Source organism: Vulpes vulpes, unplaced genomic scaffold (genome assembly GCF_048418805.1).
Source record: "Vulpes vulpes isolate BD-2025 unplaced genomic scaffold, VulVul3 Bu000000731, whole genome shotgun sequence".
Classification (NCBI taxonomy): Eukaryota; Metazoa; Chordata; class Mammalia; order Carnivora; family Canidae; genus Vulpes; species Vulpes vulpes.
The window spans coordinates 276,421-348,509 of record NW_027325685.1 but is presented as its reverse complement, the minus strand read 5'-3'; the positions used below and the strand labels follow the sequence as shown (position 1 = coordinate 348,509).

The 72,089-nt window shown below is 36.0% G+C and overlaps 1 long non-coding RNA gene and 3 pseudogenes across 1 annotated transcript; 2 read left to right on the top strand and 2 right to left on the bottom strand.

Moving 5' to 3' along the window:
• The first annotated feature begins 27,095 nt into the window (after positions 1-27,095).
• LOC140596607 (uncharacterized) lies at positions 27,096-57,975 on the top strand. The gene is made up of 4 exons (XR_011998508.1): positions 27,096-27,324; positions 30,220-30,313; positions 33,673-33,759; positions 57,847-57,975. It is a non-coding gene; the product is annotated as an uncharacterized lncRNA (long non-coding RNA).
• Positions 28,833-29,262, bottom strand: LOC140596611 (large ribosomal subunit protein uL24-like; annotated as a pseudogene).
• Positions 38,133-38,812, top strand: LOC140596613 (mothers against decapentaplegic homolog 2 pseudogene; annotated as a pseudogene).
• A 13,264-nt stretch (positions 57,976-71,239) lies between the features above and the next one.
• Positions 71,240-72,089, bottom strand: part of LOC112919429 (E3 ubiquitin-protein ligase makorin-1 pseudogene) — a 3,187-nt pseudogene continuing 2,337 nt past the window's right edge.

The following is a 72,089-nucleotide window of genomic DNA, read 5'->3' as shown; positions in this document are numbered from 1 at the left end:
TTCAAATATATACATGGTCAATTTTGTCTTTTAAAGCATTCCCTGGAAGCAATTTGGAGTATCTATTACAGGATGGATAAGACTAATGTCTGAGAAAAGTAAAAGAATTTGGTAACTTGTTATGTCCAAGTTGAAGTGGCCAGTGAGCAGTTGAGTGCTCTGGTCTGAAGGTCAGAAAACATGTTGGCCTAATGTCATGCAAAACATTTTATGTCAGTGGTAAATTTATAGCCCCTGGAATTAATATCTGGATTATCTTTATTTCCAGTGATCTTGGTATTCAAAGACAGTAGAACTGACTTGAGACCACCGTTTCAGATTCTAATATTCTGGAGAATCAGTCAGAAAACTTCTTAAGGGCTTTTAGTAAATATTTAGGCTTCTTGGCCTTATAGTTTCTGTCAAAGCTACTCAACACTGCTGTTGTAGCTGGAAAGCAGCCACAGACAAATGTAAATGAGTGGATGTGGCTGTGTTCCAATAGAACTTTATTTACAAAAGGAGGCACATGGGTCTCTGGCTGTAGTTTGCCTTTTGGAACATGGCTAATAGAATTAAAACCATAATACTTTAATTTCAGTATATTTGGTGGAAGGAGTAGATCTTTAACTTTATTACATACCCTGAAATTGTTTCCCTTTGGTCTCTCTTTTTTTTAATAGATATAATTAGTTTTACCATGGGTCATGGACAAGAAGACCAAATCATATGGTGATAACCCAGAACAAATATACTAGACATTTGGAATAACAGCATCTTAAACATTCATAATGATGAGCCAGTAGCGTTGTCTGTGCATGTGAAGTCCATAGATGCTTAACATGAGTTATTTTACCAAAAAAAAACCCAAATTATTCTAAGTTCTAAAAAATATATATAGCTTTTATATATATAAATATAAATATAAATATATATATATATATATATATATATATATATATATATATATATATATACATGTCTGACATTCATTAAACTGATTTGGATTAGGTCTTGGTTGAGGTTGCTATTATTTTTCTGTCTTTTTTAATGGAATAGTACATTCTATTTTTTAGTTACCAACTCGAAGTGGATTAGCAACAAATTTTTAATTTCTCTAGTTAAAATAGGATACAATTATGACTTTACCATTAAATTATTTTCTTCTGGGATTTTAACTGAGTAAGAGTCTAACATTAATTCTAATTGCAGCTCTATTAAATACCGAAGAGAATGCTCTCCTACTAGTATGTATAGATGTATGGCCAGCAGAGGTAATTGCAAACAGCCACAGGAAAAGAAATGCTTTTAAGGCTTTGCTGAAACACAGATGCCAACAATGTGGCATAGTTGGAAAACTGAAATCGAAACCGCCGGCCTATCAACCTTGCATGCAGCTTTAAGAAATATTCTTTGCTTAAAAACAAACCTGAGTTGACTCTAAGCCCCAAAGAGTTATGAACAGAAACTAGTCTTGGGAAAAAAAGGCTGAAGGTTATAATCAAAGGGCATATTTTGTGTGTGCCCAGTGGGGAAAGCACTTTGGAAACTACCTTGGCTTTTGAGCCACACAACCTTAGATCACTTTCACTGTCAGATAGAATGTCTGCAAACCTGGGGAAAAACATCAAAAGGGTCTCTCTCTCTCTCTCTCTCTCTCTCTCTCTCTTTCTCTCTTTTTTTTCTAGTGGTATGTGAAAAAATAAAGATAAGGTTTGAAATGTTTTTCTCTGAATTAGAGTTAAACATATGACGGATTCTAGCTTGGAGAAAAAAATGAAATTTCTTGAAGTCTAGCTTTTTGAAATGTAATTCCTATGCATAGATCGCAGGATGTATCTTCATAACACATGCCAGGGACATGGTCAAGGATGGAAATGCCTGGTTTAGTTGTCCTTAGTTTGATTAACTTTTGCAGAGGGTGACAATAATATCTACTGAATGCCAGGCTAATACGTGTACATTAAGATACATAATCTGATCTTCACCACTATATTTCAAAGTTAGTAATGAGTTATTTTTATTAATGAATTATAATTATTAATACTTCTAAAGAACCTATTATAATAATAAAATATTAAAAAGATGAAATATAAAAAGGAAGTCACAAATGCCACTATTTTAATTTGTCTACTTTGTTTAAATTTACGAATGTCTTCCAGTGTTTATGAAGTTAGCAGCTTAATTTCTCTCACTTCATCTTGGCCATCCTACATCCTTGCATCAACTATCCCTTAAAGTATTTTTCATCTGCCAATTAGTGTCCAATAACATGTTGCTTAGATTTGAAAGTTTAATCAAATTCATTCTTTCTGCATATTTAATGTACATATAATTAGTGCTGGCTATATATTAGAGCACTAAAATCTTTCGATTTCTTTATGACAATGTCTTCTGTAAATGAGAGAAGCATAAATAAAATTCTAAGAAATATGAAAGAAGGTCAAGAGAAATCCATTCACTTAACAAGAATTTTTAACCCCTACTCAAGTAGTTTGTGAGCTTATGGATATGGAAAGATGAATATGGCACAGTATATCTTATTTCAGAATGTCCAACTCTGGTGCAGAGCTCAGCAAGCTTTTCCTGAACAGGGTCAGATAATGAATATTTCAGGATTGTATTATATATCGCAGGTTCTGTGGCAACTCCTCAGCATTGCCACTGTTGCATAAAAGCATCCATAGACAATATGGAAACAAATGAGTACCACAATGGTAATATAAAAACTGCTTACAAAAACAGAGGGTCATTTAGGGGCTAATGTACAAAATTTATCCACCAACCACTGGTCTCATGTGTAATAAGGAAATTATTAAATTTAAATGTGATAGTTCTAGAATAGAAATGATCAAAGGATGTAGAGTTTCAATTTCTCTGAAGGAAGGAATGCTTTACATAGAATGTGACATTTTAAGTACGTACTAAAATAATGTGTTAAAATTAACTAACTTGAGAACATAGAGAGTAGCTATTGAAAAGTCCCGAACACAAACCCCCAAAAGACCATCAAGTTCTTAAATCTGGCAATAGAACATAGCATATGTGCCCAGAGGTGAGGCTGGCAGTATTGTCGGTGTCTCATATGGAATCCTCATGTATTTGGTTGGTGTTCACTGTCTAACCATCAATGATGTTGATTGACATCAAGAGAGTGAAATGACAGCTCTGTGTTAGGAGAATACTTCTGGTAAGACCTGGAAACTGAAGGACCTGGCAGTGGTCACCGGTCTGGCTGGCTTTATCAAACAAGATAATGGAAGTGTAGAATTTCTGGGAATTTGGAAGTAGGGTTGGATATTCCAGGAAACTTCAGAACAGATCAATATTTCTATGCTGTCTGAGAGGACTGAGCCTGGGAAAAATCCTTGCTTCTGAGATCAGCTGGTTCAGGTACTCAGGACACTGCCATTGGTGCTAAATTGTGTTTGCAGGCAATACCAACTCCAGAGTTTACTTGTTAGTTTTTAATGATGCAATACGATGAGACCCCTTAGCTAATTCCTACCCATAAGTATTCATGTGTGAATTTTTCTATTACTTCTTATGTATATTATAAAAACGTGCATTTTGTTTTTATTTTATTTCAAGAATGCAAATGTGGAAGAGGAGCTTATACACTTTATTCCCAGGTAGATAATGGTCTCATTTGATGGCAACGCACTCATTCAATTTTCAGTTGGATGTTGAATTACCTTATATTTTATCTTTGCTTTCCATATCTGGTCCTAATTGTCATGATGCTTCCTGCTCAGCTGCACACTAAGCCTACTTATTCTCAGAGTCATTGCCTGACACTGTTTTAAACTTCATCGGGAAGTTCTAAAGGTGGATTTTTCATTATATCAAATAGAAGAAAAAAATAGAGAGAAGTGGGGGCAGAGAAAAGACCGATGTAGAAATCAAAAAGAAAAAAGGACCTAAGGACCTACACGATAACAATAAGAGACAAAAATTATTTGACTTCAGAAGTTGAAAATGGAAACATAAGGAGTTAAAGATGATTAAAGCATTTTATTCTATATATTAGAATATATATACAACAAAATGCTTTTTTTTGGAAGATGCCAAGAAGAGTAGGCTTAGGCTCATGTTTTCCATCTCTGTACTTGTAGAATAGAGATAAGCCTGAATGAGGTATAGATAATAATGACTTTCTTCTGCATTTTAGAGAAAGGGTAGCAGGAAAAAGAGCAAGGAAGGTAGTATATTGAGATCAAGGGAAAAGAATATAAAGTGGGTGAAATTTCTTGTTGGGATGCCCATAGTTCTAGTTTTCATTGCTTGTATCAATGGTTCTAGTGTGTCTGCAAGATTGAATTAGACCTAGATGTCAGGAACATTCTAGGCCAGGGTTTCATCTCAGAATGTAGATAAGTGGGCCTAAAGTTTCTCTCCTAAGAACTGGCATTTCTTCCAGTATGTGGGCTTCCAGGGCTTCTCTAGTCTGATATTTTTAATCCCTCCCTGCTTACGCAGACACCTAGAAATGGAAGTGATTTCCAAAGATTAATAGAAAACAATATATACAAGTTATCTGTGAGTGATGGGATCTAAGTGGAAGACAGATGATTTTTTTAAAGATTTTTATTTATTCATTCATTCCTGAGAGACACACACAGAGAGAGAGGCAGAGACACAGGCAGAAGGAGTAGCAGGCTCCATTCAGGAAGCCTGACATGGGACTCGATCCCAGGTCTCCAGGATCACACCCTGGGCCGAAGGCAGCACTAAACCACTGAGCCACCTGGGCTTCCCTGGAAGATAGATTTTATCTAAATGATGGACCTATTGAAGTTACAGCTCAAGAGAAGTCAGAAGCCCCAGGTTCTAATTTCAGAATTATAACTACCTGAATGTGTAGCTTGGGTAATTCACTTAAACCTTTCTGATCATGTGTAAAGTAAGACAGAGCCAGATGATGGGATTCCAATCACTTTATTTATTTCGTTTTGGGTTTTTGTTGTTGTTGTTGTTGTTGTTCTATTCACATTCCAGCCAGTTAACAACAGTGTAATATTGGTTTCAGATGTACACTTGAACTTACAACACCCAGTGCTCATTACAATAAGTGCTCTCCTTAATACCCATCTGCTGTCTAAATACCAATTCTTGGGCCTAATATTTTAATTTTGAAGGTATACAATTCATTGTCTGGCCAATGTTAAAAGCTACTATATTCCTTATTTCAACCCCCAAAGGGTCACAGAGTGAGGTGTTGACCCTCAACAAAAGAAAAGAGTTACACTTTTGTTTATGGAGAACTTCTCATTATGTTGGTAAACAGAATCTATCCCAACAGGGATTTTGAATAAAGTAATTAAAAATTCTCTTAATTTTTTAATGATTTTTTTTACAGACACTTTAGATTTATTTATGTGAGAGTGGAGGAGGAACAGAGAGAGAGGGAGAGAGAATCTTCAGCAGACTCTGTGCTAAGCACAGAGCCTCTCATGGAGTTTGATCTCATGACCCTGAAGTCATTACCTGAGCTGAAACCAAGAGCCATGCACTTAATTGAGTGCACCACGCAGGTGCCCTGAGAATCCTCTTTAAAATGTAAACATCACTATAGAGTTTTAGGTGTTAGTGAAAGTTGAGTAATGAGTAGAATTTGTATTTACTTTTTTTAAAGATTTTATTTATTTATTCATGAGAGACACACAGAGAGATAGAAAGAGGCAGAGACACAGGCAGAGGGAGAAGCAGGCTCTATGTAGGGAGCCCGATGTGGGACTCGATCCTGGGTCTCCAGGATCACACGCCCGGCTGCAGGTGGCACTAAAGCGCTGCACCACCAGGGCTGCCCTAAATTTGGAAATTAAACACCAGGTGCATTTTGGGGTGATGAACTATATTAAACATAATATTTATGATTATTGAAATTTATAAAGGATTCAAGGCTTGCAGGAACCTGAAGAACTACCTTTTCCTTTTTTTTTTTTTTTTTGCACCATTAATGAGGCTTATCTGAAGTCATCATTTTATTTATTTGTATTGGTACTTACGGTAAAACCCTCTCACAGAAGAAAAAGAATATTGTAACTGGTCCTAATTAGGAAAGAGGCCCCAGGAAACAACAGCAAACAGGTCTTTATTTGGATCAAGTAAACAAAAAGATAAGGATTTTGAGATTATAGCTATGGCTCACATAGAATTGAATTAGCTTGTGACGGCATAGTATACGTTTTAAGCTAAACTAAGACACACTGATTAGATATAAAAACCTCTTTTATAAAGAAAAATAGCCTTGCATTATACTATATCTGTCTATTAGGAGATGAAACTGACAGATAATTATTCTCTCCATTGACAATCTTATGATTAGGAAGTATTTTAATTGGTACTCTCAACTGCCATTAAATATGTGCTTCTATTGCATTTTTATCCTAATCACTGTCAGATATATTTAGTAAGCATGGGAGATGTACAAGACAACTAGGGAAACTTGTTCATAAATGGGGATTTGTTGTTTACTTTAAACAATGATTTATAATATAGAAATCTGGACTATCTGAAATATCTATCTTAAAGATGAATATTTTCTGCGTAATTAATTTTGATTATTATTAATTGAAACTTAGCAATATTTAGACAATCCTGTGCAAATCTGATCTATAGAAGTTGCCCATATTCTGAAGAAATCTAATAATGATGCAGAATCTTGGGCTTTAAAAATGTGATTAGTTCTCCAAGCACTTTTATTAACATAAAAAAAAGTTTTAGTAAATTTTGTCATTAAAATCTCTCTTCCAGAAACTAAAGACCAGTCTTGATTCCCTAAAAAAATTGTCCCATTTTTCTCTGACTATTTTGACAGAACCACAATGAAGTAATTTGAGTATTTAAAAACTTGATACAATGCCTCATTCCTCATATCCGAGTCATTTAAATTCTTTCCTCAGTGCCTCTTTTCCACCAGACTGTGTCCAAGTTCAGCAGTTTAGTCCAAAAGTTTATTATCAGCCGAACTTCTGACTCACATAAGTGATTTTCAATAAATTATAATTAAATGTATATCAGAAGATTAGACCTGGTCAGAGGTGCAGTCTCTCTCTCTTCTCATAGTCTTCCTCTTCAATGTTATTACATATTCTTTCTCTGTCTCTCTCAATATATGTTCTTTCTCATGGCATTAACTGCACTGGAAGGAGGTCTTTCAGGGTTTCTAAAATCAAAGCTCTCCAAAGGGAGGAAATATTGTTTACTGGCTAATGTACTGAAAAAGTCAACCATAAGTATCTTATTATATTAAGATAAATAAAATTAAATATAAATCAAAATTCATTACGTGGAGTCCTACATAGGTGCTTTTTCGGGGTCACAAATTTGTCTCTATGAATTCTACTTCGTAATATAATACAGGAACATTTTTTATAATATTATTTATACTATTCAAAATAACATTTTAAAAAATATGCAAAGGATAAATGAAATCTTGTGTTTGTGGAAGAAATAATTATCTATCATAGGTTACTTTAAAATAATGCTAAACATTTAAATTTCATAATGAAACTTATGTATGTCCAGGCCCCAAAGAAGAGGAAGTAGTCGAGCCTGCTTGACAACTGAGGCAAAATGGGTGAGACAGAAATACCTTAATAACTCTGCCTAGTCTTGGTGCCAGGTGTGTAGTCAGTATGGTAAGAATGCATCCATCCTTAATATGTGATCACCCCCAATATTCAGTCAAATTCCTTATCTTCACTCGTGATACCAGATTACCTTGGGCTTCCTTCATCAAGAAGCCTGTTAAATTGCACTAGCAAGAGTCCCCCCTACTCTTGATGATTTCCTCTTCAGTAATTTTCTATCCACTGAAACTTCACTCTACAGTTGTCCATAAATCTCCAGCTATCTTTGCTGTATCTGGAGTTGACTCTGGTCTTTCTCCCATTATAATACTCCTATTATAATAATCTGTAATAAAGTCTTTCTTACTTTTTTTTAAGATTTATTTATTTATTCATGGGAGACACAGACTGAGAGAAAGAGGCAGAGACACAGGCAGAGGGAGAAGCAGGCTCCTTGCAGGGAGCCTGATGCAGGACTCAATCCTGGATACTGGGATGATGACCTGAGCCGAAGGCAGGCACCCAACCACTGAGCCACCCAGGCGTCCCTCTTTCTTACTTTTTAACCAGTGTCAGAATAAATATTTTATTTAACACCACCATTTTTTTTCTATCACTCCAGTAATCCAATTCTCATTCAATATTATGATCCAGTCGATGTACCTTCTTCTTTAGTTTCTATTTCCTGTTTTTACTGAAAACATTTTCACCTAATCTTTTAGTAAATTTAAGTGCTCCCTTGTCCTGTCAGTCTCCCATGTCTAAGAAGGAAACTTTGAATCTGTATATGATAGACTGGATGTCCAATGGTGGAATCTAATGGTGGAATGTGTCTTGTCTCACATCCATTCAATTTTAATGAAAATCTGATCCCACTACCACTCAAAAGGTGGTACAGGCTTTGTCACTGAAGTGTGGTCCTTCCTTTACATACATCCTGTTGGCTAAAATTCAACTATTATTTCTCATCAATATGCCTCAAGAACTGCTATGTGTTTCATATATCTATCTTCTAGATTTTCAAATAGATATTCAAGTCCTTTACAATTCTGAGATTATCAATAAAAGTGAAAAAAATCACTAAATTTAAGCTTGTCATATATTTAACTTCTAATTTTACATTCCATGAAGCACATATCATTAACAATGACTATCTGTTTATTTTTTAAATCCAAGATATAACCATAATCAAACATAGCCTATAGACATATTCCTATGAGTAGGATCAAATTATAAGAGTCAAGTAAAATCATAAAATTGCTTATTTTATGACAATGACCCAGTTCCTTTATTTCTAGGTACATATTAGTAATTTTGTCTTGGGTCTTTTCTTTTCTTTTTTTTTTAATTACATGATACTTCAAAGTGTACCAAGAAAATACTTAAGGTTTGAAATATTACCTTGGACTTATGAAAGAAAAAATACGCATTATTTGTAGCTTACGTTCTATTTGTAAATGCTGATACTAAATATATTCTTAGGAAAAAACTTTATAAGCCAGTTGGAGACTGTCTCCACAATGTGTTCTCCTTTTGTCCCTAAAATACTACCGTAACTTATACAAGCACCATTTAGATCCTGCCTTTTAATCAGTGCATATTCAGTATCAACATTGGCTTTGTGGCATGTCAGTACAAATTTTGTTGGACCCTAGAGGATGAAGTATGCGTGTAGATGACCACATTGCAACAGAACATTCTCATATTTGTAGGCTGAATTTGTACCTTATAATTATTGAAGACTAGACTTATGTGTTTGATTTTTCTTAGGTATTATGTATAAAACAAGAAAATAGCCTTTTATTGATCTTGTATTGAGTTATAATTTACATGCTTTTGTGTGCTGAATTGAGACTGCCTTAATTAACATGTTCCTTTGTACTGAGCAATTCCAAGATCCACAGGCAGCCACTTTTGTGCAATATTCAATGGCTCAGAAATGTATAGGAGTTCTAAGGGTACATTTTGCTTTGTAATAATCAGTCATTCATCATAATCCAAGAACAGATTTTTTTCCCTTCATGAAGTTTACCATATGCTGAACATTAGAAATGAAGTCAAATCATATCTCATTTCTGAGAATAGAATATTGTTTAGACATGGCCACAACTTCCAAATCTCTCTGATAAATCATCATACTGCATTAGGCAAATTAAAATATTAATTGTCTGATTCAGAATGTTATGATTATAAATCTTACAGCCAATTTTCTTTTGCATTCATCTCCTAATGCCCTAAGAAAGATAAAGCATCTGCTAAATGGAAACTGCTTTTACATGTAAGAAGAAATAATATTGATTTCTTTCTTTCCATCAGTATCTCTCATATAATATGAATTTGGAGACTGTACTTTATACTACATACTTTCAAGGCAAAAGATGGGTAGGAATCCTGGTGTCATTCTGAGAAAAAAAAAAAAAAAGAAAAGAAAAGAAAACCTGTAGGTAGTGTTGTAGTTTCTAGACTTAGAAGATAAATTTCTCATAGTGCTCAATTAGAAGACTAAAGAGAAAATGTTCACAATGTTGGTTCCTTTTGAGTACTGTGAGGGAAAAATCTGTCTCATGCCTCCCCTCTAGCTTTTGGTGGCCTCACTCGTTTCTTGGCTTGTAGATAGCATTATTCCTGTGTCTTCAGATCATCTTCTCTCTATGCATTTCTCTGTGCCCAAATTTACCCCAACTTTTATAAGGTCATAATACTGGATCAGAGTCCACTCTAATGAGCTCATTTTAACTTGGTTACCTCTATAAGGACACTCTTTCTAAGTAAGGTCACACTCATAGCTATTGGGGTTAAGACTTCAACATGTTTTTGAATGACACAATTCAATCCACAATAGGTAGTAAAAGGAAAAAGAAAAAACTGCTTAGCAATACACTCTGGGATTATAGTTGTCCACACCTTCTGAGAAAGGTCTACTGGCTTCATGAAATATTCAGGACAATATTTAGCAGACTTGTGTTCCTTATATTCCTAAATAATGAGGAATTTTGCTAGACAATTTTGAAAATTAATTTATCTTTTGAGTTAAAGCATAAGAAAAAATAGTCAGGGGGCACTTGGGTGGCTCAGTCAGTTAAGCATCTGCCTTCAGCTCAGTTCATGATCTCAGAGTCCTGGGGTCAAGCCCTGCTGAGCAGGGAGCCTGCTTCTCCTTCCTTGACATTAGTTTTGCAATGAGTTTTTGGATTTGACACCAGAAGCAAAGGCAACAAAAGCAAAAAAACCACATGTGTGAGGTGCTATCTCATGGTGGTTTTGATTTGCCTTTTCCCTATAATTCACTGATGTTCAGCATCTTCTCATATACTTTTTGCCCATTTATGTATCTCCTTTGGAAAAAAGTTTATTCAGGTCCTTGCACATTTTGTGATTGAGCTGTTGGTTTTTTTGCTATTGAGTTGTATGGGTTCTTTATATTTTTTGTATATTAACCACTTCTAGGATATATGGCTTGCAAATACTTTCTCTTATTCCATAGGTTGTCTTCTCATTTTGTTGATTATTTCTTTTACTAAACAGAAACTTTACAGTTTGATGTAGTTCTATTTTCTGAATTTTGTGTTTGTTGCCTTTGTTTTGCATGTCAAATCTAAAAAGTCACTACCAAGACCAACGTCAAAGAGCTATTTCCCTACATTTTCTTTGTTTAGATGTTGCTTTTCAGACATTCTTGACTATATTGTAAACTAGTTTTTGTTTTTAAGATTTTATTTATTTATTCAGGAAAGACACAGAGAGAGAGGCAGAGACACAGGCAGAGGAAAAAGCAAGCTCCATGCAGGGAGCCTGATGCGGGACTCGATCCCTGACCCCAGGATCACACCCTGAGCTGAAGGCAGATGCTCAACCACTAAACCACCCAGGTGTCCCAACAGGTTTCCTTGTTTGTTTGTTTTAATATATTGTAAACATGTGAAATGTTCATACTGACTGCTTTAAAAAAATGAACCAGAATTTTATGTTGTAATATATAATAGTTAATATTTAACAAAGTACTTAAATACAGATATTATAATCTATATTTGCATGGATAAAGAAGAAAAAAGAAATGATAGGAAGTCTAAAACTTCAATGAATTATTTTGATAACCGGGAAATCACAGCTCATCTCCATGTCATTCAACCTATAATGAAGATACACATCAATATAATTTGTTGATTTCAGGAAATTTAGGTGATGGGATATTAATAAAACTATGTATAACACATATTGTGGCACACTCTCTGTCTTGTGCATTCTCAATACTGTAGGGACTCACACTTCTGGTCTTCAACCAAGAATTTTAATTGGTTTACAGAAAAGATAGCACAGTGATTTAGTCTCTGTTGTATAGTACAGTCCATTGTTTCTCCATGTTATTGATATGAGTTGGTCTGCAACCTTAGTACAATCACAATCATTCATGTTTTTGTGTATACTGTGGTTATCCTTAGCATTCTCTCTCTCTCTCCATATATATGGGCCAAGATGAAAGTTGTTATTATAACAATGAAATTTGTTATTCTATTCTCAAACATAGTACTGATTTTATTAGCAAAAAATTTGATGATTTAACTTTCTGCTACACAGTATACCTAAAATTGTATTCTGCATAAGAATCAATTCATATACTTATGTAATTATTAAAAAGAGAGATTCCAATGACCCATAACAAATAAATTATATCAGTACATATGGGATCTAGGCATTGATTCTCTATATTAAACAACCTACCACAGTCGTTTGAGAATCAGAGTTATAAGAATAACTGAAATACCCCTTATTAAAATATTTTAAATGAAAGTTCACTGCCAGTCCTTAAATTCCTTCTTAAAATTAATCTAAAGAGCTCAGTAAAAAACGACAGATGCTCAGGTCATATGCTCAGATGCTTATATAGCATATCTGCCTTCTAACTAGCCATTTGTGTGTTTTTTTTAATATTTTATTTATTTATTCATGTGTGTGAGAGAGAGAGTGAGAGTGAGAGAGAGATAAGCAGAGGGAGAAGCAGCTTCTCTGCAGGAGCCCGATGTGGGACTTGCTCTTGGACCCCGGGATCATGACCTGAGTGAAAGGCAGATGCTCAACTGCTGAGCCACCCAGATGTCCCACAGTCTGTATATTTAAACGTTCTGTAGTGACCCCTTTGTAGAAACATGATTAAGAATCATTTTCTTTAAATAAAATTGTTGGGGCTTATGTGGAATTGGTGGTTTATTCTAGCAAATCCCCACTTTTCAATTCTATACATCACAGGTGAGTTAACAATTTTTCAAGCAATTTTTTCCAATGTTGTATATAGTTAAGTACAAATATAATCAACAAACACTAACAATAACAACCAATAAGAACAAGAAGATATATGCATTAAAGTAAATCCTTTCTCTGTATCGGCTACCTCAATCCTTTACCAGAAACATTCAGAGTATCTACACATATGATTTTTTTTCTTTTCTTTTTCACAGAAAAAATCATAATATTCCTGTTGTTTTGTATATTATCAACTTTCTGCATAGCCTGGCAATCTTCCCATCCTGGAACATACTAGTCTAATTGTCTAATTGTTTTAATGGTCACATACTAATACACCCTACAATAATAAACAATGTCGTTAGCCATCACTATTATCACAAATTATTCCATTGTTTCCACTTTTGAGACCAACATTTGACTAATGTAAAACTAAACATTTCTACTTGCATACTTTTGACTATATAACTGAAAGTTAAATTTCTACCCCTGCTAAAACTAAAGGTTTTTATACTTTACCTATGGCAACCTAATGACAAACCACCCTCCAAAAATATTCCACAGGGATTCCATATTAATCCCTTCCCCATATAGCAAAATGGTTCATTTTTCCACATGCTCTCACCAATAATGATGATGGGGAATATATAATAATAATGGGGAAAATAACACATAAAAATTTCATTTTCAGTATTAGCATGGACTGTCTATCAAACTCTTTAAACCTGTGCAAAACATAAATTAAACCTGTGCAAAACATAAATTGAACATGATTGTCCTCTGTGTAGCTCTAGAAAATCTACCATAATTCTCCTTTCTTTCTGGAATAAAAGCCAGTTTTTAAAATTATATATTTAAGTTTTAGACAAGTGATCTAGCCCTATGATCTCGTAAAGCATCATTCATTCATCTGGTCAACAAAAAATTTATAAATATGTTGTGTGCCACATTCCATTCAGTCAAAATCTACAGAAGCTACAATACTCTTGTCATTATCAAATGTCAGACAATAAATAAGCATAGAAACAAATTAATTGTCGGGCAGCCTGGGTGGCTCAGCGGCTTAGCACTGCCTTCAGCCCAGGGCATGATCCTGGAGACCCGGGATTGAGTCCCACGTTGGGCTCCCTTCATGGAGCCTGCTTCTCCCTCTGCCTCTGCCTCGGCCTCTCTTTGTCTCTCTCTCTGTGTCTCTCATTAATAAATAAATAAAACCTTTAAAAAAATACTGTTATGTCGTAAGAAGAGCTAACTAGGAAATAAGCAGATTAGTTTTACATAGAGCACTGCAACGATGATCATGGGCAGAGAATCTTAAATGTTAAAGAAAGGACCCAGACATAGCAGGGGTAAGAGAAAGTGTATTTTAGGCAGAAAAAAATGAGCTTTATCTATTTGAGCGCTGAAATTGTGGGTAGCATGAGTAAAGTTCAGTGTGAAAAGGAGGAGTGTTTTGAAAGTTGAGGAGGTAAGAAGATGTTCAATCATATTAGGGATTATATTCCATAGAGATATATTTATATTTTGATCCACAGACATCTTGGTAATTTAAGCAAATAGACACTTTTTCAAACAATCCTACAGGTGCATTTAGATCTTATTGTGTATATATCTGTCAGGCTGGAGCATTCATACTGTTTGTTATATGGATAATGGATAGAGATGACAACGATGAACGATAGGTAGCTGAATAGTTTATAGATAGATACACATAGGCAGATATCTGTCACTTTTTTATAGTCAATAAAATTGCAGGATTGCTTAGGTAAGATCTAAAATTTTATAACGATGGTACAGCTCCTAGGGTACTAGCACAGTGCTAAATAGCTCATTGGCCTTATAATTAGCAACCGATTGATTAAGTTGCATACATTTCTGTTTATTTTATAAGCATTGTTTTTGGAAAAAAGTTACTTTTTGACTGTTAAGCGTTCACTTCTGATTAATTGAAGGTCTAATTTGGGGACTGTCTTTCTTGGCATACTCTTTGGGAAAGCTTTATCCTTTTTCCTACCCAAATAGAGCTGTGAATAGCCGCATGATTTGGGCTCAGCCAACTGGATGTCCCCTTCAAGTTCTTTAAAGGCTCTAATACATTCAGTGGCTGCGTGGAGTGCTGCTTAAGCCTCCTAAAACATTGGTTCTTTGGTTCTGTGATTTCTCAATAACCCTGATAATAAACTTTGTGTTGCCAGATAACCACATGATTTTTATGACATATTAGTTTACCTCCATATATAAATTAAATCTATTTACTTAAATATCTAAACAAATATCTATATAGCTAAATACATATTTTATTAACATATATTAATATATAATATTATCCATTATATTAATGAGGAAGTGTTTATAAATACTTACTAAGAAAAAAGTGCTAACTTCAGTATTGCAGTTTATTGGCAAAATAGGTTTTTTAGTGGGTTAGTGTATTTGTACCAATACAGAATTCTATGTTTCTAAAAAGGCATATGTTTGTTCTATAAAAAGACAAACTGTTGAATAGCTATATAACTAAACACTTGGTTAAGTTGATATTTTAGAAGCTTAAAAAAGCAAACCTTGATCCATATTCATAAAAATATTTTTTAGTTAAATATTTGCATTTTGTTTATGCTTAAAGTGAAGCATATAGAAGCCACCAGTTGTTAATCAACTAATAGAGTGGATATCACCAGTGTAATAGAGAAAGCATAAGCTTTTCATCCACACGGATCCTCTTGTGTCCACACAGATCTTTTCTCTAACATAAAGTTTTACCCTATGAACTTCTTCATGCAAATTTCTATCTCCCCATCCCTCTTCTTAAAAGCAGATGAATTCTCATCTTCTATAGAATTTCATCGACAGCTAGAATTGAGCACTCTAAACTCAGAACTCATTTGGCATTTTTAATTTTTTATGTTAATTTGCAAGTAAGATAAGGCTGGTGTTTCTGAGTCTCAGAATACGAGACAGTTGAGGGAGATATTATACCTTATTATATTTTTAAATTTGATTTACATAGTTTGCCTGAAGATTTAAGATGGTTATTAGAAAGAATTCTATGGACCTAGAAAAACAATAAGGTACAAGGCTAAGTGAAAAATGAGATTTATCGGGTGACGTTGTTACATAAAAGCAGGACATACCAGTCAGAAAAACCATTGTCTCTGACCTTCAAGTCTCCATAAATTTGTCCAGTGCTTCTGATAATCCCTGAACAGAGAGGGGATCTTGTTATGTCCATTAAGAAGTATGTCTTTTTCTCCTCTCAGGAATTCCTAGACAGTCTTCTGTTTCTTCTCACTATTTTGAAAACTGACGGCAGCCTGGTTGGCTCAGCAGTTTAGTGTGGCCTTCAGCCCAGGGCCTGATCCTGGAGACCTGGGATCAAATCCCACATCAGGCTCCCTACATGGAGCCTGCTTCTCGCTCTGCCTGTGTCTCTGCCTCTCTCTCTCTCTGTGTCTCTCATGAATGAATGAATGAATGAATGAATGAATAAATTCTTTAAAAAATAAAAAAAGAAATGACAACTTGTTTGTCCATTTCCAAGTGCAAGTAACAGATCACCAGATCTGTTCAATCCTGAGAAATTACTGAAAGACTGAGTGAATCAAAGGTAATAGAATTGGCTTTCCAGTCTCAGTAGGTCCAGATTTCAGCCTGGGTCCATTCCTAGACTAGGAAACACAGTACTGTTAGCATATTAGAAGCTGAAATGTCTGTAGGTTCAACAATAATATGTTGTTGACAGTGATTTCTGAAAGTTTGTTTCATAGTACAGTATTGCACACTTTTATTTGACTTATAATTTTTCCTTGGCAATTACTGAATTGGACATTCCTGACATATTAAGAGCCGGATCTACAAAATAAGGTTTCCATTTTTACTTCCTACCTCTCGAAAAGCAATCCAAGCAGGACTTAACTTTCTTTGGTTAAGTTCTGAATTTTTATTTCAGATAGTAAAATATGTATTTATGTGAAAATAATGGGGCTAAGGTGTGTTGTGAGAGACTTGAGATAATAAATAACTTGAAAGATGTGGAAAATATGTGTATTAGTTTTCCTAGAGCTGCTATACCAAATTCCTGCCTTGAAACAGCGCAAATTTATTCTCTTAGCTTTCAGGAGGCTGTAAGTCTGAAATTACAGTGTTGGTGGAGCCATGCCCTTTCTAAAGGTTCCAAGGGAGGTTATTTTCGTGCGTCGTCCTCAGCTTCTGATGAATTCTGGAAATCTGGCATTCCTTGGTTTATAAAGGCATCATTCTAATCTCTGCCTGCCTTGGTGTTTTTATGTTTTGTGTGTCTTTATGTCTCTCCTCATAAGGGCATAGTTATTTTGGATTTAAAACTCGCCTTTTTGGAGCGCCTGGGAGTCTCAGTTGGTTAAGCCTCTAACTCTCGATTTTGGCTCAGGTCATGATTTCAGATACATGGGATCGAACCCCACATGGAGGCCCTGCATTGAACTCCACACCGGGTTCTGGGGAGCTCTGTGCTCAACAGAGAGTTACCCTGAGATTCTCTCCCTCTTCCTCTCCTCCTCCCCCAACTTGCACTCTCTCTAAAATAAATAAATAAAAACTAAGAAAAATAAATAAATAAAGCTCACCTTAACAAGCAACAATATGAGAAAGAAAGAGAGAGGGAGGGAGGGAGGGAGAGAGAAAGAGAAAATAGAAAAAAAAATGCTGCATAAGGAAAATTGGAGGACAATGTATGAGCCTGTGTAGTTAGAATTGCTTTTTGTTTTTGTTTTTGTTTTTTTTAGTTTGAATTGGTTTTGCTTGATGTTTTGAATAGTTATGGTTTATTACAGAGGAAGGAAGAAGAGATTAGAAATTTCTATCTTAGATGATTCCCAGAGAACAGGAACTTCAGTATTCACTGCTCCTCCCTTAAGTTACGAATAGCATCAATCATCTCTAGGATTCAGAAAATAACTTTATTTATTTATTAATGAGAAAGAGGTAGAGACACAGGCAGAGGGAGAAGCTCCATGCAGGAAGCCTGATGTGGGACTCCATCCCAGGTCTCCAGGATGACGCCCTGGGCTGAAGGTGGTGCTAAACCGCTGAGCCACCCGGGCTGCCCTTAATGTCACTTCATAAAATATTAGATTGGAAGATACCTAGAATTTTGAAGACATTTACAAAATAGAGATTTTAAAAGATACCTCCACTTAGATACAAAAATTATTTCTGTTATTTAATATCTGATATCCTTTTATGGAATATATATATGTTTAGAGTAGTGATGTCAAGCATATTTTAGTGGTTTCTGAATATAAATTTTAAATTTAAGATTGTTTTATGGACATAAATATAATTTCATGTCTTATAAATATTGTTAAAATATGGGAAAATAGATTAACCTTCAAATTTATTTAGTTTGGTTTTACTCTGGTTGTTAAAATCTCCTATTTCAAGATTCTTTTAATATCTTTTAACAGCATATTCATGTTGTAGTAGTCAAATGAAGGAATGACATTTGTAACTAATTTGAAATTCTGATATTTTGTTCTTTATTATAGGTCATTTCCACAACAAAGAAGTTAAGATTTTTAACCATGTGGCATTTTATTTTTTCATCTTCTTATATAAAACAAGTAAGTTAAGGACACTCAACTGATCTTACTTTCATGTTTTAAAAAATATTTCTACTATTATAGTTTTTAATAGATAATAGATAACTTGTATTGTAATATTGTAATATGAAGCCATTCTCTAAACTGTTTGAGATAATGTCTTGAGATAATAGGTTATCATGCAATTAAAAAATAATATAGAGAAATCCCTCGTAACCTTTACCTGTTTCCCCAATAGTATTATCTTGCAAGATTATAGTACAGTATCACAACCAGGTAATAATATTGGGATAAATTAAGATGGAAAATATTTTCATCATCTCAAGGATCTTTTATATCACTCTTTATAACCATAGTCTTCTCTCACACCATCACCCATTCCTTAAATTCTGGCAACCACTAATAAGTATTCCATTTCTAAAATTTTTTTCAGATTGAGAATATTATATAAATGTAATCATATAAAATGAAGCATTTAGGGATTGGCTTCTTTCATTGAGCAGAATTCTGTGGAGATCCATCAGGTTTATAAATGTATCAGTAGCCTGTTCTTATTTTTTTCTGAGTGGTATTCCCTGTTATGGATATAACAAAGTTTGCTTAGCCATTCACCACTTGGAGAACATCTGGGTTGCTTCCAGCTTTTGGCTTTTAAGAATAATACTGCAATAAATATTCTTGTACAGGTTTAGATGGAAACATGAATTTCATTTCCCTGGGATAAATGCCCAGGAGTGTAACTGTGGGACTGTATGATAGTTGCATGTTTAGTTTAAAAAAAAAAAAAAGCCAAACTATTTTCCAGAATGGTTATATTATTTTACATTCCTGCCAGAAATGTATGGGTGATCCAGTTGTCCACATTCTCTCTTGCATTAAGTGCTTTCATTATTTTTTACTTTAGCTATTCTGATAAGCATAGGATGATATTTCATTGTGGTTTAATTTGCATTTCCCTAACAGTTAATAATGTTGCACATCTCTCCAGGTGCTTATTTTCTATCGTATTCTTTTAATTAAATGTCTTTTCACATCTTTTGCCAATTTTCTAATTAGTTTTTTTTCATTGTTGAGTTTGAAGTGTTTCTTATATATTCTAGATCCTAGCATTTTGTTGGATATATGATTTTCAAATATATTTTTCCACTCTGTAAATTGTCTTTCATTCTATTACCAGAATATTTCAAATAGTAAACATTTTTTATTTTAATGCAATTTAATTTATAAGGCTTATCTTTTTATTAATCATACTTTAGATCTCAATTCTAAGAACTTGTTACCTGGCTCTAGATTCTAAAGTTTTCTCTTTATTTATTTATTAGCCTCATACTCTAATAATTTTGCATTTTGTGTTTAAATCTATGATTGACTTTGGGTTAATTTTATATAAGGTGTGATACTTGACTGAGTTGTTTGACCTATGGGTGTCCAGTTATCCCATTTATTGAAAAGACTATCTTTCCTCAATTGAATTGCCTTTTTTACCTTTGTCAAAAATTAACTAAGAATATTGGTGGGATATGTCTGAATTCTTTGTTCTGTTTCATTGATCTATGTTTCTTTCTCTATGTTGTTACCACAAACTCTTGATTACTGTAGTTGAATAACAAGTTTTGAAATTTAGTAGATTGATTTTTTTCCTTTGTACTTATTTTTTTAATGATTTTGCTACACTTATCTCTTTGCCTTTTCATATAGATTTTATGATAAACTTGCCCATATGTACAAAAAAAAGTCTTGCTGGAATTATCCTAGCAATTGTATTAAATCTGCATTAACAATTTGGAGAGAATCAACATTTTTACTATGTTGAGTGTTCCAATCCATGAATAGAGAATGTCTCCCCATTTATTTATATCCTTCATTTCTTACAAGAGCTTCATGTAGTTTGCCACGTACAAGTTGTAAACAGGGTTTATTAGATTTACATTTAAGTATTTCATTTTTTATGTGGTTGTAAATGATACTGGATTTTTTATTGCAATGTGTATATGTTAACTGCTAGCATATATTAATACCATTTTTAAAGATTTAACAGATTTGGGAAACACCAAAGATCATAAACTAGGAAGCTTCAGGCCTTATTCTCCCACCAAAGCATTAAACAAACAACTTGAGACTAGTCGAAATAACTGTACAAGTTCTAGAAGTGTGTCAAAGACCTACAGCAACAACAACAAAAAATGCCCAACCAAGAGAAAGCCATTTAAAATGGTAGTAAATTTTGTGAGATTTCTACTCAGACTTAACTAAACCATTCTCCATGATGGCTTGGCATGGTTTGGAGGAATTGAACCCTGCAGTGTATTAAAAAGATTAGAAACCAAGTAGGATTTATTCCTGGAATGGAAGAATGCCTCAGCATACTAAAATCAGTCAGTATAACACAGTAACAGAATGATGAAAAACAATAGCAAAAATGCCTCATCACCTGAATTGACGTTGGGAAAGCATTTGACAAAATTCAACACTCTTCCAGGATAAAAACAACGAACAAACTAAGAATAGAAGAAAATTACATCAATACCATAAAGGTCATATTTGATAAATTTTCAGCAAACATCTTACTCAATGGTGAAGAGTTGAAATATTTTCCTATAATCCTATAACATCAGCAACAAGACAAGGATACTTGCTTTTGCCACTTTTATTCAATGTAGTATGGGAAACCTTAGCTAGAGAAATTAGTCTATAAAAATAAAGAAAATTTAAATTGGAAAGGGAAAAATTCACACTATCTCTGTATGCAGATGATATGGTCATTTATGTAGAAAACTGTAAAGGCTACATTCACTCACACACTTATTAGAGAAAATTTAGTAAAGTTACAGGATACAAAATCAACTCATAAATAATCAGTTACATTTCTGTACACAAACTATGAAAAATATGAAAATGACATTAGGAAAGCAATTCCATTTACAGTAGCATCAAAAAATAATAAAACATTTAGAATAAAACACTTCATTGGTTAAATGAATTTAACCAAGGAAATAAATAACTTGTGTACAGAAATTACAAATTGTTGTTGAAAAAAGTTAAAGAAGACGCAATCAAGTCGAAAGGCATCCCTTGTTCATTGACTGGTTGACTCAAATTCCATAAGATGTCAATACTACCCAAAGCAATCCATGATTCAGTTGAATAACTACCAAAATTACAATTACATTTTTTTTGCAGAAAAATACCATCCTAAAGTTCATCTGAAGAGTCAAGGGAACCTAAGTAGCTAAAATCACTTTGAATTAAGAAGAACAAAGTTAGATGTCTCACATTTCCTGATTTCACAACCTCCAACAAAACTAGAGTAATTAATAGTACAAGCTAGTGACATATAGATAGATAAATGATAGATAGATGATAGATAGATAGATAGATAGATAGATAGATAGATATACCCCCCCAATGGAATAGAATGGAGATCCCAGAAATTATTCCTTACATATATATTCCAATGATTCTGATAAGTTTTATAACATAATTCTGTGGGGAAAGAACAGTCTTTTCAAGAAATGATTTTGGGAAAATTAGATATCCACATTGAAAAGAATAAAGTTGTACCATATACAATTTTTTAAAAAGATTTTATTTATTCATGAGAGACACAGAGAGTGAGGCAGAGACATAGGCAGAGGGAGATGCAGGCTTCCTGTGAGGAGCCTAATGAGGAACTCCATCCCAGGACTCCGGGATCGTGCCCTGAGCTGAAGGCAGATGCTCAACCACTGAGTCACCCAGGCATCCCACCATATCCAAAAATTAATTTGAAATGGATCAAAGACCTAAATGAAAACACTAATACCATAAAACTCTTACAAGAAAATATGCAGGATACCATCAAGACATTAGACATGGTGATGATTTCTTGGCTATGACACCAAAAGCACAGTCAGCAAAAATAAAAATAAATTGGGCTATGTCAAAAGTAAAAACTTTTGTGCATAATTGTACATTATCAACAGAGTGAAAAGGCAATCCATGGAAGAGAAAAAATTTGCGAATAATATATATGATAAAGATTAATGCCTAGAATATAAAAGAACTCTTATGATGACAAAGAAAAAAGAAAAAAAAAAGAAAACAAAAAGAAAACAAACCCAAATCCCCATTTTAAAATGAGCTAAGCATCTAAATAGATGTTTCTAAAAGAAAAACTAGGGGATCCCTGGGTGGCTCAACGGTTTAGCGCCTGCCTTTGGCCCAGGGTGTGATCCTGGAGTCCCGGGATCAAGTCCCACATCGGGTTCCCTGCATGAAGCCTGCCTCTCTCTCTGTCTCTGTGTCTCTCATGAGTAAATAAATAAAATCTTTAAAGAAAGAAAGAAATAAAAGAAAAACAACAAATGGCCAAAAGCATATGAAATGATGCTCAAAATAACTCATCATTAGGGAAATACAAATCAAAAGCACAAAAAGATACCACTTACCATGCATTAGGATGGTTATTATTAAAACACACACACACAAAAAAAAAAAAACCAGAAAGTAAGCGTTGACTAGAATGTGGAGAAATAGCAACTTTTGTGTATTGTTGATAGGAAGGTAAAGTAGTGCAATTACTAGGGAAAAAATATAGCAATTAATTCCTCAAAACATTAAAACTGAAGTTATACCATGTGATTCAGCAATTCTATATCTGAGTATACCCAAAGGAATTGAAATTAGAGATTCAGACAGGTATTTATGTACCCATCTTTAGAGCAGCATTATTCACATTAACCAAAAAAATGGAAGCACCCCAAGTTGCTTTCATTCACTGATGGTTGGGATAGATATACAATATGTTATACACATGCAATGGGATATCACTCAGCCTTAAAAAGAAAGAATTTTTGGTACATGGTACAACTGGATAAACCTTAAAAAAGTTACGCTAAGAGAAATAAGACAATCATAAATGAATAAATTCTGTATGATTCTACTTGTATGATGTATTAGTCAGGGTTTTCCAGAGAAACAAAACAATGGCATATCCAGTAGGCTGCAGAGCCAGAGAAGAAATGATATTACAGCTCAAATCCCAAAGCAGTCAAAAGGCAGAATTCCCCCTCCCTTGGGGCACCTCAGGCTTTTTTCTCGTAAGGCTTTCCACTGATTGGATGAGAACCACTCATATTATGAAGAGTAATCTGCTTAACTCAAAGTCTAATTATTTAAATGTTAATCTCATTTTTTTTGTTATTTTTTTGTTTTTTTTTTGTTAATCTCATTTTAAAAATACCTTCCTTCATACAAACATTTAGACTGTTGTTTGACTAAATATCTTAGTACTACGTTGTAACCGTGTTGACGCACAAAATTAATTATTCCAAGTTTATCTCTTATCAATTTGGCACCCATATACATTTCTTTAAAGAATACCTAATCTCCAAATAAATACAATAACAAGGTCATACTTTCACCTAACATGATACAACAATCCTGTGTATAAGCAAAACACACTAAGCCTTTCAACAGAAATGAATGAGAAGTCCTTGGGTGATTTTTCACTCTCCCTTGATGTCCTGTAAGATTACAGGATTAATAAATGTTATGAAGTAAAATTAATGATATTTAACAGTATTTAAAGTAAATTTTGCAATATTTAACTGTGAAGTAAAATTAACATCATTTAATGTCATGATGCTAAGTAAAATTGAATACTTAACAATAAATTTAACAATATATATATACTAAATATTTATATACTATAGAGTAGTGGTTCTTTACCTCGTGACATGACCTAAACCTTCATTCTTAAAGGGTATGGGACATAAGTAGTTCTGCCTAAATTGGATTACTCTATTTTTCCATTAACTTTCATCACAGGACATAGTGATACTAATGGGGAGCCTAAGGGATCTCCTGTACCTCTGCATGTCCTTTGTTACCTCCACTGTGGGGTTGCAGTTCATTTTCCCAGTGTTAGTCAATGTCGCACACCCCAGCCAGCATTAGTAACTCTCTCCTTTGCTTGTTGATTCAGAGTTATAAGGAACCCAAAGTGACCAGGTAGCAGTCGTACCTTCCAGTTCAATAGAATCACTATGTCTCCTACTATAAATAGGCTTCCATTTGAAACTGAGGTGTCTAGGCTAGCAGAGTATAAGACATGAAAACAGAAAGAAAGATTTTTCCTAGGGCATTCCTAGCATAAGACAAGTAATGCCACTCCCATTTCTACTCCTTTTCTCCTATGAATCTTGAATATTGGAGAAACAGCGCTGTATATCAGAAGCTTATTCGGAACATTTACCAGCTCCTGGAGAACCTTGCCCCAGCCTTGCAAGATGTTGCCATCTATCTGGTACTATATTGAACCCCGAAGAGGCCATTCCACACTTCTATGGAGTCAGCTGCTTCAGGATGGTGGGGAACATCATAAGACCAACCAGTTTCATGAGCATTGGCCCCTTGCTGCAGTTCATTTTCTCTGAACAATTTCCTGATCAGAAGCAATGTTGAGTGGAATACCATAATAATGGATAAGGAATTCTGCAAATCCACAGATAGTAGGTTTTGTAGAAGCATTGTATGCAGGGAAAAAATGTTCAGTTAGAACAAAATGCTGCCCCTTCTGTGATGGAAGCAGTCCAATGTAATCAACCTGTATAGCTTCTTGAATCTATAGCTTTATGTCTTTTGTCAAAATGGGAAGTTCTTAACCATTATTTCCTCAAATACATTCATTTATTTTTATCCCCACCATCTTTTTCTCTAATGGGATGAATGTTATTTTTTGTTGTTGCTGTAATTGCATGGGATTCTAGTCTGTTTTTTAAAATTCATTTTTCTCTTTTGCTCACATTGGTTAATTTCTATTTTTCTGTATTCCTGCTTATTGATTACTTCCTTTTATTTTTTGCTGAAGTTTTCTATTTTTATATTTGTTTCAAAGATGTTCATAATTACTCATTGAAGCACTTTCGTTGTGACTGGTTTAAAATAATGGTCACATAATTCTGCCATTATTGTCATCTTGATGATGGCATCTATTGATTATCTTTTGCATTCATTTTGAGATCTTGTTTCTTGATATAACAGGTTATTTCTCACTGAAACCAGCACATTTTGGGTATCAGAAGACCGGGTCTTCTCTAAACTTTTTGTATTAGCTAGCTATTTGACACAAGTTCACCTGGAGGAAGCTGAAATTATTTTGATATTTCCAGGTAGACATAGATGTCTAGATTCACTGCTATACTTAAGGCAATAGATCTTTTCATTGCCATTTGGCAGGAATTGGCTTTCTGGCTTAGTGTGTATTCTCTAGTGATACCACAATAGGGTTGTACTTGTAATCTCTAAGTGATGGTCAAAGACTAGACTCTGTGCTTTCTCTGATACCACCCTGGTGGGAGTGTTCAGGAATGTTCAGTTATCTCATTATACTCTTGTGGAGATGTAATTTTAGTTTTTCTCCTTTATGAAAGACCTTTTAGCTTTTTTTAATATATATTTTATTTATTTATCCATGAGAGACAGAGAGAGAGAGAGAGGCAGAGACACAGGCAGAGGTAGAAGCAGGCTCCATGCAGAGAGCCTGACCTGGGACTCGATCCTGGGTCTCCAGGATCATGCCCTGGGCTGAAGGTTGCACTAAACTGCTGAACCACACGGGCTGCCCAAAAGATCTGTTTTAAGAGAGAAAAAAAAAGAGCATGCCTGAAGAACATCAAAGTGATTGTTAAGTGCTTTTTTACAGATAGGTATAGAATTTGGAGAAGTTTTCAGCAATAACATCTCAGAATCAATAGCATTCATTAAGGTGTTTGAGCTTTGACATTTTAAAGTTTTTTTTTTTCCTCTTTAAGTAATCTCTCTGCCAAACATGGGGCTTGAATTCACAACCCTGTGATCAAGAGGCAAATGCTCTACCACCTGACCAGCCAGGCACCCCCTACACTTTTACATTTTATTTTAGTTCTAAGGATTTATTTATTTATTTGAGAGAGAGAGAGAGCGAGAGAGAGAGCTCACATGTGGGCATGGGAGGAGTAATGGACAAAGGGAGTAAGAGAATTTCCAGCAAACTCCCCACTAAGTGAAGAGTGGGACTCAAGGCCCAGTCTTACCATCCTGATATCATGACCTTGAGATCATGACCTGACCTGAAGTCAAGAGTTGGATGCTTAGCTGACTGAGCCACCCAGGCACCCCAAACTTTAACATTTTAAAGTTTATTGTTTTAGGGAAGGAGATATATATATATATATATATATATATATATATATATAGAGAGAGAGAGAGAGAGAGAGAGAGAGAGAGAGCGCTGTGTGGGTGAAGGAGGGGAGCAGAGGGAGAGGGAAAGAAAATACAAGCAGACTCCACGCTGAGTGTAGAGCCCAACTCGGGGCTTGATCCACCCAACTCTGAGACCATGACCTGAGCCCAAATCAAGAGATACTCAACTGACTGTTGGATTTGAAGAAAGCATTTCTGTCCAGAATCTGTGCCATTAACCTTTACATTCAAATACCTCTAAAAATTTGCTATATATTAATCAGTATGTTAAAAATTACTGCTTTTTTAAATCATATATTCTCACTCTTTAATGTTTTACAGTGAAAATCCTATGAGATTGTTAAGTCTTACCAAGTCAACTTTTCCACAGAAGCTTCCATGGTCTAAATTTAAAGTAATGTCTCCGTTGCTGATAGGTTAACACATTATTGTGATAAAATTTTACCTTATTATTAATATTCTATTTTGCCTTTATTGTATGTATTTTTAGATTCTATAAACTATATGATATTATTTTAAGTGAAAATTCTCTTTTTTAAAATATTTTTATTTTTTTATTCATGAGAGACAGCGAGAGAGAGGCAGAGACACAGGCAGAGGGACAAGCAGGCTCCATGCAGGCAGCCCAATGTGGGACTTGATCCCAGGACTCCAGGATCACACCCTGAGCCGAAAGGCAGACGCTTAACTGCTGAACCACCCGGGCATCCTTTAAGTAAAAATTCTTAATGTTGGTAAGAATGCAACTAACTCGATGATGGGATTATAAATTGGTTAAGTTACTAGGAAAAAAAATCATTTTAACAAAATTCATAGAACCTCCAAATGTGTTATACCCTTTATACTGCTAATTTTAAATTTTGGTAATATTTCTAATCCTATTCTGGAATATAATCACAAGGAAATGGGAAGTACAGAAGAATTTATACATAACCTATACATTATAGTATCATTTCTAATAGTGGAAAATTGAAAACAATCAGAATATTAAGCTAAAAAGAAAGAACTAAGTTACTCCTCATTTTTGTTACTATTCTGTCATTAAAAACATTGATAACAGAGATCATTAATATCATGAGAAATTAACAATGCTTTCTAAGTAAAGTTATGCAAGATGTTTATGAGAGGTACTCAATATGTTTTCAACTGTCAAAAATATTTTAGAACAATTATTAAAAGTCAAAATCATTAATCAATTGTGTTTTCATCACGATTAGCTCATGACTTGAATATTGACTTGATTTTTTCCAGATGAGGTGGCTTGCTTTTTCCATGTAGTTGCATGCTATAGTATTTATTGAAATTTTTAAAGCATCGCTTAGCCCTCTTTTATTTATTTATTTATTATTTATTTATTTATTTATTTATTTATTTATTTATTATTTATTTAAGTCCTCTTTTAAACAACATATGTGATACTGGGAGTAGGAGATGAATCTACGTTTTTTTCTTTTTTTTGATATCTTCAGTTCCCAATAAGAATTGGTCATACAAAAGTTGTTGAATGAATATACTTTGAATGAAGTTAATTTAGTTATTTGCTATAAGACTTCATTGAAGAGATACCTATGGGCTGCTTCAGCCTTCTAGAAAATGTTAAACCTCTCATGATAACTAGTCTAACAACCACCAATAATAGAATGAAAGATTTCATTATAGCCAATTATTAGTTCCTTTTCCTTTTCACAACATACATTCTGCCCATACTTATCAAAGGGCAACTATCAGATGTACATCTCTCAACACTTCCTTAACCTAATGGTAAGCACAAAATACATGCCAAAGTAAAATGTAGGTCACAGTTGATGCTTCAAAATGTGTCTTAGAATATTAGAAAAACACATACTTCTGAAACCATGAAAAAAAAATTAAGGAGAAACATTTTCATCACTTCAGATGTTTATTCTTAATTCTCTGTACATAAAAAGGACACAAATATATTCCTTATAATAAACTTTGTCCCTCCCTCATCTATTTTCGGAAAATCTATTCCATTTCTTAAAAATCTGATATAGTTTTAACCATCTGGGCCTGATATTTTCTTTGTGGGAATAATTTATGACTTTAAAAAAAATCTGTCTCTTCAGATGTTCTATTTCTTTAATTTTGGGTGTTTACTGGGAATTATCTATCCTATTCAGGTTATTGAACTTATTTGCAAAAAGGTGTTTATAATATTTTTCACTTTATCCTTTTTTTTTTTTCATTTTTTACGTTTTGTATTTAAAGTCATATATAAGATTACTTTATTCCTGCATCTTCTCAATTGTTTCTTCCTTATATTTGCCCTTTTCCTTTCCTACTTTGCAAGATTTGGCTTTATGTTCAAGGAACATTTTGTGGGTTTTGTCCAGTTTTAGTCTAGTGATAACCACCTTGCCAGGGTGAACGCTCACGCGGGCAGTTGTGCCAACTGCCGTCTCTCCTGTGCTTGTTCAATGTAGAAGATGTATTTTTTCCTATAAACCCGGGGTACTCTACCAGTTTGCTGATTTGTAGTGTCCTCATACAACCTATACTTCATCTTCCTTTTGGATGGGCATAGATCCAACATTGTACTTCTATCTCAGCTCTTCAGAAAGAGAGGAAGACAATCTTCCTGTGATATTGGGAAGACTTAAATATCTTTTACAGTTCGTGCTGTCAGAAGTGACAAAGGGATTAAACATCATTTTGGCTACTGGTTTTTCAGCAATGGTTGCAAAAGGGAAGAGCTTGCTTTATTCTTTAAATGTCTTTAAGGTCTATGATAATATCTATCCCCTCTTTATTTCCTATTTTCTTTTTACTCTCTTTGTTTATTGTTGAGTCTCTATCAAGTCATTTAATTTTTAAAAACTTTTCAAAGTACCAAAAATTTTGTTCTTCTGCATTTCCTCCAACACTTGGTATGGTCCATCTTTTTAATTTTTGCCACTCAAATGAATGGTAATAATTAATTGCACTGAGCGTTTTTTTTTTGTATGTTTGATTGCAATCCATATATCTTAAAACCGCAAGTAATGTTTAACAAGAAGATAGCAGTACACAAGCATGTTGATTTAATTAGAAGAAATTATTTACCAAAATAAGATAGATATTAAATACAGAAATATTAAAAGTTCTCAACCAAAGCAGTCAATTGTATTACTTAGAGAAACAGAAAATGATGGGGAAAAAAACAGAGAGAAATATTGGATATATAATAGATTTATTACTTTGTTGAAGTGCTAAAGGGAGGCTGCCTAAGTTACCTTAATATAATTTACCTTGATATTTGTGTATATGTATATGCTAAAATGTGTTTTATTAATAACTCACATTAATAATAGTCATTTGCATGACTAATCTATTATGTTTTATCTTCTATCTGGAATAGTTCACCTGTGAAACCTTGCTATAATGAGACTCTGCTGACACTGTTGTTTTGTTTTGTTTTGTTTTCCATTTCATTTCCAGGTAGTTTCTTGTTCATCTTTTTATTTATTAACTACTTCCCTAAGAACCTAAATTCATTTATTCCTAAAATATTAGACTTTCTACAACTGAAATAAACTCTAAGTGGTTGTAACTTAAGAACTTAAGTTCTTATAATTTTTTTGTACAAGATTTTAATGTTAATGTTAATTATGGTATTTATTTTTCCATAGGCCAACATTGATTTCACCCCAGCCACTTTTCAAATTTCACCTTAAAACAGGCCTTTTCAGGAACACTGACAACTGCATGCCCTGTGGAGATGAGGTAAGTCTCAGGAATTCATAAAACGTGGCTTCATATCTGAACTGTGCTTCTGAGCCACTTGAAAAGGATAAGCAACTGATGGGCCATGTGCCTTGTTGATAGCAGACTTACTTGGTTTCCTGTTGTTCCCCACTAAGCTCTTAAGTCTCATTATTCTGAAGGATTGTGGAGAGGGATTAAGTATGCCTGAGGGAGGCAGTGGTAAATTAGAGGGCAAAAATAGAAAAATCTTATATTTTTGCACTATTGGTGCTTGATATTTCCGGAATATTGATGAATTTTTCAAATTTATTGACTAATGATTATCTTTCCTTAGGTCTTTAGCCTTATCCCTTCATGATACATTTTCTCATTTGGTTCACTGTTCAATTTCTAGGATGTCCAGTGACCTAATTAAATCTTAGACAATAGGCTATTTTCTCCTTCCTCTAAAATACAATTGTATATTGATATTAATAGTTCATCTATTACTTTCTGGAATAACACAAAATAAACCTGGACTTCTATTCATGTAGAACATCTTAAGTGATACCAATGCAGTGATCAAATTGCCCTCTAGGTCTTCTTTTCAGACTAAATATGACCTGTTTCTTCAAATTTTCTTAACCCAGCATGATTTCCTGCAATTAGGTCACCCTTTCTGAGAGTATTCCACTTAGTCACTGTCCCTTCCAAAATATATATGAAGGGTGCCCTTCTCTCCATATCTTTACCAATGTTTGTTATCTCTTGCCTTTTGATGACAATAATCTCAATAGGTTTGAGGTATTGTCTCATTGTGGTTTTGATTTGCATTTCCCTGGTCATTAGTCATACTGAGCATCTATTCAATTCCTCTGCCCATTTTTAAACAAGACTTTTTTTTTATTGACTTGTATGAATTCATTATATATTTTGGATATTAATCCTTTATTAGATATTTGATTTCCAAATATTTCTATTTCATAGTTTTCTTTTTATTTTGTTGTTTCTTTTGCTATGTAGAAGTATTTTAGTTTGATGTGTACTGCATATTGATTTTTGCTCTTGTTGTTTGTACTTTGGTGTCATGTGAAAAAAAAAATATTGCAAAGACCAATGTAAAGGAGATTTTTTCATTTTTTTCCCCTCTAGGAATTATATGTTTTCAGGTTTTATGTTTAAGTGTTTAACCCATTTTGGATTAATTTTCTGAGTGATATTAAATAGGAGTCCAATATCACTTTTCTATAAGTGGATATCCAGTTTCCAAACACCATTTGGTGAGACTGTCCTTTCCCTATTTAATATTCTTGGCTTTCTTGTCAAATAGTTTACCATTATTCATTATCTCCCACATAAGGAAATAACTTCAGTGTTCATCAATAGATGAATGAATAAAGACGCACACAATGAACTATTATTCAGCCATGAGAAAGAAGGAAATTCTACCATTTGCAAGAACATGGATGGTACTTGAGAACATTATGCAAAATGAAATAAATTAGGCAAGAAAAACAACTATTGTATGATATTACTTTTGTGTGATCTTAAGAGTTGAACTCATGGAAATAGAATAGAATGGTGGTTATCAGGGGCTGGAGGAGCATGATTGAAGAAGTGGGGAGATGTTGGTCAAAGGGTACAGACTCCCAGTTATAAAAGAATAAGTTCTGGGGATGTAATTCACAGTATTGAATTGACTGTGACTATAATTAATATTATTAGGTTACATACTTGAAAGTTGCTGAGAGAGTAGACCTTAAATGTTCTTACCACAAAAAAGAAATGGTAATTCTGTGATGAGATGGAGGTAAAGGTAAGATAATAATCATTCTGCAATTACATAAGGGTATCAAATTAACAAGTTGTACATCACTTATAAAATATGTCAATTAAAAAAAGATATATGTCAATTATAGCTCAAATGAAGTGGGGGAAAATTATATATGAACTATTCAAGAAATACTTCAGATAAGTTCTTCAAAATACCAAGTAAAAAGAATACATATGGGGATACAGCACCACCAAGCAGTTGGTTTATTGGAATTAAACAATCAAAAAAGATACTTAAGGATTGAGACATTTGACAGGCTTATTGATTCTTAAAAGCAGTGCATTTCTGAGAAAAGTAGCCTCAGTAAGGCTTTTCAGTATCTGAGAGTGCTCCATTAAGAAAGTGGGAGATGCTGCTCACCAGCCCGCCCCAGACTGGGGACAGGTCTCAGTGAGGACCCTGCCCATGCTCAGAGGCTCTGCCCTCTGGCTCCAGGGTGGCGCTTCCTGGGAGAGGGGTGGGTTGGGGCTGGATAGCGTCCAAGCACCTGCTAAAGCCCGAGCCCAACCCAGCTGCGCCCCGTCTGACCAAAGCTCTAATAAAAACACTTCCACCCCCCCCCAAAAAAAAATAAAGTGGGAGATGAACTAAAACTTCAAAGATGAATAGGTTTTCATAATGACTTACAGTGGTACTCAGTAATAAGGAACTATATTTCAAATAAAATAATCCTACTCAATGTCCCTTCTGTTTGATGTTTGTACAAGTGAAAAGGGAGGAGAGTCTGAATTGGCATGTGGCAGCACAGCAGGTGCTAAACAAACACAACACATTGTGCTCTTGTATGAAATATCTTGAAGAAAACACCTTCTCCTACTTTCCATATGCATACAAATGTATTAAATATGGACTCCCTACCTATACAATATAATAAATTAAGTCCCACATTTTAAGTATATACAAGTATAGGTATGCATAATTTATACTTTCATGTATAGGTTTATATTTTTAATAAAATGATCAGTGTGGAATTTCACATGCTTGTATGAAATTTTATAGTGGGTTTTATGATAGTTAAGTAATTAGTCAAATAAATCTTCCTCAAAATTATTGTACACTGTAAAGTTTCCTGTGATATAAAAAATAAAATGTTAATGATCCATGAATTTTCAAAGAACAAATGCAGCATACACATTATATTAAAATGCTAGCACTTTTATTTAAAAAAAAATCAGTGAGTCCAAGGAAACCTAATGACAAAATATAAAAATAGTTTTTATTATTCTAGAATCGGGACAATAGTATCAGATACGTAACATATTGGCTAAGTGATAATGATACTCTTAGGCTTGTTATTTAGGAAAACTTGCAAAGTAAGGAATATACTACATATTAATGCAAGCAGTCATCTTTTGTCTATAGTAATGTTCTTGAAAGGTTGAATTATTTGCGTGGAAACTATCAGGACAATTCAAGAAAATTATTTGAATTATTTCAATGAATGAATGTTGGAGTTTATTTTAAGATACTTACTGCTTGCAGCATTTGGAGGATTTCATATCTCTGGAATATAAAGAAAGTTATGGCATTTTTTGTCATTTATTGTTACTTCATGTGTGCACAGATTTCCAGAAGGAAAAGACCAAAATCTGGTCAAATGGTTGAAAATGATGAGCAAGAGTGAAAGTACATCCTCATCATCTCAAAGAGAGTAAGTCTTTTTTAAACTGACAATTAGGCAATCTGAACTTCATATACTCCATGGGGAAACTGACAATTTCTTGATTGATGAGGAGGAGTTGGTGACATAGAAATAACTGTTGCCAAGTTCTGGCCAATAATTCCAATATATTTCTTTCATTCTTAATAAAATTTCAAAACCTGAGATGTTGTAATAAAGTAATTGTAGCATGGTTCTTGGATGATGGAAAGAACTTGAGTGAATATCCTTTATTTTTTTTTTTAATTATTTATGATAGGCACACAGTGAGAGAGAGAGAGAGAGAGAGGCAGAGACATAGGCAGAGGGAGAAGCAGGCTCCATGCACCGGGAGCCCGATGTGGGATTCGATCCCGGGTCTCCAGGATCGCGCCCTGGGCCAAAGGCAGGCGCCAAACCGCTGCGCCACCCAGGGATCCCAATATCCTTTAATAAGTGTTTTTTCTTGCCAGATTTTTAAAATAGTGTTTTTAATATATATATATGCGCTTGCTGATAAGAAAAATGCTAAATTTATTCATCCTTTAATAGTTTACGTATTGACTCATTCCCCTCTCTACTACCACCCAATAGTTAACTTTTAGCAGTCTGTTAGTCATTAGTAATATTTTCAGTAAATTAAATCTATCTATAATTAATTTTTTTTCAGTTGAATTATTTTGATGTTTCAATTTCCCCCTTCAAGATTTTAGCCAAGTGTATTTGATGTATTTCACTGTATTTCACTGTTCCTGTGTTTTTAAAACAAGCACTAATGAGAAATTAAAAGTAGCTGTAAACACTCAGACTCAATTTTCTCAGTCACTGAATTCAGCGCAGTTAAAGCTAACAAATAGTTTATTATATTGTGGTCAACATTATGGTAGAATATTCTCATTGATGGATATAAATTTAGCATATTCCCCCACTAACATTTTTGTTATGTTCCAAAAGCTGCCTGCAAAGAAGTTTAGCACTTTAAAATGCAGATTTTTAAAATTCCTCTTATAAACAATACCTTACAAGTGATTAATTGTCGAAGCAAGTTCACAAATACTATTTACCATAATGTCATAGAGAAATATATTGACTGCAACATTTCTATTGTTAGTAACCACAACTCATAACCTAGTTTCTATGGAAAGTATATTCAAAATTCCGTCAGGAAATGCAGGTCTATTTTCCCCAAGTAAGCAATGGGAATGGCAACTCCTGGGGTTGTTTTAGCATTAGGAAAGAGATTCCAGAACAGGCTTCCACAAGGTGACGTCTTTAGATGAAAAGATATTGGACAGCAGAGTATTGGGGTTGCAAGAAGTATGGCTCATTTAGTGTAAAAACACACACACAAAAAAACTCTAAATGAGAATTCTTAAGTGTTATTGTATATTGACATCTTCTGTTGCTCTCTGGCTGCCTAGAAACTGTTGGGTCAGCCTTTTACAGAGAGAGCCTCACATTCCAAAATATTTACTCCAAATTACTATCATAAAAACTTGCATTCTTCCAGAGAAGATGCTTTAGGATAATGTTTTGAGAAGAGACTGGTAAAAGAAATTCACAAACATATTTGAGGGCTAATAGTCTAATCTTGTCTTTCACACACTTTAGTCTGTATCTGAATGATAATTTCACAGTGGAGTTTTTGTACTTATAAAAGGACTTCCGTTAGCACCACTAAAAAAAACTGTAGCATTAATATATGTAGCTCAGTTATGTACAAAGGCCATTATAATCCTAAAGTAATATAGGGTGATGCCTTGTAAAATAAAGAATGAGAGAGAATTCAACACTACTATCTTAATGGTCATTGATAAAAATCTATGTCTTGAAACCTAATGCCTTTAGTTATAGAAGGGCATGATATTTTGGTTATCTTGAATAAGAATACAATCAATTACAAAAATGGTAGAAACGAAACTGCTTGTGTTTATTTTCTGAACAAGATGACGGAACTGATAAAGATTTATTTAGTTTAATATATTTATAACATGTAATATTACTGACATTAAGTATTTAATTTTTTTTATAATGCCTCTGCATGTAGAATTTTACCATATCTTCCAGGTTTGGGAGGATGGGTAATATCTTTGATTCATTTAATAATCATTTTGAGTTTCTTTATGAATTCACTTATTGTGTGTATATCTGTTAATATACAGTATTTTAGCATCAACTTTAATAACTACTTTCCTAGATAATGGTAAGAAATATTTCTTATTTTCTTACACTATTTATAAAATAAGAGCTAATATTTATATAGTGCTTAACATGCTCCTGGCACTGCTCTATGTTCTTTAACATATAAATGTATGAAATCTTTATAGCAATCCTATGTGATATTACTATCTCCATTTAATAAATGAGAAAACTGAGGTACACTATTTAAGTAACTTGGTCACGACTACACAGCTAGTAAATGTAGAGAGTATTATGTAATTTATCTATTTTTACCAAAGATATTTTCCAGTGTTTAGGCATAGGAAAATATTCAGGATGCTTTTAAAGTCATCTACCTTGAGAAGGTAGTCTATCTGGAGGGATGGTGTTCTTAAATACCAAAACACAGGGGTGCCTAGTTGGCTCAGTCACTTTAGTATCTGGTGTACCTTCAGCTCAGGTCATGATCCTGGGGTCCTGGGCTCCAGTCCTACATCAGGCTCCCTGCTCACTGGGAATGTCTGCTTCCCCCTCTCCCTCTGACCCTCCCCTCTGCTATGCTCTCGCTCTTTCTCTCTAAAATGAATAAAATAAAAAATATTTTAAAAATACCTAAACACAGAGAAAACAAATATGTAATCACAATGTTTTTCAGTGTTCTGTGGTCAATTACATGACATGGAACAAATAAGAGACACGTGGTAATTTAGTAAGCATGGCATTGCTGAATATTTTCAAGGAAGGGGAATTATAATTTGAATGAAGTGTGGAGAATGACTTGTCAGGCAATAGTGATAACTTGCAGAAATTCAGAGAATTAATGATAGCAAGATGAAATTAGTGGCAAGTAGCAACAGAAAAATTAGGGAGCGTTTGGAAACTAGAATGCACATGTAGTTTGTAAGATATTGGCACGAGGTAGGAAATGGGGCACTGAATAATTATACATAGACTTCTGGGCTAGGTGTTAGGGTAGTTGCTGTTGATAATCATTCATTTAGACAAAGTGAAAGGAAAAAGCACCAGCACTGGCAAATTTGGGCTGGAGGATAAATGACTTCAGATATGGACATACTGATTTGAGTTATAATGTAGGAGATTTTGTATATGTGATGGTATAGGGACAAGTTGGATTCTGCTCTGATTATTATACTATAATTAGATTTTTAATGGAATTAGAATTTTTAAAAAATCTGAATTCGGGGATCCCTGGGTGGCGCAGCGGTTTGGCGCCTGCCTTTGGCCCAGGGCGCGATCCTGGAGACCCGGGATCGAGTCCCACGTCGGGCTTCCGGTGCATGGAGCCTGCTTCTCCCTCTGCCTGTGTCTCTGCCTCTCTCTCTCTCAATCTCTCTGTGACTATCATAAATAAATAAAAAAATTAAAAAAAAATAAAAAATCTGAATTCAAATCAGAGTAGTATAGAGTTGATTTTTACAAAAGTTCTTAGATTTATGTGACAAAATGGTGATTTATTGATTGTGTACTTCAAAGAAATTTTGTTTTATAATATTTAAAAATGATTGTCTAATGTCTGACATTTTAAAAAATAAATTTTGCATTAGAGCCTCTGTGAAACTTTCTTTTGCTCAGGGTTTGGGTTTGTCTGGTCCTCAGGGCACTCCATGGGGTTGCCCCCAAATCTCCTCAACAGGTGAGCAAGTGTCCACTCCTGGCTTGACTACAAAAGGTGGACCAGGGCAGCAGCCCTCAACAGGCCTCTATCTATAGTGCAGACAAGAGACCATGGAAGGGACCTTGGGCCAAGACATTGAAGGACAGATGCTCAGCAGCACTTTAGGTTAGATAAAGAAGGATATTTCCTTAGTGTGGATTGCTGCCTTTAGTAAAAACATGTCCATTTGCCATTCACTCCACCAGTTGTGAAGAGACTGCTGGGATAGAAGACATCATGTGGATGAGCAGGTAGGAGAACAGAATGGAAAAACAAAGTGGTTTGAGAAAGCAGTTAAATGTCTGGCAGAGAAACTAAAGAAAACAGGACAATTAGATAAGCTTGAGAAAGCCATCACCACTCAAAAGTGTAATACTAAATGTCTTACCATACCAAGCACTTGCTCTGAAATTCAGAAACTGAGGACACCCATTGTGAGAGATCAGTGGGATAAGACAGGCCTTCACAGCTTCTTTGAGCAAACCAGGTCTCCTGATGGTTGTCTTCAAGTATCCCATTGAAAAGGACAGCAGCATTTATGTGTCGCTGACCGTGGTACTGGCCTGATCTTCACAGGCATCATGAAACCAAAGCAATTGTAAACTGTGAATGTGCTTTTAATCTTTAAAAAGATCTGAAGTATGTTTACACTTTACTATTACCAGAGATTTGAGACACAAGTTTTGCTTCCAGTATTGAAATCCTAATAGAACTGTCACCTCTAGATGATTATACCTGCTCCATTCCTGGAAATACTAATTTCCCAGTGAGAACCGAGCCACAGAGTAATTACACCCCAGAAACTCCATCTCCTGGATGTATCATGGAAATTGGAAAAAACATGATCAACAGATGAACGGATATAGGATCTCCAGCAGAACTATCTCCTACTACTTTTTCTGTGTTAACCATAGTTTGAATTTGCAGCCAGTTACTCATTTAGGTGTTCAGTAGCATATTATGAATTAAACCGGAGGGTTGGAGAGAATTTTCAGGCATCACTGCTCTCACTCAGTGTAGATGGCTTCACAGATCCATCAAACCCAGAAAGGTTCTGCATAGGGTTATTCTCTAATATCAACCAAAATGTGACTGTAGAAATGACAAGAAGACATATAGGAAGAGGAGTGTGCTTATATTAGATAGGTGGGGAATTTTTCACCGAGTGCCTAAAGTGATGCTGTAGTCGTTTGCAGAGCCCCAAGTATCCTCAGAGATAGAGCTAGCACCCTGCAACAGCATAAAATTCCACCAGGCTGCAGTCTGAAGATCTTCACTAACCAGGAATTTGCTGCTCTTCCCGCAGTGTGCTAATCAGAGTTGTGAAGCTGTGGATCAACTAGGATGTGCATCCTAAGAATGAGCTTTGTGAAATACTAGGAAGCAGAATACAGAAGGCACATGGTAACGAACACTCACCAGATTGTGTTTGGGAATGACTGCATGAGAAGGTTTCCAGAAGGAACTGTCCTCTACAAAGATGCCATGAATGTGATGGTTCAGAGGGAGACTTTATCTTATGCAAGGTCAGGCTGTAAACAGTATGGATTCCTCCTTTTGTCCCTTGAGAAAGGGCGGCCTAGCCTCAGATAATATGTAAACAACCTCTAAAGTAGATTGGGATGAAAAACAGAGGGCGTGCTTTGTCTGCTTTTGCCTGAGAACTGAATAAATGCAGCCTGCTAGGGCAAGAGCTTGCCCTTAGCCCTAGAGGCTTTGGGCCCCCACTGTGTGTTCATTCATTCATAGCCAAGCAGCACCAAAGGGATTGAACTTCATCTGAATGGACCTCTACAGTGGTTGGACAAAGTATTAGCTCACATATGATCCCTTTGTTACAGAGAACTTGGTTCTTGTCTCACAGAGTCAAAGAACGAATCTTGAGGACACAGGAGCGTGAGTAAAGTATAGAAGCTTATTAAGTAAAGATACAGAGAAAGCTCTTAGGAGTGAGAGGGGTCCCCACAATGTTGCCACTGAGGGCTTGTAGGGTTGGTCTTTTACTGAAAGCCTGATCAGGGAACCTAAATCCTTTTAAAATATCCGTTGATATCACCATTGAGTAAGGACTAGTGATAACATCGTTAATGGCTTCTTCCTTTTTAGAGTCTGATGATTTTTTTGGTTACAGTAGGTGTTAGAACAAGACACCCTCCTCACCCACACCTTAGGGCAGTGTGGTCTGGCTTGTTCTCTTATCTCTGGTTTCCAGACACCTCAGCATTTTGGGGATTTTTGTGAGCCTGCTTCCATGGCTGCCTACCTAGCCCTGCCTAGCCTCATCTGTCCCTAACTTACCTTCAGGTGTGTTGCTTAAGCATGTCATCAAGCTTTGTTGCCAATCAAGTCCCATCAAAAGGCTAAATGTAACAACTCTTTTGTCATAGTGTTTGTCATAGCCCCGTGGGCTGTTTACTGTCTAAAAACTTAAAAGAGGAAAAAACACTTAAAGTCCCACCAATTGAAGTACCTTGTAGAATAGGTTTTCTGCGTTTGAATATTAAATGGGAAAATTCGTTTCTGGAAATACTTTCTTGTACAGGAGGAAGAGGAGATTTTAAAGACACGCTGATGTCTTCTTGGGCATTGTGGAGGCTGAGAAAATTAAGGCCATTTCACCTCAAGTTCAGCATTAGCACAAGTACAGACATCTCAGCCCCCCCACCCTCACCCCCACTCCCCGTGCTTAATGCCCTTGAAAGCCCCATATCAGAATGTAAACAGACTTGAGAAATTCCTCCACCCCTTCTGGAGGTCCCCTAGACCAGCCGATAAAACTAAGCTGGAAACCACCTTGGGGTCCAAGTCCCTGCTCCGTTGTGTTGGGTGTACTTGGACCCAAGCTTGAGCTTGTAAATAAACGCTCGTGTACTTGCATCGGTGTGGGATCCTCGGTGGTTTCTTGGATTCGCAATCTTGGGCACAACACCTTTTACCAAAAATAATTTTTTTTTTGGAGGGGGCAGATAAAAATAAAATAATAAAATAAAATAAAATAAATAAAATAAAATAAAATAAAATAAAATAAAATAAAATAAAATAAAATAAAATAATAAAATAAAATAAAATAAAATAAAATAAAACAAAATAAAATAATAACATCTTCCAACAAGAGAATTCTATCAGTCTTCAAGCAAAACAAAAACACTAATCTATTAATCTATTATAGTAATCTATTTACTGTGTTAAGTGGTCACACTTGTAAAAAATAATAATGCAAATATATTGATATGTTAGAAAACAAATAAAAATTCGAATTAGAAATTAGAAAATAAGGCATTTCATCTGGCTGTCTTACTGATTACTTACTGCCAATAAGAATTTTCCCTGCTATTGAAGTCTGCCTGACTTTGCCTGTAGAGAGTTTATACAAATTTATACATTTGCAATCTTTCCATCTAAAAAACAAAAATAAAAATCTGTAAGATGACAAACATATTATTTTCTCTTAAATCAAATTTCTTCTCATAGTTTTAGAATTATGTACCAGTTTGGTATTTAAAGTGAGACACATTTAGAAGCATCAACTGTAGCCTACATTTTATTTTTGGCCTATAGTTCCTATTTCCTGTTATCTTAAGAAAGTGTTGAATGATACACAGATCTGATAGTTGCCCTTTGATAGCTGTGAGCAGAATCAATGTTGTGAAAGTAGGGGAACTAATAGATTGTCATTAAATTTTTCATTCTGTTATTGGGTGTTTATTAGATTAGTTATCATGACAAATGTTTAACAGTTTGCCCAAGCCTGAGGCAGCTCATAGATATCTTTTATTGAAGTCTTATAACATATATCTAAATTAATTTTATTCAAAATCTATTTATTCACCACCTTTTGTATGACCATTTATTTTAATCAGGAGCTAAAAATATCTTTGAAAAAGAGTGATTTTCTCACTCCCATCCCCAGTACCACCATGTGGTTTAAGAGATAAATTTTCAATACGATACCTTTGAAAATATATGATTTTGGCTTAGTAATCATAAATTATAGTTTTAAGGTTTAGTCAAAGAATTGGAATATAGGGATCCCTGGGTGGCGCAGCGGTTTGGCGCCTTTGGCCCAGGGCGCGATCCTGGAGACCCGGGATCGAATCCCACGTCGGGCTCCCAGTGCATGGAGCCTGCTTCTCCCTCTGCCTGTGTCTCTGCCTCTCTCTCTCTCTGTGTGTGACTATCATAAATAAATAAAAAAAAATTAAAAAAAAAAAGAATTGGAATATATTAAGAAATCGAGGTAATAATTGCCCCTCTGAGACTTTATATGAGACACCTCTGAAATATAAATATATTTTTAATAGACGTTCAATGCACAAAACAATCTAAAATGTGTTATTTACCATTAATCTGTTAATAAAAAATGAGGAAGTTGATTAATAACATTATAAACATGACCTTAATGAAACTAGAATTAAATAAAATATCCAATTAGTTGCATTAGCTTGCTAAATGAAATTCTCCTGTGTGCCTTAGAAAATGTAAAAAATTGGAAACATTTGAATGATATATTATGATTCTGTTGATGGTTTGAAATTTTAGTGGTGTAAGAGTATAATCTGATCTGTGTGACCACTCTACTGGTCAGATCTTGTACATGATACCATTCTCCTTGCAGATGAAATTGAAAATGAATGTCCGAAATGATGCATTTTATTTTCAGTGCAAGACATCAGAAGGCTAGTAGCTACTATATCCTAATAGCTGTACTCCAAATATTGAAAGGAAATTCCACATTACCACATTCTGTACAGTATCCAGAACAAGCAAAATATATGATTTATGCACATTTATAACGTAATCCAAATAAGCCTATTTCTCCACTGATACATGGAGTTTACCGTGGTTAGTTTGGAACAGTAAGTTTATTTAAAGGACTTACTTTTTAATTTCCACTTATAAAGCTAGGGAACATATTTATGTAATGTATCACCAATAGTGCCTTCACAATCTAGCTAATCTGTACTGTGCTTTTTCTACTCTGTCATTCTTGTACCTTATGTTGACTACAAAGCAAGGGTGTATACTTGTCCTCTGCAACTTCCCTGAATGTTTTGTCAATAAGAATGTTATTCAAAATTTAGGAAAATGATAATCTCCTAAGATGTGAAATTGCAGTATGCTTATTTGTTACTATATTTTAGGTTGTATCTTTCTTAGAAGTTTCTTGCATATATGACAGAAGGGGGACAAATTATAACAATCATTTTGAGTATGTATTTCCTTTCCAAAGATATTTTCCATTTTCAAGCACAGGAAAATATGCAGCATATTTCCAAAATCATACAGCAATAATTTGAAAAGGATTTTAATTTTGCAGTTTAAAGAAGTAGTGGATTTGGCTAAGATGGTATGTGCAACTAGATATAATACTTGTGTTTCTATCATTTAGTTCTATTATTTCCTTTAAACTCTGAAAATATATTATCCTTCTGTATCTTGTATGATCATGAAGAGCTCAACCAAGATGAACTGTAGCAGTGGACGAGTGTTAAAAATTGACCTTACCCAAAGAGAGATGAACTTTTGTCCTCATTTTCTAGAGGGTGATCTCTAACTACTTGGGAAATCTTGCCTGATAAAATGCCTTTATTGGCCTGGGGGCCTGGGGACATGTCTGATAGTGTATACTGATATTTATTGTGGGAGCTTTGGACCTCTGGAGAGGCTAGACTTAGGTCAGCCATATGGGCATGTCTATATGACCAAAATCCAATTAAATTCTGGATACCATGGGGCACCTGGGTGGTGCAATTGGTTATGTGTCAGCCTTCAGCCCAGGTCATGATCTCAGGGTCCTGTCTGGAATCAAGCCCTGCATCAAGCTCCCTGCTAGACCATAGTCTGCTTCTCCCTCTCTGCCCCTCAGCTCCTCCTCTCATACTCTATCTCTTTCAAATAAATCAAAATCTAAAACCAAAACAAAACAAAACAACTCTGGATACCAGGACTTGGGTAACTTTCCTTGTTGACATATTCCATGTATATTGTTAAACCTGAATCCTGGGAACTGTTACCATTGTTCACAGCTCCACTGGAAGAGAACTATTAGAAGTTTTAAACTTGGAAATGTCCTAGACTCTATCTCATGAACCTCTTCCTATGGCTGATTATAATTTGTATCTTTTCACTCTATCAGTTCCTGTGAATATAATAGCTTTTAGTGAGTTCTGTGAATCTTGAGTAAATTATCAAACTGGAAGGTGGTTTTAGGTACCCCCAGACTTGTAGTTCGTGTGAGAAGTGAAGATGGCTTTGGTGACTCTGAAACTTCGTATAATTAAATATTTATCTCTTTAAAATTTGGTTTTGGAGTGGAGTAGTAGTTAAGAACAAGTTTCTAAGGCAGTTGGTGTGGGTCTGGGCTAATAGAGAAGCTGACAAAATCTTGTGAAGATTACATAATTTAATGTTTTAAAGCACCGAGAAGAAGGATGCCTGGGTGGCTCAGAGGTTGAGCATCTGCCTTTGGCCCCACATCAGACTCCCTGCATGGAGCCTGTTTCTCTGTCTATGTCTATGCCTCTCTCTCTCTGTGTCTCTCATGGAAAAATAAATAAAATCTTAAAAAAAAATAAGGCACTTAGAACAGTTCTTAAAGAAGATTAAGCACTGCATAAATATTAGCTCTTGTCTTAATTCTTTGACATAAATAAAATCCTTTAAGTAGGACTTTAATATAGCCAGTACTAGTTAAAGAAATGTATACACAGTCAGTCACTGTTAAAATCTTAAGTGACTTTTGATTGACTTTGGCCAACTGCCATAGAGCTTGTACCCATCAGTCTCCTCCATTTACTCTTTAAATGAAGTCATTGCATTTTCAATTCATGGTAGTATGTTCTAGAATCTCCTTTCCTGTTGATGTGATCAAGTTTCTATTCTAGAACCTGCCAGCCACAGATCTGAGGAAATCTATTTTTCTGGATCTTTTCCTATGGTAATGAGCCAAACATTAGTATCTTCAACTAGGAGAGTTATTTTCTGTCCAACTTCTGAACATTCTCAGAAACTCATTTTTTATTCATATAAAATGATATAATGATTTAATCTGTAATCTATTTGTGCATGATAGGTGCACTGAATCTTCACTCCCACCTATTAATATCCTTAAAATGCTTGATAATCTTTACATGATGAGTAAATTCAGTACTTAGAAATCTAATGATGCCTCCTGAAATCTTATTTATAAGAATGTCTTATGTATGGTTTACTTTGATTTATTTTGAAAAAAAACATTTGCATAATTTTGTCTTTTAATGATAATGCTTATTAGCCTTTTCTTTTTCTTTTTATTTAAATATTTTACTTATTTATTCATGAGAGACACAGAGAGAGAGAGAGAGAGAGAGAGAGAGAGAGGCAGAGACACAGTCAGAGGGAGAAACAGGCTCCATGCAGGGAGCTTGATGTGGGACTCGATCCTGGGTCTCCAGGATCACGCCCTGGGCTGAAGGCAGCACACTAAACTGCTGAGCCACCCGGGCTGCCCTAGTTTTTTCTTTAGGAAAACATCTTCATTGGTTTTATAAATCTTAATATATATTTACCATATCACCAAAATTTTAATTTTCCATTTTTAAAGTGAATTAATCCAGATGAGACACGTGACAAAAATTACTACATTTCCTGATTTCTTGCTAAGTTATTTTAAAATACATTTTTCTTCCTTAAACAACAATTAGCCCATATGGATATCAGTAGATTAAGTTTCAATTATTACTATTTCATTTAATATTGGTGATTGGACAGCCTTCTCTTTCTGCCTGTCTCTGCCTCTCTTTCTCTCTGTGTCTCTCATGAGTAAATGAATAAAATCTTAAAAAAAAAGTAGGGATCCCTGGGTGGTGCAGTGGTTTGGCGCCTGCCTTTGGCCCAGGGCAAAATCTTGGAGACCCGAGATCGAGTCCCACATCGGGCTCCCGGTGCATGGAGCCTGCTTCTCCCTCTGCCCTTGTCTCTGCCTCTCTCTCTCTCTTTCTCTCTCTGTGACTATCATAAATAAATAAATAAATAAAATTTTTAAAAAAGTATATATATATATATATGATCATTTTCTTTTTATATTTGAAAAGCTAATGTTTCTAATGTCTTTTATATTCTAAAGCATAATGGGTGAAATGTTTTCTTAGGAGGAATATATTTATTAATTAGGTACGTGTTTAATGAATTATTAGCAAATTATTCCCAAAAAATAATCTATAGTTTGTTTTTAACAATACATCTGAATGCCTTAAGCTCATTTATATAAAGATGTGGTATATTTTCAATTATCTTTATTCTAGATCAGGAGTTGTCAAATTTTTCCTTTGAAGATAACCAGATAGTAATATTTAGGGATTTATTTGTTTATTTATTTATTTATTTATGAGAGAATATGTGCAGGGAGAGGGGCAAAGGGAGAGGGAGAGAATCTAAGCATACTCCTACTGAGCATGGAGCCCAACCTGGGCCACAATCCCAAGACCCTGAGATCATGACCTGAGCCAAAAACAAGAGTCAGACACTTAATGGACTGAGCCACCCAGGTACCCCATAGGTGTCTGTTTCTTATGGTCTCTGTTGCAGCTACTCAGCTCTGGCATTGTAGTGCAAAAGCAACCATGGAAAATTTGAAAATAAAAGGATGTGACTGTAACCTAATAAAACTTTATTTAGAAGCAACAGATGGCCAGTGAATGGGCCATAGTTTACCAGTGTCTGTTGTAGATTAATAATATATACATGTACAAATTAGTAGACAGATTAAAGTTATCTGAATGTGAGAACACTAATAAACTTCACCATTTTTATTGCTAAAATGTTATGCCATCAAAAACATTTGATTCTTTAATATCAATTATGTAAACTAGACTAATAAAATATTTCAGGTTTTGTTTGTTTTGATTTTTGCTGTGCAAATTAAGAGTAAGGAAAATTGAAAAATAAGTGAACAGTGTTTTAGGGACATGTGGAACAATATTAAAAACTCTAACATATCTCATATCTGTAATCAGTTTCTCAGAGAGACACAGGGGCATAATATTTGAAAAAAGTGTCTGAAATTTTTGCAAAAGTATTGCTAGATACAAATTTAGAGATTTAAGAAGCTGAGCAAAACACAAGTAGAATAAAAACAAAGAAAACGACCTAGGCATCTTGTCAAATCACTAAAATCAAAGTTAAAGAGAAAAATCAAGATGAATCCTCAGAGTAGCCAGAAAAAAATAGCATGTCTTGCACAAGGGGTTATGATTTGAACTATCATTGACTTCTTATCAGAAACAACATAGGCTTGAAGACAATGGAACAATATATTTTTTAAGTGCCACCGAAATTGATTTCTGCATCCACTGAGAATGTCTTTTAAAAATGAAATTGATATAAAGATGTTTTCAAGTAGAAGAAACAAAGATAATTTTTTTCCAGAAAACCTGTACTTTAAGAAATGTTAAAAGAATTTTTTAAATGAAGGATAAAAAGATAATAAAATAAAAAAATAAGGATAAGATGAAGAATACTGATATGAAATGAAAACTTGAATCTAGAAGAAATAATAACAAAAAATTGTGAATAAAATATATTTTCCTCTCAATATGTTTTAAATATTTTATTTATTTATTTATTCATGACACACACACACACACACACACACACACACAGAGGTAAAGATACAGGCAGAGGGAGAAGCAGGCTCCATGCAGGGAGCCCAACCATGGGACTCTATCTCGGGACTCCAGGATCATGTCTCTGGGCTGAAGGCAGACGCTAAGCCAATGAGCCATCCAGGGATCCCCTCCTCTTAAGATTTTTAATGATATATAACTGTTTTGAGGTAAAATTATATTACTGTCTTGTGAGGTTTAGAACGTATGTAGTCATAACACATGTATATATAACAAGTAGAGTATAATGGACTTGAGGTAGGTGAATTGTTATATATAGTCACAAAGTTTCCACATTTTCTGTTCGATGTAAATATGTTATTTCTTGTGGACTACAAAAACCTATGGAAGCATATTTTAGTCCATAGGGTAGGCACCAAAAATTTGTGCAAATATTTTTATCTAAAATGTTCTCAGGTTAACTAAAATGAAAGTCTAAAAGTATTCCCAGTAGTTCAGAAGAAGTCAAGAAAATGAGACAAAAAAGATAATGACAAGCAATAAAATAAAATAAGATTCTAAAATTAAATCTAATCTCATCAATAATTGAACTAAGTAGTAATGAACTAAACATACCAATTAAATGTAATGATGACAGAATGGAGAAGTATAATTCTGCAAATGATGCATTTTTTTATTTTTTTTAAATTTTTTCAAATGATGCATTTTAAATAAAACAGTATGGAAATGTTGAAAGTAATTGGATAGAAAAATACATACCAACCCAAAGTATAAGAAGCTTAAGTAGACTGTGTGTACTAGAATAATATGGGGAAAAAGTAGATTTCATGACAACTGTAAATTGCAAGAGATAAAGAGCAGTATTTCATAATGGTGAAAGGTGAAATATTTGGAAATATCAAACAATTAAAAATATATATGTTCAAATAATAGAGCTCCTAAGTTTGTGAAACAAGAATTGATAGATATGGAGATATACAATATATCATAAGCAGATTGTGCGATATTGAATTTGCCTTTCAGAAATTGATAAACACAACCAGGGGTGAAAAAACAAGGGAAACAGAGAAACTCTGAGAAAAACTCTGTCAATCACTTGGAATTGATTGTGATCTACAGAATATTGAACCTAACAACTTCATGATATGCAATCATTTCAATTAGACATGGTACATTCAGCAAGATGCATTACTTGATGAAAGTTAAAGCAAATGTTAAGTAATTTAAAAAGCTAAATATTTTACAGCGTTAGTTGTATAAATAAAATGCAATTACAGTAATCAATAACATGTCTCTTAAAACTACAAATTTTGTTAAGTTTAACTATACACATAAATAATTCAGAAATCAAAGATCCCTTTCTCACCTGTATGCACATCTACAGAAAGATACACAAGATGAATATATTTTGATCTAGAAAGCATAACATATCAAAATCTATATGATACAGATATTAAAATAGTTGAGTAAATTTATAGTTCTAAAATTTATGTTAGGAATATTTGGAAGGAAGTGTATAGTGTTACACACTAGACTACTCATTGTATGATCCATTTAGGGGAGTTGGTAGAGGAAGCCAGGTGAGCATGTGCCAGAAAACAATCAGTATTATTGTTTTCTCTGGGTAAATGGATACAGGAATTGAAAGCGAAGGGGCATGAAGGCAATTTCTGTAGCAGTGATGGTGTTCTCTCTCTTGTTTGGGATTTCAATTGCAAATGGTATATTTATGAAGATTGACTATACCTCAAACAATCAAGGAAGATTCATAATAAAAAAATCAATATTAGACAGAGCATTCTCTGATCACAATACAATAAAATTAGAAATCCATAATAAAATCAAATTGAAATTAAAACCTTGTTATTAATCAACTTTTGGGCCTAAAGGAAAATACTAAAATTTCAGAACATTTTGGAAATAGTCAAAGAAAAGCAACTGGAAGTTTTAGGATAACCAAGTTATTAGAAAAATTATAGTAAATAGATTTATATTAAAAAGATAAAAAGAAAAAATGAAATTAAATATGTAATGAATAAAGCTAGGAAAAGAATTTAAACCAATAGTAAATGAATATATCCAATTCAGATTTCCTTCTATAGAGATTAATTGAATAAATTCTATGTACCCAATGTAAGGCTATGAAGCCTAACAAGGAATGAAAATAAGCTATAAGCATTGATATTGATATATTTTTAAATAAATAAGGTGGACAATGTGTGAAAGTATGCTTCCGTTTTATCTAAGAAAGGATGGATGACACAAGTATGCATGTGTGTATTAAAAACAATTACACAACATAAGCCAATAAATTAAAATAAAAAGGTTACGCATGTGTAAGTAGAGACAGAGAACAGAGTAAAGAGCACATAAAGAAAAGTCACATTTCTAAATTGAACTCAATAAAAAAAAGAAAAAGAAAAAATAAATGAACACAGATCTCAAAAGTAAAAAAAAAAAAAAAGTTAAAGAAAAAGAAAAGTTGCATTTCTGTTTTTATACAGATTTTCCACAATTTTAAAACCAAATCATATAAAAAAGCAAATCCTAAAGAGTTAAATATCAGGAACATAACAGGGATGTCCACTCTCACCACTGTTGTTCAACACAGTACTGCAAGTTCTAGCCTCAACAATAAGACAACAAAAAGAAATAAAAGGCCTCCAAATTGACAAAGAAGTCAAATTCTCACTCTTCCTGGATGACATGATACTGTATGTAAAAGTTTCAAAAGACTCCATCCAAAAATTGCTAGAATTATTACAGGAATTCAGCAAAGTCACAGGATATAAAATCAATGCACAGAAGTCAGTTACATTTATAGACACTAGCAATGAGGCAGAAGAAAGAGATATCAAGGAATTAATTCCATTTACAATGGCACCAAAATCCTTAAGATACCTAGGAATATCTAACCAGAGAGGTAAAGGAGCTGTACTCTGAGAATTATAGAACACTCATGAAAGAAATTGAGAAAGACACAAGGAAATGGAAAAACATTTTGTGCTCAAGAACTGGAAGAACAAATATTGTTAAAATGTCTGTGCTACCCAAAGCAATCTACACACACAATGTGGTCCCCATCAAATACCATCAACATTTTTCACAGAGCTGGAACAAATAATCTTAAAATTTGTATGGAAAGAGAAAAGACCCCAAAAAGCCAAAGGAATGTTGAAAAAGAAAACTAAAGCACGATGCATCACAGTTCTGGACTTCAAGGTGTATTACAAAGCTATAATCATCAAGACAGTACCACAGTGTGGTAGTGGCACAGAAACAGACACGTAGATCAATGGACCACAATAGAGAACCCAGAAATGGACACAACTGTATGGTCAACTAATCTTTGACAGAGCAGAAAAGAATATCCAATGGAAAAAAGACAGTCTCTTCAACAAATGGTACTGGGAAAAATGGAGAGCCACGTGCAGAAGAATAAAACTGGACCTCTTTCTTTCTTTCATTTTTTTTAAGATTTATTTATTAATTAATGAGAGAGAGAGAGAGAGGCAGAGACAGGCAGTGGAAGAAGCAGGCTCTTTGCAGGAGACCTATGTGGGACTCAATTCCGGATCCTGGAATCATGACCTGAGCTAAAGGCAGACGCTCAACTGCTGAGCCACTCAGGTATCCAGGACCACTTTCTTACAGTATATACAAAAATAAACTCAAAATGGATGAAACACCTAAATGTGAGACAGAAACCCATCAAAATTGTAGAGGAGAACAGAGGCAGCAACCTCTTTGACCACGGCCACAGCAACTTCTTACTAGACATGTTGCCAGAAGCAAGGGAAACAAAAGCAAAAAAGAACTATTGGGCCTTCATCAAGATAAAAAACAAAGAAAAAACAAAAAACAAAAAACAAAAAACAAAACAAAACAAAAACAAAACTTTTGCACAGCAAAGGAAACAATCAACAAAACTATAAGCCAACCTAAGGAATGGGAGAGGTATCTGCAAATATCTTATGAAATAAAGGGATAGTATCCAAAATCTATAAAGAACCTATCCAGCTCAACACCCAAAAAACCAAAAAAATCCAGTGAAGAAATGGGTGGAAGAAATGAACAACATTTCTCCAAATGAGACATACAAAAATGGTCAGCAGACATATGAAAAAATGCTCAACATCACTCGGCATCCGGGAAATCCAAATCAAAAGCAAAATGAGATATCATTTACACCAGTCAGAATAGCTAAAATTAATAAACTCAGGAAACAACATATGTTGGCAGGAATGTAGGGAAAGGGGAACCCTCTTCCACTGTTGGTGGGAATGAAAACTGGTGCAGCCACTCTGGAAAACAGTAATGGAGTTTCCCCAAAAAGTCAAAAATAGAACTATCTTACAACCCAGTATTTGCTCTATAGGTATTTATCCAAAGGATACAAGCATAGTGATTCCAAGGCACACATGCACCCCAATGTTTATAACAGCAATATCCACAATAGCCGAAATATGGAGAGAGACCAGATTTCCATTGAAAGATGAATAGAGAGATGCCTGGGTGATTCAGTGGTTGAGCATCTGCCTTTGGCTCAGGGCATGATCCCCAAGTCATGAGATGAAGTCCCGTGTTGGGCTCCCTGCATGGAGCCTGTGTCTCCGCCTCTCTGTGTCTATCATGAATAAACAAATAAAATCTTAAAAATAAAAAGAAAAATGAATAGATAAAATATAGTATACATATGCAATGGTGTATTACTTAGCTATCAAAAAGAATGAAATCTTGTCATTTAAGCGATGTGGATGGCATTAAAGGGTATTAAGCTAAGTGAAATAAGTCAGTCAGAGAAAGACAAATATCATATGGTTTCACTCATATGTAGAAATTAAGAAACAAAATAGCTGAAAGAGGGCAGGGGTAGGAAAAGTTTTAAAAGATGAAAACAAAGGAGGAGACAAACCGTAAGAGACTCTTAACTATGGGAAACAAACTGAGGGTTGCTGGAGGGGTGGTGAGTGGGGGGATGGGATAACTGGGTGATAGGTATTAAGTAGGGCACTTGATATGTGGAGGACTGGGTGTTTTACGCAACTAATGAATCACTAAGTTATACTTCGGTAACTAATAATAATTGTATGTTAATTAAATTGAGTTTAAATAAAAAAAATTAAAAATAAACAGTTAAAGTAAAATAAAACAAATGAATTTAACTATACCAAGCTGGTCGCATAGCTCGTATGAAGTAAATATATCAAGTAATTTTAAAATAGAGTAGTCTGATGAGGTATGTCTTAAAGAGAAAAAAAAACTGCAATAAATAAATAAACTGTTCTCATTAATCATATTATTGATAGCAATATTGGTATTTTTATTCTGAAAGTGGCATACCTGTAAAAAATGCATGTAAAGCAAATTAGTAATAATGAGAATTTGATTATGAGCCCTGTTTTTAAGTATAAAAACACGTAAGTATGACATAAAAATGTTAAGTAAAAATCCAAAGTCACATACATTATCTAGGAATATCAGGATGAACTTATGATCAATGTGCATATGTAGGTGTATTTTTTAGCTCTATTCCCTGAAAAAGAATGGAAACAGTGACTGACCAATTTAGTAGCAATGAATATCACTATTGGCAGATTCTAGACTCTTAATATCATTCCCCCTAATATGAATGAGGGTTCTTTGGAGAAATAACTGATTCCAGTTTTGTGACAAGTAATATACAAATGCTTTGTCATATCAGAAAATGAGGAAACTGCCACAGAGGTCATGTCAAGAAGGCATAAATGCTGTCATGCATTTGCTTTCAGTGGCCAAAGATGGCACAATTTTGAGCATCAAGACACGTAATAATTATACTAAACATACATACTAAATACATCTGAATCCAAGATACTGTGCTACTTAAATATGTATAGTAATAACACAGATGCCACTTTGAATGATTCTAGAAAGCAACTCCATATTCTGAATTTTGGGAAATGAAAAGAAATAAGCTTTTAATTTGCCTTCCTGATACAAACTCTGCCTCAGAGTAGGCAAAGGATTTTTAAGGTAAAATTGCTTTTTGCAGTGTCCAGCTAAACATGAAGTTGGAATGATAAAATTAGAATTTCAACACTTTGCAATCCATAATGAAGTAATGGATATAGGTAGCTAAATTTATTATTTTGTTATGGAATAGGAAAAATAATGATTTCCATGTATGTGCTTCCTGATGGAAGACTATGTCACCCATGACATAACCTTGGATAAAAAAAAAAAAAAAAAAAAAAAAAAAAAAACAAACAAAAAAAAAAACAGACCAAAAAATCAAAATCAGATCAAGACTCTAGAATTAACAACCATTTTAAGAAAATAAAGGACACATACCAATATATTGAAGAAACTTCATGGAGAAACTTGGCAAAATCACAACTCAATAGGATAAATGGCTTAGTTAAAACAAAACAAAACAAAACAAAACAAAAAGACTTTTGAAGGAATCAGTATAGAGTTAGGGACAATTATAAATTATAAGAAATTCAAGAGAAATGTGAATGGCATTTTATTGACTTTTTGTTGTTGTTGTGATTGTTCCTGATTAAAACATATTGTAAAAACAATTTTAAGACATACGACCATTGAAGACACTGACAGGATATTTGTTATTAGAATAATTGTAAACTTATTTAGGTGTAACAGTGGTTTGGGGCATTTGTATAGTTTAATTAAAGAGTTTCTGTCTTAAAAACGTAATGATCTATATAGATAAATACCAATTGATGCATAATATTGATGGCCTCCAGAGCCTTATATTGAAGCAAATTTCCAACTTAAGTTTATTAAGCAAAATTTTGGATTGTTTTACTCTAGTAATGATTTTCATATATATAGATATATATGGATAGTTAAATGATGGATGGATAGAAAATACATACATACATACATTTATAACTGTGGTGTTGGATGAACGGATGAAAAAGAGATGGTGACATGAGGTGGCGGAAAGGAGAGAATGTGGGAAAGGGAGAGAACTTGTGCAGATATGTGCATGTAAATGTGCGGACACCATTCTATGAACTTACTAGTCATCACAAGTTATTTTCCTATTTTATTAAGTGATTTAATTCCCCTCAGTCCCTTCCTTTCCAGTATTTCTGTGAAGATAATTCCAAGGAGAAATTGCAAAAACTTCCATCTCTTAGTAAAATTGTTCTTGCATTAGTATCTGGATTAAATGATCACAGTTGCCTTATAAATAATCAAATAACTATGTGTAAGATTAAAATCAGTATTTGAGAGGCAAATGAATAATCTTTATTGAAGTTTTCAACTGCACAGATGAATAGCACACAATTTAACAGAGAAATTTAAACTGTTCCGTTTGGAATATTGATAACTGAATAATGAGGAATGGTGGCATGGTGTTACCTATTTAAAATGTATTTAAGACCAATAACGACTAGGCAATTAATTTTTTGAGAACATAAATTTAGGGGATTCTCTGGAACCATTAAATGAGGTAACCTAACTTCATTGCTATGTAAAAAGATATCAGAATTATTATTATTTAATTCTATATTTGGTTTATTATATGTATTACATTACAAGATTATAATTCAAACAGTAGTTCCTTAAGAAAAATGATTTAGGCAAGATATAATTTGGTCAAAATGTACAGTTAAATAATAAGTCTGGCAGGAAATTCAGCTTTGGTTTTCATATAATTATTTGCGAAGGAATTATGTAAAAGAAATTGGAATTTAATAACTGAAACCTGAAAATTATTTAACAAACAACAGCAAAAATGGTTTGCCTTATTTTGGTGTATTAAAAATTACTCTTTTTGGGGTGCATGGGTGGCTCAGTCAGTTAAGCATCTGCCTTCGATTCAGGTCACAATCCCAGGATCTAGGGGCCTGGGATCAAGCCCCACATTGGGTTCCCTGCTCAGTAGGGAGTCTGTTTCTCCCTCTGCCTCTGCCCTTTACCACCTCTCACACATTCTCTCTCAAATAAATAAAATTAAAAAAAATAACTTTTTAGGAATTGTGATATGATTCAAAAAAAGGTACAAGGTTTAAGAATAAATCCTTTCAGGACTCCTGGGTGCCTCAGTGGTTGAGCATCTGCCTTGGCTCAGGGCGTGTCCCACATCAGGCTCCTTGCATGGAGCCTGCTTCTCCTGTCTATTCCTCTGTCTCTCTGTGTCTCTCATGAATGAAAAAAAAAAGAATAAATCCTTTCTTTACTCCTATTTTTGCTCTTAAGCTACTTAGTATGTGTTTCAAGTTAAAAAAAATGTATCCACGAAGTATATAACTGGAGAGTCACATGATCTTATTTAACAAATTAAAACAATAAGTATAAATTCAATTAAAACATTGTTTGCCAATTTTTTTCAATATCAGACACTGTGATATCCTTTCTTTGTTTAGATACACTGTCCTTTTACGGCCTTCTAAAAAGACCTAATCATGTATTATTTGTTTCAATTAAAATGAATTGGATTTTGAGCATTTCTTGACATCTTCATGACATCTCATAGCTAACTATTCATGTGGAGGAAAAGTCATAGGTCAATTTATTATTCCTTTATAATTCTTAGTGCCATTTTCTTTGAAGACAACTCAATTGTAGTTTAATGAGTTAATTCTGTTATTCATCCACTATACAATGTAAATAAATGTCTATAATTTTAACCTCTTTCAAATCTAGAGTGTCAAACTGTTTATAATTAGGGTCATGTATCAAGATTGAGTCCATTTTACTTTGTCTAACATTTGGAGTATAAAAGGTGAATTTATGCTATTTAACATTTATCTTTGTATTATTTATTTTATTATGGAAAATTGAAGTGTTTTCTTTTTTTTTTTTTTTGAAGTGTTTTCTTAAGGTTTACAGAAGTTAGCACTCTAAACTGAAGGTTCCATTGCAAAAGAAATATTAACTCTTACTGAAATATATATACTACCTTAAGTTTTACTGAATATTCATGAACGCTATTTATGAATGGATAAACTGGAGACTTCAATTGACCTCTCTTAAAACATTAAAATATGCCTGTAGGATGACTGGGAGAATATAAGAACACTTTTAAATTTTAAATTGTAAATATTGTCTCTGAATATAGATTTTCATTTATCGGAGATCTGCCACATTATTTTCTGCTTATCACAGGATATCTATATTCATCTCAGATAATCCCCCCCTTTCTCTCTCTTTCTCTCTTTCTCTCTCTCCTCTCTCCAGTGACCCTCCCTCCCCTCCTCCTTCTCCCTTTCTCCCTCCTCCTCTTCCATGAGATTATAGGACATTCAATTTTGACCCCAAGTGGGGAGCCCTGGGTGGCTCAGCGGGCTGGTGCCTGCTTTTGGCCCAGGGCGCGACCCTGGAGTGCCAGGATCGAGTCCCAGGATCCAGTCTCACGTGGGGCTCCCCGCATGGAACCTGCTTTTGTCTCTGCCTCTCTCTATGTCTATCATGAATAAATAAATAAAAATTAAAAAAAGATTTTGACACCAAATGTAATTTTTTTTTTAATGATAGTCACACACACACAGAGAGAGAGGCAGAGACACAGGCAGAAGGAGAGTCAGGCTCCATGCACTGGGAGCCCGTCGTGGGACTCGATCCCCGGTCGTCCAGGATCGCACCCTGGGCCAAAGGCAGGCACCAAACCGCAGCGCCACCCAGGGATCCCATTTTCTTCAACTCTTTAAACAATTGGAAACTCTGTAAATTTAGAAAAGGGACATTTTGTGTTTTTTTAAAAGTCAAGACAGAAATAACATTCCCTTGATTTTTACCAAATCTTTTCTTATCTCTGCATGTCTGTCTTTGTCCATCTACATTCAAATAGGTCTGTGTTCATACATTCCCTGGTGGTTCCCATTCTGGATTTTTAAAATAAATGGATCATACAATTTAGATATTTCAATCTTGTTTTGTCTTTTGTTCCTTTAGCATTCCTAAATCAGGCTTTTTGTTTTTATTTTTGTTTTCCTTTTTTTTTTTTTAGGTTCCTTGAATTTCAAAGCATTGTTAGGCTTGAGAAAAGAGCGAGATATTTACCAGTTTACAAAGAGCTTCTTAGTATTTTGGAATTTCCCGAGCGTGGTGCACATTTTAAAATTCTATAAGGTATTACGCTACAGCTTTGGTATAAAATAAAACTTGGTATAGCTGTAAGAGCTTTCCTCAGCCTCAGGAGTCATGTTTTCTCTGGGAGACTTAGCTTAATATGATGTCCCTTTCCCTCTATTTAGCTATTTAACATCAATGGTCTAACAAAACTTCTGAGGTGGTAAGTTGGGTCAGTGTGCAGTAGAGAGATCTTTCAGACTGTGTTTTCTTTTATCTCTTTGTTTTATGAGCACTTCCTCATTTAGCTGTCTTATGCCCTCTGGGAGATCAACCAACCTCAGAGTATTTTCTTAAAGCCTTTTCTGAACTACTACCATTATTATGGGAATTCTGAAGTCTTTTCTCTGAACCTTTTCCAGTTGATTAATGTGGTCAGCACTGTGTCTTTGCATGAGCCACTGATTCCTCTCCATGGGACTGTATTCACAATTTTTTACACTTTTTTGTTCCCTATTGATTCTCCCGCTAAGAACTTGTCTTTTTTTTTTTCCTGGGATATTGAGATTCCACATTGTTGCACATCCAATTCCTTTAGCTTTTAAGAAGGTTCTTACTGAATTGTTCATTCAACAGCAGGACTAGGAAAACCCAGTAGCAGAGAGGATTCCATGTCTGAAGATATGTGCAAGAGGAAACCAAAACTAAAGTAAAAATCAATCAATAAATGAACCTCCCTAAATTATTTAAATACAAGTATGGAATGTTAAGGGAAATTGTTGTGGGATCCCTGGGTGGTACAGCTGTTTAGCGCGGGCCTTTGGCCCAGGGCACAATCCTGGAGACCTGGGATCGAATCCCACATCGGGGTCCTGGTGCATGGAGCCTGCTTCTCCCTCTGTCTGTGTCTCTGCCTCTCTCTCTCTCTCTCTCTCTGTGTGTGTGTGACTATCATAAATAAATAAAAATTAAAATAAAAAAAGGGAAAGGTGTTGTAAATTTTATATGATAGAATGTTGGAAACATAAACCTTTGTAAATATCATCTACTCCAACACATCATTTTACAAAAGAAACTGCATGAGAAGGCCAAGCAGTTTGTTGTCTGATTCGAAACAGGAGATAATTATGGTAACATTATCAAAGGATATAGATCTTAACTGCTCCTTTTTAAACTTTTACAAGTTTTCAAACTTCAGAAGGAATTGCTAGAGTCTTTGGTATGCATTAAATGATTGATGATCCATATTAAAACAAATATAATGTGAGACTCCAAGGAAATCACTAGGAAAATTTATGGGTGTAAATACTTTAACCAAGAAATAGTAAGGAAATTATAATATAAACCTAGAAGAATTCGTCACTCAAACTTTAGAGAATTTTTAAAACTCTTTTGTCACTTCCAAGATAGACAAGAATATGTATATGATACATTAGGATGAGATATTCGAAAACCAGGTAGTGTAGAACTTGACTTAAAAAGGGCCTTTTTGAATACACACACATACATATGTAGGTATATAAATCAGTAGATACATTTCAGTATTTCACACACACACACACACACACACATATATACATAAAGTGAAATAAATATTAAAGGATGTACATACTACAATTTTGCTTGAAGACCTTTGCTCCACATATAAAGTATACTAAATTTCCTTGTAACCAATGACTATATTATCTTCATTTCTATTTAAGTTTATTTACTTACTTAAAATAGTAAAGAATGTATTTTTATTGTTCAGCACAAAACTTGGTTGTTTCTTGGGGGAGGGATTCCTATAATCTTTTAACAGCTTAGATTGTTTTTGAAAATTACTGTCACACTAGAATTTTAACACACTTTTTGGAACGTAAAGCAAAGATTTAAATATTATACTGTTGTTCTCTACTTTTGTCAAGAAGATAACTTCTTTGATTACTTTTGTGGAATACAGATTAATTTTTCTATCAAAAATATTTTTTAGGGGATCCCTGTGTGGCTCAGTGGTTTAGCGCCTGCCTTTGGCCCAGGGCGCGATCCTGGAGTCCCGGGATCAAGTCCCACGTCGGGTTCCCGGCATGGAGCCTGCTTCTCCTTCTGCCTGTGTCTCTGCCTCTCTATCAAGAATAAATAAATAAATAAATAGATAGATAAATAAATAAATAAATCTTAAAAACATATTTTTAAAAAAACAGATAAAGTAAGGTCATAAAAGGCATCTTTTTAAATACTTCATATTTTTTATAATTTCTGCAGTGACCAAAAAATAAAAATATCTCCTAAATTTTAGTAACAACACTTTTTTTAGGGGGGAGGGGTACCTCCCCAGTGACAACACTTTTGTAGGGAAATTTTCTGACATTTGTCTTTCAAATTTCCGTTTTTCTTTTTTTATGTTAGAGGTTTATGTATTTATGTTTCAAAAGGAAAGGAAACTGATGTGAGCCAAAATAAAAGAGCCATGATACCTGATTATCATTAACTCAGAAAATATCAGGGGTTAATGATGATTGATGAGTGTGAGGGCAGAACAATACTTAGATCCATTAATTATCCTCTATTTTGATGTTACATTGAACAGGTAAGTCAAGTCAAGAAATTAAAAGTGTAATTATTGTACATCCCTCCATGAAATCTATTAATAACCATAGGTTGGGAAAAAAGGTGAAAATAATTTCACTTTAAAATATTCTAGGTTCTTACTAATATGAAGCTAACTTTATTAAGCACCCTTCCTACAGGTCAAATGCTGCTCTAGATACTGAAAATACAAAGGCATAAATGTCCTGGGCTCTCAGGGAGCTTCCAAATTAATAGAGGAAAGAGACCTGTTATTCCACAGTTAGAAGGGAGTGACTTCTAAACTGAGCTATGAATGATGAGTAAGAATATCTAGAGTTCAGAGGAGGCATAAGACAGTGCAACAAGGACAACTGCAGCGAAGTACTCTAATCCATTGCAAATCATAAGCTAATTCTCTGAAGCAAAAGAAAGATGTCACCTTAGGAGAAATAAAATAATTTAAACAGTTGGAGGAGGATGGGGTGATAGTGTGTGTGCCACATACACACACACACACGAGTGTACCCTCATTTGCAATAGAGGACCCCTTGAAGGGTTTAGGAGCAACAGTCTCTTTAGAAAGAGAAGCCTAAGAATATATTTGCTTCACCCTTTTCATAAAATAAGGAAATTCCAGTTTTCTATATCAGAGTGTTGGCTAGGTCAGTACTGATGCAGTACAACCTCTCAAACTTGTGTTTTCTCAAATCCTTGTGGATAAATTTGCTGGGCCAAGGCACTGAAGAACCTTCTAAACCTTGTTAAAAACGTTGGACCATGTTCTGAAGGCAGAGAGATGTCATTCAAGAGTTCTAAGGAAATGGTAATGATCAAAATGTGTTTGTTTGTTTGTTTGTTTGTTTGTTTGTTTGTTTATTTATTTATTTATTTATTTATGAGAGACACACAGAGAGAAAATGAGAGAGAGAGGCAGAGACACAGGTAGAGGGAGAAGCAGGCTCCAGGCAGGGAGCCCGATGTGGGACTCGATCTCGGGACTCTAGGATCACACCCTGGGCCGAAGGCAGATGCTCAACACTGAGCCACCCAGGCGTCCCGTAAAAGGAAAATTTATAAGATATATGCAAATTCGAGAAGAAATTCCATATGTGAGTTATTGCTCTCTCGCTCTACTGGTCCTGGAAGAATACACATTCAAATTTCTTTTATAAATGATTGCTTCTCAAAAATGGCAGATGTATTGTTAAAAAACAGTATGATTTTTATTATTTTAATCTCCGTTAATGCTAATAGCACCCTGAGTTGATAAGTACAATCATTAGGCTCTTTGAAGAATGTGTTCTGAAAGAATAAATTTTTCTCAACATATTTGGTTATGTATATTGTGACTCATTACATTTCCATAGTAGTGCAAAGAAATATGTTTTAAAAATTATTTTTATTTCTTAATAGCAATATTTTTTAATGTCTTAAATAGTAGAGAGATGCATCTCTCCATCAAGTTGTAATTGAGACTAAGCAAAGTATTTTTAAAGTTTTCATATTTATTAAATATAAATATAATTCCATTCATTGATAGTTAATATTGCCTTACAGTTTTTACAGATTATCATAGATAACCATGATTTTATATTGTTTGAAGTATAAAGATGAAAACTTTGTAGAGTTATTAATTAGTTCTGAATTTGTGAATGTATATGTTGATTTTTCTAATTCAAAAGAAAACTGGGAAGCAAACAGCTTTGTTATTTATTTTGCTGAATTCCTATGACTGAATATTCAATGTTTTATATGCATTTTATGTAATGAAATATATGGATGTTCTGTTACATAAAACAAAGTAAGCAATATATAACAATTTGATGTAGAAAAACATTTAAAAATATTTAAGAAATAAATGATATGAAGAATAATCATAAGAAGAGTTTTCAATGTATCATTTGAAATGCTTATTTAGTCATATGATTATTATTTTCCAATTTTTTAAATTTTTGAGTTGGCTTTACCAGATGAGTTTATTGGGCATAACATGCAAAAGTATTTGTATATTAGTCAAGAGTTTTAGAGAAACAGAATCAGTATAATGTGTGTATGTACATAAAAAGATTTTTTTTTTTTTATGAATTGGCTTATGTGATTATGGACACTGGTAAACCCCAAGTCTGCAGGATAAATTGACAGACTGGAGACCTAAGGAAGAGTTGATTTTGCAGCTTGAGTCCAAAGACAGACAGGAGGCTTCCTTCTTTGAAGGAGAGGGAATTTTCTATAAAACTAGTTTTCTATGAAACCACTGATTTTAAGGAAAAGTCCCGAATCCTTAAGTGTATTATTATTTCATAGGACATCAACTAACTGGTAGAATTAAGGCTTGCTCTTTTTTATACCCTATTTTCTTCTTTTTTTTCCCTCCCTCCTTCCTGCCCTTTCTCTCTCCTTTTTTCCTTCCTATCTTCTGTTTCCTTTTGCAAGCATTGCACGTTCATTTTCATTTAAAGAGATATAGAATGGCGACTTAAAAAAGGATATACAAAATTTTAAATGAGGATCTTTTTTCTTCATTACACCTATGCATATGTGAGCAAGGTTTTATTTAAACTTTTAACAAGGTTTTATTGTATCCGTAGCTGAACGAAATACTTAAGCACTTTTAGTTGTTTCAGAGGCATGATATAGTTTATGTGCAGCACATTTTATCCTAAATGTTTATGATCTAAAGAATAAAAACAATAGCTTAAATGTTCAAGTGCCTTTCTATTCAGTGTTTATTAGGAATAGCTCTGATAGCTCTGACACATAATGTTCACAGCACAGCATACATAGAATGGAAGCTCTGATTGCTAGCTCTTGCCGAGGCAGTGTCTACTCTGTCCTTGCTGATGTTGGTCAGCTGCACACAGAAAATAGCAGAGCAGAAGCTTCAACACAAGGCGATAGCACTTTCAGAACTCATTACATTCAGTGGGAAGTGCGCACACATGTAACAAAGGGCAGAAATTTTGGCTAATAAATCTCTAAGACATTTCCTTTTTCTTTTTTTTTAACTCTACACAGATGCTATTGTACATTTCAGCATCTTAGATGGAGAATGGATAGTTGGAGGCAAGAAATTTTTTAAATCTGCAGAAATTCTTGTTGTCTAAAACACATACACACACATCCAGAAACAAGATGAGAAGGGCGTAGTAGCTTACTGAAATGACTTATTTAAAAAGTCTTTACTATTTTTTTGTGCTGGTGCTATGAATACATCCAGTGGAACCAATGTATGTGGATGTTTTCTGATCGCTTCATACTTTAGATTGGCTGCGTGTTTGTGTATGCACAGATGTGGGTGCACACTTGCATGTGTGCGTGTTAGCCTTTGAGCGTATAAAAATAATAGAAACGGCAGAAACTTGTTTGGGTCATATATAAATCTTAATTTAAAAATAGTGACAAAAAGATATACTTCTTTTATTCTCCTGAAGTTTCTATTTCTAGATAAGCGTAGGATACTCTCATGCTGAGACGCATCCATAAACCTTGAGAATGTCTGATTTCTCTGAAGTCATGTGAAAGTTTGTTTGGTCTTGATGCACGTCGTTGGGCTGGCAAGCCTGGGGCCTCCAAGGCCGACCCAAGCCAGCAATCCCCCCATAATGCCGCCTCCCTCCCTCACCTTCCTGCCGAAAGCTCATTACAGACCCCCCTGCGGGCCGCCGGCGCGACTTCCCCAGCCCGGGACTGTGCCTCCCCGGCCCTGCCGCCCCGCGCCCCAGGTCACGCCCAAGGTCACGTCCCATCCAAAGCCTCTGTCGACAACCTCTGCCCCGCCTCTCTATTCCACTTCACTACCAGTCGGGTTAACCCTGACATTTGGCGCTGAGATCCGGGGAGCTAAAGGCCTCGCTCCGGGAGGGCCTCTCCCCTCTCCCCACCAGGACCTGAACTGAACCCAGGGCCTGGGAACCCCGGGCAGGCTCCCGGGCCCCCTGCCCCCGCCTGCCAGGGCACCTGCGCCCAGCCACCAGGTGGCCCTCGCCAGTCCTGGGGATCAGGAGCCGTCCTCCTCCTCCAGGTGACCTCCATTCCTGTCCAAGACCCTGAGCTGAAAACGAGGACACCTGTTTCCAGCCTCCGGGCTACCCGGTGGGAATCACGGGAACTGACACTCCGTTGGGTTTTCCCGCGGCCAATTCCAACACTCTGGGCCTCTTCCCAGGGCATCTTTCCCTTTCCCAGAAAAGGCGCCACCTCCTTCCTTACTGTACAAGGGCCCGGCCCCAATACTGCCTAGACAATCGGTCCCAGTGGTCTCCAGAGGAAACTTTTGATCACCAAATTCTCATGATCTTGATAACCTCTCAGGCACCAAGGCAAAGGGCACGAGGTCCTCATATACCAGCTCTGGGATCTGCGCTCCCACGCCTCCTTCGGCTCCCAGTGTTCCAGCACCCAGGTCCTTTTGGTGTGGGCGCCGCTCCCTCCCTCCCTCCCTTCCACCTGTTCCCTCAGCTCCAAAAGCCCCCGAAACCTTTCCGCCTTCCCCTCCCTTGAGTCTCCTGAGACTTGGGGCTGTCCACCTGCTAGGGGACGTAGCCATCCCTCCTCCCTATGCGAAACCCCCTGCCCCCTGCTCCTCCTGACCCCCAGCCTTGACCCCCTACCTCCCTCTGATCTCCATGTGCACCAGTCCTGCAAGGTCTCCTCCTCCCCTGACCTGGTCTGCCCCCTGCAAGAGGTGGGGAGCTGAAGGGGTGGTTCGGGTCCCTGCTCCATTCTTGCTCCAGGACCTTGCCCAAGCTAAGCGGCTGGGCTCTTACTCTGCTAACCCGGGACACCATACCAAGGAATTCCAACATTTGGCGCAGGCATGTGACTTGACTTAGCGTGATGTGCGTGTTATGCAGACCCCCACCGTCACCCTGGAGGAGAGGGAACCTACTCAGGCTGCCGCCCCAGAGCACGCTGACCTGGGCATTGGGCCTGCGCCGCTGTCCCGTTGGTGCTCGGGCAGTTCCCCGGGGACCCGGGGGGTTATCAGACGGGCCAGGAGGGCCGCTGGCACCAGGACCACAGGGCCACTGTGTCATCGCTGCCGTGCGGGCGGCCTCTAACAGGGCCGTCACCTGTGACAAACTCTGGGCAATCATTCCAACCCCAGGTGAGAACCCTGCAGTTGGCCTTAATAGGCTGACTGAGCCCTTAACCCAGTACTCACCTGGACCTGCCTCCCCAGCCGGGGCGACTGTCTTGGCGACCCATTATATCTCCAGTCCTCCCCGATATCCGGACAACATTAAAGAAGGCCAAGGAGGGCCCTCAAACTCCCATTCTCTGGTGGAAACGGCATTTAAGGTCTTTCACACCGAGAGGAAGTGGCCGAACTTAAGAGGCAGGCTCGACTCCAGCTAAGGTCCCACTCCAGCCCCCGGCCTTGGTGGCAGCCCTGCAGCCAGCGGGCTCCGGGGGCCCACGGAAAGGGGGAACCCACTGCACCCCGCCTGGGGCTTGCCTCAAATGCGGTACCGAGGGACACTGGGCCCCTCATTGTCCCAATCCCCAGGAGTCCATGCGGCCATGCCCTCAACGTCGAGTGATGGGGCTCTGGAAATCCAAGTGCTCGGGTCTCAGGATCCTCGCGGGTTTCCACCCGGAGGGAACCTGAGCCAGTAAGTGCAGCCCCCCACTACTCGGATTGGACGATGACTGACGGGGCCCAGACTCGGACACCCCCAACCCAGGCTGAGCCCAGGGTCCTGCTCCAGGTAGCGGGTAAGTCCTGCTGGCCACGGAGGCGACCTACTGTGTTCTGCCTTCCTACTCGGGGCCGGTTTCCCCTCCCCAGTGGCGGGGGTGGGAATTGATGGCACCTCCTCTATTCCACGGACCGCCCCACTCCTCTCTTGCAGCCTGGATGGGTTCCCCTTCCCACATTCCTTCCTTATAATGCCTTCCTGCCCAGCCCCCTCCTCGGCTGGGATACCCTACACCAACTCAAGGCGCCCTTCATCTTTGTCCTTCACCTCCTGAGCCCAAGGCTATAATTGGAGGCAGCTGGGCTTGGTCTACCCTGGGAAGGGCGCTTTAAGGAATATTCTCAAGCAGCTGCCCTAACTCCTTTTGTTTCAGGGAAAGTCCCTGTCTCATCAGGCCCCACGTGGACTGCCTGTTCCCCCCTGTTGGCGGGAAGACATGGAGTCTGCTCCTGTGTCAGAGCTGATGAGCTCTAGAACCGGGAGATCTTTCTCTGCCTCTGGCAGCACCTCCCCTCTTCCGCCTCCCCCTGCTCCTGTTTCTGCAGAGCCCTGGGTATGGCCTGCATAGCTGGCTTCTAGGCTACCCTCGGGGCCTCAAGGGCAGCAGTTCCTTCTCCCCTGACCATCCAGGAGCAAGAAGACCACCAGTTACTTAACACTGCCCACTCCAGATTCCTCCACCAGTGTCTCAGGTAAAAATGGACACTGGGGAGCAAAGTGGTTGACTTTCTAGGTGGGACATAAATAGGTACTAAATTTGTTGGTTTAACTAAGATAGGTCTTGAAAATTATCACTACTAAGCCTGAAACTCTTGTTCTATTGAGGTTTACTGAAGGTCATATAAACTCTGTTATCTCTTTGCAATTTGTTAGTTAAAAAAAAATGGCTAAAGGGATTGTTAATTGTTTCCAAGTTTTCATAGGTAACTGTTAAAATACTTTTCAAAGTCTTTGGTAACCTGAAACCTTAAAGTTATGCCCGGATGATAAGTGGGATTGAATTCATTGGACATCTAGGTCTTTTCCAAAAAGGAAAAAGTGCTGAAATGTTAATGAATGGACATTACTTTGTGCTTTTAACTTCTGAAGGATATTGGAATCTTTTGGTGAGCATGCTTTGTACTTAACTGTTTCATAAATTTGCCATAGAAAGAGTTGTTTTCTCTTTGCCTGCCCAGAAACAACAACAACAACAACAACAACAACAACAACAAACAGATTCTATTGTTTTGCCTTTATCAGGTCTTTAATCCTATATAGGTGTTTTAAAACTTTCTTAAGATTTTAACAAACTTCTACAAACCACCCTAAGTAACCAAACTCACACATATGTGCACAGGAACTACTTCTCCAAACCCACCTACAGACTAACCCAACTCAGGACCAGGACCCCTTCTCCTGGGTAAAACTTATACACAACAAGGCACTTCTCTCGCCAGCCTTTCCGGCATGGGTAATCTGTCCCACTGTTTCATCTGTGCCACCTTGGGCAAATCCCCCCTGGTGGCTATTTCCTTCCCTAAGGCATTGAACTGCTCCAACCCCACACCCACACCTCTGGGACATTCTCCCTCTCTGCAACATTCCCTTATTCACAGACCCTCTCAACCACCAATTCCCTTTCTGTTATTCTACCCCCTAACTCTTCCCTCTGCAACGCCATCCTGTCAAATGTTACGTCTCATCACGCTCCTAACAGCAGTTTTTCTTGGTGCAATGGCACCCTATCTAAATCTCTCAGTACCTCTGCCTCCCTCGTCTGTCTTCCTGTCTCCCTAGTTCCACGATTAAATATCTACAGTCAGGCAGAAAGAGCCTTCCTTACCGGCCGTCCCCTAGAAAAACAACAAAGGGCAATCTTTCTTCCACTAGTTGTCGGTGTCTCCTGGTGGCCACAGGGTTGAGTACTGGGGCCTTAATTCAGTCTGTAGATTCCACCAGGGACCTATCTGAGAGGTTTCAAATGGCCATCGAGGCCTCAGCAGAGTCTCTGGCTTCCCTACAACGCCAAATAGCCTTGGTGGCCCAGGTGGCTCTTCAGAACTGACCTGCGTTGGACCTCCTTACAGCAGAAAAAGGAGGAATTTGCATGTTCCTCAACGAAGAGTGCTGCGAAACAGGTGTAGTGGACGTACCCTTGCCAAAGTTTGAACAAATTCGCGAAATGTCTCAGGCGTCAGTCAACCAACCTCCTTTACACCCCTAAGTTCACCTGCCCACCTCTGACATGCCCCACGACGCCCCTATATCAGCAGGAAGCAGCCAGATCTGAATCGTGGCTCCATTATAACAAATTAAAAATATCAGAATGTTGGGCTGGCAAGACTGGGGACCTCAAAATGGCCAACCCGAGGCCAGAAACCTCCCAATAACGATGCCTTGCTGCCCCACCCCCATCTTCCTGCCAAAAACTCTTTATAAATCCCCCTGATGTTTGCCTGGGTGCGACTAACTTCCCTGACTTGTGCCTCCTCTCTGAGTCACGGAACCTCGCCCAGAGCGCTCCCCATTTGAGCACTCTCCAACCTGGCTCTGCTATCTTTAATTTTGTCCTCTGATCATTAAAATGAAAACCTAACACATTTTTTACTCTTTTTCATCACTTGTGAAAGAACTGATATTCAGACAAGGCACCCTAGTTTGCTACCTAGCCAAGCTGAGTATTCTTTCAGTTTTTACATATTTCAAATTTACCTTTGATTTCCAGTGTCCATAGTTCTAACTCTGATTTTTTTTAAGATTTATTAATTTATTCATGATAGACAGAGAGAGAGAGAGAGAGACAGAGACACAGGCAGAGGGAGAAGCAGGCTCCATGCTGGGAGCCCGATGTGGGACTTGATCCCAGGACCCCAGGATTGCACCCTGGGCCAAAGGCAGGTGCTAAACCACTGAGCCACCCAGGGATTCCCCTCTAACTCTATTCTTAAGGAAAGATCAAATTCTCATCAAAAAGTTATCACTAATTCATCTGGGATTTTTGAGAGAATGTGATTTTGTTGTTTTGAGACAGCAAATTGCTGACAATTACATAATTTTCACAAAAATGTAGAAGACTGAGTAGTAGTTTAAATCGTTCCAGATGTTTAATGTAACATTTCTACACAGGACAGTGGCTCCTCTTGTAGTCCAATTATTAAAGTCTAGGTTTTGAATAAAACCAAATCTCTTAAAAAAAAAAACAAATCTCTGTGTTTTTTTTTTTAAGATTTCATTTTTTTATTCATAGAGACAGGGAGAGACAGAGAAGCAGAGACCCAGGCAGAGGGAGAAGCAGGCATCATACAGAGAGCCTGACGTGGGACTCGATCCATGGTCTCCAGGATCATGCCTTGGGCTGCAGGTGGCGCTAAACTGCTGCGCCACAGGGGCTGCCCCAACCAAATCTCTAAACAATTTATTTCCTCCCTCCTTCCCTCCCTTTCTTCCTTCTTTTTTCTTTCTCTTTCCCTTTTTTTTTCATGCAGAATTAAAGTAGATCAATTTGTAATAAATATACAAAGGTGGTCACCATATTCCATTATTTGATGAGACAAAAATATAATCATGACCAACTGAATAAAATTTGTCATAACTATAGGGTAAGATGAATTATATCAACTCTCATCAATTGTTTACCAAAACCCCCAAGAACATAAGGCATTACCCTGATGCATCGTGCTAAGAATTTAATGTAGACTGACATTCTTTTTTAGTGAGAAATACTAAATCTCGACAGACAGCTTTGCCCAGACAGCTTCAAAAGAAATTGAATACAAGGAGTATGCAACATGAAAAACGTGTAATATATTCTAATAAAATAGAGATGCAAACCATGAAGAAGCACGTTATTCTAAAATTATCTGTATTGTGCAACTAAAGTTTGACTCTCCCTTAATCTAGGACAAAGTATTTTCAGAAAATACTCACAAAAATCCAAGAACCAAAACTTAATTAGAATTACAGTCCATGATGGGAGAACGAGAGGAATGGCATACTCACCAACTCATTGCATTTGTGATCATGTGAGAGAACTAATTTTTTTTTTAATTCAACAAGCAAGAAGGAAGTCCTCTCAGGGATTATTCTAAGACTCATTCTGAAACTCAGAATTACACTGTTACTTTAGTCTCCATCTCTAGGAAATAATGAGATAAAAGCCCATATTTGCCATTCTATAGGTTATGTGTAAGTGGAGTAATTGATGAGAGTATAATTCAACTTGCCCTATAGTTGTGACACATTCTATTCAGTTGATCATGATTATATTTTTGTCTCATCAAATAATGGAATATGGTGACCATCTTTGTATGTTTATTACAAATTGATCTACTTTAATTCTGCATGAAAAAAGGGGAAAGAGAAAGAGAAAGTAAGGAAGAAAAGGAGGGGAGGAGGGAGGAAATAGCATTGTTTGCTGTCAAAGAGATTTGGTTTTATTCAAATCCTAGACTTTAATAATTGGACTACAAGAGGAGCCACTGTCCTGTGTGAAAATGTTATATTAAACACCTGGACTGATTTAAATTACTACACTAATATGTGCGGATGTCACTTAAAGTTTCACTCCCTGTTATGTACTAAAGGTTTGTGTCTCCCCAAAATTCATATGTTGAAACCCTAACCTTCACTGTTGCTGTATTGGGTGATGGAATCTCTAAGGAAGTAATTAGGCTAAATAAAATCACAATGTGGGGAATGCACCTCAGAGGATGAATGTCCTTATAGAGAGACCCCAGAGAGCATGCTCTCTTTCTCCATCCCTACACACCTAGGAAAGACAATGTGAGGACAAATCAGTCATCTGCAAACCAGAAAGAGTCTTAAGCAGAAGCCAAACCCTGCTGGAACTTTGAACTTTCGCTTTCCAGCCACCAGAACTGTGAGAAAAAAATTTTTTTTCTTATCTTTCAGCTGCCTAGTCTGGTATTTCATGTGCAGTCCAAGCCTGCAAATTCATTCCCTCTACTCCAGACACACAACTCCAAGAACTCCTTCAGTCTTTAGGTTTGCTCTGCCCTAGTATCTTTCCCGACTGATGCTTGTTACTAATCGACACAGCCCTTTACCTCACATCATGAACAGTTTTATTCTATGTCTTCAGTTGTCCAGGTATCTGCTGCTGACACTGTGACCTGTTATATCCAAAAGGGGAAATATGAAACTGGGGACTGACTGGTTATAGAGCAAAAAATCCCTGTCCAATAAAGACGGCTTTGGGAGCAGTGACTAGAGATAAGGAATAGAGCCCTTTCCTTCTAAAAAGCAGTAGGCAAAAGGAAGGGCTGAGAAAGGGCTGATTTCTTATATGTATATACATACTGTAGATGTAGAGGTATGAATCTTACTGTATGTTTTTTTAACTTGTTTTGTGCATGTTTTCTGTCCTGTAGTGAATCTGATGGCATTTAGTAGTAGAGTTCAGCTATCCCTTTGTCTTGTGAGCAATGAAGCCCTGAAGAAAGCAAATCTATTTTAATTCTGAATATCAGGTGCTATTTAAAACATCAGTAGACTTTGATAGATTTTATTTTAAGGAACTCTGAATTCTGACCCAATTCTGTCACTGAGTTGTTGTATGTTTCATATGTTTGCTGTATATTTGCAATTTTACATATTTTGAGATTGTCTTGTTGGACCCTGGCTCACGGGTGCCAACGTGTCCCGGTGGATGCCCCAGAGACTCAGACCCCAGACAGGCAGATGCAATTAGCAAGAGGGTTTACTGGACGTTTGTGCAAACGGGCTCTCCACCTCCGAGGAGGAAGAGAGCCCCGATTAGCAATTACAGGCATCTTTTAAAGGCAAAAAGACCGCAACATCTCGCCCAGCTCAAAGGTGACAACCTCCTCTTCTTCGTTGTCAAAGGGGTTGCTGTTCTCTCTTTCCTCAATGAGCTCCCAGAAGTGGTTCCTTCCTTGGGCCCGGTATCTGCTTGATGTTCCCACTTTCTGTCTCTGTGGCTCCTCTCTACGGCCATCAGGGTACACATGCTTGTAAAAACAGTTCCCTCCAAATGGGCAGCTCCCACGTCCTTCATCAAAATACCTGCACGCCTTGTTGCTCATCGCCTCCTTGTATTTCTGAATGAGTTTCTGCTTCTCTTCTTTCTCCTCCACCCAGTACTCACTTGGAATGACAAAGTTAGATGTGATCCGGCATTCGGGGCAGGACTTTATGATCTTGCTCTCAAATTGCTTAGCACTCCTCCACTTGCGAATACACTTGAGACAGTAAGTGTGGTTGCAGTTGGAGAGAATCCCAAAGCGACGCTCACGCGGGTTGGCTTTCTCATAGACCACCTCCATGCAGATCCCACACACCAGGTCCTTACTGCGCTGGACAGCAAATGAGAGCTCCATGTCCTTCTCATGGGCCTCATTGCAAGATTTTATATGTTGTGATCTCTGGGCGGCATCCATGGGATGGAGGACCTGCAGCCCACACATGTCACACGAGTCTCCGTGGAGATATACACAGTTCTCCCCATACCGGCACTCTCCCACTGCAGCATAGGGCCAAAGCTGCTTCTTGGTTTCCACTGCTGTCTGTTCTTTCTCTGATTCTTCCTTGGTCACAGACCCCTGTGGGGTGCTTCAGTGCAGGAAGGGGCAGTACGGCCACAGTAGGGCTGCCGGGGAACAAACT